This window comes from Molossus molossus, unplaced genomic scaffold (assembly GCF_014108415.1).
Source record: "Molossus molossus isolate mMolMol1 unplaced genomic scaffold, mMolMol1.p scaffold_m16_p_10, whole genome shotgun sequence".
NCBI lineage: Eukaryota > Metazoa > Chordata > Mammalia > Chiroptera > Molossidae > Molossus > Molossus molossus.
The window spans coordinates 23687814-23759902 of NW_023425345.1; the positions used below are offsets into that span (position 1 = coordinate 23687814).

At 36.2% G+C, this 72089-nt stretch overlaps 1 protein-coding gene and 2 pseudogenes across 1 annotated transcript; 1 reads left to right on the forward strand and 2 right to left on the reverse strand.

Annotated features, from left to right (window-relative positions):
- Positions 1 to 1079: 1079 nt before the first annotated feature.
- LOC118623332 lies at positions 1080 to 5419 on the reverse strand (annotated as a pseudogene).
- Positions 5420 to 13827: 8408 nt separating this feature from the next.
- Positions 13828 to 25977, reverse strand: LOC118624199 (NKG2-A/NKG2-B type II integral membrane protein-like). The gene is made up of 6 exons (XM_036252262.1): positions 25737 to 25977; positions 25269 to 25364; positions 24741 to 24794; positions 24034 to 24185; positions 21670 to 21770; positions 13828 to 13964 (listed from the first exon to the last, which is right to left on the reverse strand). The coding sequence occupies exons 1-6, from the start codon at positions 25921 to 25923 to the stop codon at positions 13838 to 13840; spliced, it is 717 nt and encodes a 238-aa protein (XP_036108155.1). The 5' UTR covers positions 25924 to 25977; the 3' UTR covers positions 13828 to 13837.
- Positions 25978 to 39959: 13982 nt separating this feature from the next.
- Positions 39960 to 42090, forward strand: LOC118623333 (annotated as a pseudogene).
- Positions 42091 to 72089: the final 29999 nt, after the last annotated feature.

The following is a 72089-nucleotide window of genomic DNA, read 5'->3' on the forward strand; positions in this document are numbered from 1 at the left end:
TCTTGTTCTATCATTTGGGATTTGTTTCTTTGTTTCACCATTTTGGCTATCTCAGTGGTTTGGAGCTTGTCAAGTTTTCCCTGTGAGTGTTGGTGTTCTGTTGGATGTGGTTTCCTCTACTGGGTTTGGAGGAGTGTGAGAGGGCCCATGTTAAATACCAATGTCAAGACTTACTTTCCTGGGTAGTCTCACAGGCCATGCAAAGATTCAGTTATCCTATAGCTTTTGCCTGCAAGCTATTAAACTATTATTTGATAAGCCTTGGGTTGTAGCCTTCAGCTGAATAAAAAATCTCTCAGGTGGACAGGGTAAGAGGATTTCCAGTAAATGGGGCAATTGTTTTCTCCTCTTTTAAAGTTGCTTTGATAAAAAAAATGTTTTCTCCAGCATACATATATTTTTAAAAAGACCTACACAAGGATTTTCATAAAGTAACTATTCATAATACCCACACATTATAAATCAACTATATTCTGAGTGGAATAGATTAAGTATGTCATATCCATACAATACGGCAGTGAAAATGAACAAACTACCTATAAATGCAATAATATGGATAAATTGCAAAACCATCCTGTGGGAGTTAAAGGAGACACATAAAATGCATAATGAATGATTCTCATTTTATAAAGTTCAAAGTTAGGCGAAGATCATTTGTAATATAGCAAACCAGAATAGTGGTTAATTGAGTAGGGTGAAGAGGTTATGAGACAGTACACAGGAGCAAGGCTATTATAGACCGGCAACTTCTACTTCATGATCTGATTTGTAATTACAAGGGTCTTTTCAGTTTGTAATTAATCTTCACAATCATGATCTCTTTAGTTTCCCTGATGCATGGTAAAATTAAGTAGTAATGTTTACTTTATAAAAAAAGGAAACATTTATAGAAACATGGTTGTCTATGAAAAGCAAGAATAGAAATTATCAAATATGCATTAATGGAATACAATATTATAGGGTCAAACAATTAAATTTTACAACCTTTAAAATAAACAGACTACAAATATGTACAAAAATATAAATGAATTCTACACATATAGACAAAAATAACCTTTTAAATAAATTGTTGGAAACATTTAATATCTTACCATTTCTTCTTCATTATGTATGTAACTGGTTAGAATTCTTAGAAGCACAGGACATCAGACTCCCATTCCATGCTTTTCCATCAATAATAATGTAGTAGCAATTGTTTAAATTCATTAACCACTCCTTTGGACAATGACCACAGGATATGCTGAAGAAAGATAATGATATGCTGAAGAAAGAATATCCAAAAACAATTTAAATCTTTTTGCATGTTAAAAGGAGTTTATTGTGCATTAACCATTAGCAAAAAAACCCCCAAGAAACTGGAAGCAACTTGTATAGAGATAAATAATAGAATTTTTTTTTTTTACTTTATTTATTGATTTATTTGGTACATTTCCCTAGCGGGAACCGAACCTGGGACTCTCTGGTCCACAGGCCGACACTCCAACCACTAAGCCAAACTGGCCAGGGTTTTTTCCTTTATTTTAATTATGGACATTCCCATCCACCCTACCCACACCCCATTTGTTTATCTCTCTTCTGCCTTCATCCCCTCTTCCTTTTGACCATCATGAAAATCAATGTACATATTTTCATAGGTATAGTCACATTTGTCCATAACATATGTATATACACTCACAGGCTGGTCCATATAAAAGAAATCACATACACGCAAAGTGAAGGGTTAGCCTCTTATTCCCTAATTTATGTGCCTGTATTAAACATACACACAAATGAAAATATTCACTCTACATGTCCTGAATGTCAATGAACAAAACTATGTTTTTAGAATACCAAATTTATCTTTGAACCCTTCGGCAACAATGAATTTTAAATGAGTATTTCTTCATATTGTTTCATAAGAGAGCACTCTTATATAATCATTATTTATGAACATTTACTGACCGGTATTATAATTTATGCCCACCCCAGAAAACTAATATTTCTGACTACCCTATGTTACAGACAAAGTATGAACTGTACTAATATCACAATTTGCAAACTAATCATGTACCTTTCTGGATCTTGGATATCAAAATAGAATTATTCTGCTCCAGTGTTATATTATCTAGAAAAAAATTATTATAAAAAATTAATATTAATTTAAATAAATCATAATATTTTTTATCCTTACATTGAAATGTCATGTATTAAATCTCAAGATTTAATTTGTATTTCTACAGATGTCCTAAAGCATGCCTTGAGTTTTAAAATCAGAATATATATACTCTATTCTCTAAAATCGTTCTGATATTTATACCATGGACAAATTCAGAATAACCATTTTGCACTTGATCTAAGTGAATACTTTAAAATAAGAGTTCTATTCTATAATATTATGAAGCATTTTGAGGTGGACATAAAAGTGAAAAATTCTGTATAAACTTACAAATTTTACTTACAGAGAATAACACCTATGGTCATCTGGTTTTGGTTCAAGACAAAACCAGATGACCCCTAGGACTCCAGCAATGAGCTTCTCTGGAGGTGATGGGCAAACTGCAGGCAGAGAAAAGGAAACAGAGAGAAAAAAGAAAGATAGAGCAATTGTTTAGACAGTTTACATACAGAGAATCATATACATAAACTTGGATCCCAAACTCATACCTACCTCTGTAATCTTCCTCTCAGAACTCATCTTTGCATTTTCAGTTAAATATAATGCTCCATGAGTTACTGGTCAAAGATTAGACCTTACAACAATGCCTCAATAAAATTAGTCCTCAGATTTCATCTTAGAATAGCATATTCCAACTTCAAGTTCTGATCCTTGGAGATAAAAAATGGGTGAGCTGAAATAGAAGATGAAAAATAGTTTCTGCTGTTTCCCCCACACCTTTGCACCCAAACTGCACATCCTAGAACAGTTATACTCTGTGTCTAATCAATGTGTTACCTTTGCAGAGGTCATTCTTATCATTCCCTTGAAGATCCTGAGAAGCATGTTTTTTTTAAATTACTCACCAGAGGATATTTTTCCATTTATCTTTAGACAGAGTGGGAAGGAAGGGGAGAGAGACAGAGAGAGAGAAAAACATCGATGTGAGAGAGACACATCAACCGGTTGCCTCCCACACGACCCAACCAGGGCCAGGGATGAACTGCAACCCAGGTACTTACTTGCACTTGACCGGAATCAAACCTGCGAATCATTGGTCTGCGGGCCGATGCTCTAACCACTGAACAACTGGCCAGGGCGATCTTATTTTGAAGATTTAATTCTGCATAGGTAATTTCCTGCTCAGTTACTGAAATGGATCTTTTAGTGCCCTTAAGTTTTACTTGCTGTCTCTTTGAGTTCTTAACCACACTAAGTTCTGCAAATTTACCCCTTGGTAATTCATCTCTGCAGTTTGGGCGGTGTCTAAGACTGTGCTCTGCGATAAGTGTATTTATGAATAAATGGTATATGCAATAATGAGATCCCTAGTACAGTAAAACTGGGTGGAATAGAGGGTCATAGGATTCATTTCCCAGTTGAAGAATTTAAAATTCTGATTTTAAATTTCTTAGATCTTTAAACAAATACTTTATGGTAGATGAAATTTTTAAGATTTTCTACATTTGATAGTATATTGTTGTTTGAGCAATAAAAAGCAATAAATCAGTGAAGAATAAAGAATATCATAAACAACCAGGCTGGTGTGGCTCAGTGGTTGAGTGTTGACCCATGCACTAGGAGGTCCCTTGTTCGATTTCTGGTCAGGACACAAGCCCAGGTTGTGGGCCAAATTCCTAGTGGGGGGCATACAAGAGGCAGCCAGTCGATGTGCTCTCTCGTCAGTGTTTCTGTCTCTCCCTCTCCCTTCCTCTCTGTAAAATCAATAAAGAAAAAAAAATTTAAATAAGAAAGGATATCATAAATAATACCATTCCCGTTAATTTAGTCAGATTCCATGAAGATATTTTAATATAATTAGAATGCTTGTATTAAAAACTAAAATGGTATATTAGAAAAAAGACTTACAATATTTATGATAAATTGGAAATCCAGTAATGATTAAAGATTGACTGCTCTAAAGATGAGACATTAGTTGTGCTGGCATAGATAACAATTTTCTGAACTAAATTAATTTTATTTAATGACATACATGTATTTATTTAAAGGGATGAGTTGTTATCAAACAATCTTTTATTTTGAAGGATTGTGGAGTTATGAGAAATTATGACAATTAAAAAATATTTCTGATGTTGAAAAATCTTACAGTCACACTAAACTAATTCAAAACCTAAGCCACTGACAACAAAACAACAATGAAATTTTTAAAATACTTATGTAACACAAGATATTGGCAATTGAGTTAATGGCAAAGTTATAAAATTATAAAATGTTAAATAAATGTGTAGATCATTTATATTAGAACACTGTTGTTTCAAACTCCCAAAAGGTCCTATGGCTGCCAACATCAGGGAGGGTAACTTTAGTTGTATAAGCAATAACAATGAGTCAAATAATGAAATTTAATTATTCAGTCAATGGGCTCTGTGGCCAGTGTGTTCGAGAATTAATTCTGGCTTTGAAATTTATAATGTATGACCTTTACAAAGCTACTTAGTATCTAGCAACTTAGTTTATTAATATAAAGTGGTAATAAAAATACGTAGATATAATGCATGTAACACATTTAATATTTAACCTTGCTTTTATAAGCTCTCAATAATTCTTTATATAGACTAATTATTATTTGAACACATTTTTTATGTTAGTTCTGATTCAGATCAGTTAAATGCTGAAACATAATTCATTAAACATGAGTCTCTTTATCAGGGTGGTAACGTTTCTTGCAATGATTGTTCAATTTTCTACAAAGTCTTTTTATTGTTTATAAATAAACTTAAATTAGCATTTTATGGGAGCTACTTTATCCTGATTTTTATTAAAAAGACAACTGTTTTTATTTAATCTAAGTGTAAAAGGTATTATGTTTGACCTCCATAATTCAAAGAATTCAAGTATCTCTTTTCAAAGGCTGCACTAAATATATATATATATATATATATATACACACACATATATATACCTATTTTGATTAGAAAATTAAAAAAAATAACTCTCCTTTGTCATGATTCTCATAGGATTTTACTTTAAATTGTTTTGATTAACACACTCAAGTATGCATGTGTATATGCACTTGAGTAATTCTCTAAAGGTAAGAATTTGAATATTTCATATTCTTATCCTCCCACATATTTCATATTTATTCTTGTTTTCTTTACCCTTAACTATTTAAATAAAGATACCAATGTTCTATTTGATTTGATTGCATATTACTTGTGCCTCAGTTGCATCACGTCTAGCATTTGTATTCGCCCACTACATGAGATGGTCTAATAGAGAGACAGAAGAGTAGAGACACATACCTTCTACAGACCAGACAATCATGTATTCTCTGGTGGGAGACCAAGTTACTCTTATAAACAAACAATGTCTGCGGTCTTCACAGACTGCCAAGTGAAGGCTCACAGTGAAGCATGAGTGGAAAAAGTAAATTTCTCATTAATGTGTCACTTAAAGTTTGAACAGGAAATTCTTATAGTTGGGTTATTTTGAAGGTTATCTCATCAAATATCTCCAGAGTATACTTTGGGCCGATAGTGTGTCATTTAGTTTACCCATCAGGAAATGGCTCTGAGTAGTTGTCTTCTTATTCTAAAAGACTTGACCACCCATGCTGTTAACGTACTTCCATCTTAATCACAAACTGAAAACTTAGGCCTTGTGAAGAGAGTATCTCAGATGTTTAAATTCTACTCTTAGACAGGGTTACTAAATCCTGCATTACATACTTCTTTTCCTTATCTCTCATTATTACATTTTTTTATAATGTAAAAGAAATTCTGAAATCGTAATTCCATTAACAGTAATTATTTAATAATATTTGTCACCAATAGTTTGACCTTTATGATAACGGTCACAACAATCATTAATTTCCAAACTTATCTTCTCAATTTCTCTCTCCTAGTTCTTAGAATTCCTTCATTTATTTTATTATTCTTAAATGTTACTTAGACTTCCCTTGGCAAAAATAATGTCTCTGTGAAGGTTAGAACATTAAACAATATTGAACTATATCACCATGGCAGAGATTAAATCATTACATAACTACTAATTTTAATTGTTGTTGATTCATTTTCTAATCATAATTAATTGTCTGTATTTTAATAGGACTATTTGTTGTACATGACAAAAGTCCAAGTCTAACTATATAGGGGAAAAGCAAAGGTAACTTAAAAAATTATTTCCCTTATTAAAAAAATGGAAGAGCCAGAAAAAGTAGACTTTTAAAGGCAATTAAATGATACATAGCATCAAAAGAAAAACAACTTTACAGCATGATATTCTGATTTATATATATTGCAAAATAATTACAATAGGTTCAGCTAATGTCCATCTTCTCATATAGATAAAATAAAAAGAAAATAAAGAAGATACAGTGTATTTACTACCCACCTATTAATCTATAGTAGCCATCTAGGTTATCAGATAGACTGCTGTGGTATCACAGAGCTGGTGTCAAGCAACCCTTGTTTTATAAAACCTTTGACATAAGATCCTCTGATGGAAGGCAGCATTCAAGTTACACATATGATCACTGAAGAATTCCAACCTTTGCTCAACACATTGATGAACTGAAAAGAAAGACACAGCAACTTCCAGTAACAGTGTTCTTCCAAAAATATTCGGCAGAGAGAGTTTCTCCGCCATTTCGTGGTGACAATGCCCAGCTGGGGCAGACATCCGCAAAGTTAGACCAACCAACCCCGGTCGCTTTCAGTCCTGTGGGCCCTCATCTGGCCCCAGTGCAAAGGTGGTATTTTATGATGAAGTGGATGTCAAGAGGGCCTGGAGACTATTTCTACTCCTGCCCTTGTGGCAATAACTTCTTCATCACCAGAGAGGATTTGGAAAATAGGAAAGACATGGCAACATGTCCCAGCTGCTCTCATTATAAAAGTGGCTTATGGCCCTGGCCAGTGGCTGAGTTGGTTGGAAGGTAGTCCTATCCACCAAAAGGTTGCAGGGTCCTTTCCCAGTCAGGGCACATACCTAGGAAGCAGGTTCAGTCTGGGTCAGGGCTCATATGAGAGGCAACCAATGATGTGTCCGTCTCTCTTTTTCTTACCCACTTCTTTCTTTCGATTAAAAAAAAAAAAATCAATAAAAACATATCCACAGGTGAGCATTAAACAAAACCACAAACAAGTGAGTGGCCTTTTTTTGCCTGCCAGCAGCATGGATGTGTGTACCATTAACTGAGATAAAATAAATCACCAAAAATGTGTGCAGGAAGTATTTGGTACATTATATTGTTATCAGAGAAAATGGGGGGGGGTCCTCTTCCCCGTGGGTGCAGCTGGGGGTGCACTTTTTATGATATCTCGAGAAAAAGAATATTCTGAGACTTGCAAGAGAGAATGAGTGATTTTTATTTACATACAATTCAATGAATCCCTGTGTTTCTCAAGTCCCATTTCCCTTAGTCCAGTCATAGAAGATGTGTAGCTGGGGTTTCAGTAAAACTAGAATCAAAGCCAGTGTCCAGAGTTTGCTTTCCATGTTGAAGCCAGGTCCAGTTCAGCATCAGGCTAGTTACAGTCCATGGTGTGTGGGGGTCCTCAGGGCCATGGGCCACACGGGAGAATACCAGGAAGCCAAGCATCAGCCATGAGCCAAGAGGAACCAAGAGAACACAAGAGCATAAGAGATCAAAGTCCTTTGTTCAGGGAGTTAAGTATCCCAGCTTTCTATGGGCTTTTAGTGGCCACACCCATTCTTACCAATGACCTCTGTTCCCAGTTGTGACTGACTACAAGCACCTTCCCTATGTCTCCCCAACTCTACTGGACATGCATCTATCTTCCCTTTGTCCAGTCCCCTTCCCTCAGTGCTTTGCAGGAAACATGTCTATAATGTTTGGCCTTCCCTTTGTTCCTTTTATATTATTAATAATTAGCTAATTACAATGGTATCAATATGAAGCATTATGTGGCATATTCATTATGTGATGAGGAATCTCATTGCCATTTGGGACACTGTCACCCCAGAAGTAATCCACACTTGCTTTGGAATAAGTAATGACTCAGAAACAGAGCAGGTGCTGACTCTGTTAGAGATGAGCTACAGAAAGAAACAAACTGTCCCATATTCAAGTGTTTACAGCTTTGTAGATACTGATGGTGTTAGCTCCCTTGGTTAATGATGAATTTCAAACAAGAGCAGAGACTTTTGATATAGGTTTGTGAGTTCAGAAGAGCAGAAAGAAAAGTGGCTCAAGTCCAAACATTTCAGGAGAAAAGAAACATAAATGGCAAACAGTGATCAGTGATAAGCTGTAATTATGGGAACAAATTTGTTTCCAAAACAACTGAGTCACCAAATTTGTTAACTACAAAAAAATACATCAGGATTTATATAGTATATACCGGGTTCGGTACTATTCATGGTTTCAGGCCTCTACTGGGAGTCTTGTAATGATCCCTTGTAGACATGGGGGAAACTACTGTAAAGCTCAGTAGTGTTAGGTATAGTCATGTTGTACATTACATCCTTAGTATTTATTTATCTTACAGCTAAACCTTGTACCTTTTGACCACCTTTCCTTTAATGCTTTGGTCCCCTACCACCCACCTTTGGCAACCACAGTCTGGTCTCTTTTTCTATGAGTTTGTTTTTTGTTGTCGTTGATTTTAGATTCTATTTATGAGATCATATGGTATATGATGACTATAGCTTTATAGTAAGCTTGAAATCAGGATGTGTGATACCTCCTGCTTTTTTTCTTTTTCTCAGAGTTCTTTGACTACTCAAGGGCTTTTGTGGTTGCATATAAGTAGGCGTGGTCTTTTCTACCACAGGAATCTTGACAAGGACTACATTAACTCTATAGATGGTTTTTGGTAGTACTGGCAATTTAACAATATTAATTCTTCCAATAAATAAACATGAACTACCTTTCCATTTATTTGTGTCTTCAGTTTCTTTCATCAATGTCTTGTAGTTTACCACGTAGAGATCTTTTTCCTCCTTAGATAAATGTATTCATACATATTTTATTGTTCTTTGTTAAAATGTATTATTAACAGTATTACAGATGTCCACCATCTTCCTCCTTTGTCCCCATCCACCTAGGCCCCGCCCCGCCCCACCCCAGGTTTTCCCCACACTATTGCCTGTATCTATGGGCTATGCATATATACACATATGTTCTTTAGTTCATCTCTTCCTATACCATCCACACCATCCCACCGCTGAGATCTGTCAGTCCGTTCCATGCATCCATGCCTCTGGTTTTATTTTTTGTGTCAGTTTATTTTATTCATTAGATTCCACATATAAGTGATATCAAGTGATATTTGTCTTTCTCTGGCTTATTTAGCTTAGCATAATAATCTTCAGGTCTATCCATGCTATTACAAATAGCAAGCACTCCTTCTTTTTATAGCCACAAAGTATTCCATTGCGTCAATGTACCACAGCTTATTATCCTTCGATTTTATTGTTCTTGATGCTATTGTAAATGGAATCAATTTCTTTATTTCTTTGTCCGAAGTTTTGTTGTTAATGTATAGAACTGCTATTGATTTTGTGTCCAAACCATTAGCCGTGTTTTTATTTTAAATCTGTATGTACCTAGTAAGTTCAATATATGTAAAAATGTAAAGAAGTAAGTAATCATAAAGGGAGATTCAAGTGATTTTCTCTTACTTATCAAAGAAGCAGGTACATCAGAAATACTATACAAAGTTTTAAACAGACAATTAACCAGTTCACATACACACATATACACACACTATATATATATATATAATATATATACTCAATTTTTTAAGTTTACATGAAAATATTAAAAAATGTACTGTACTGTATACTTATATTTCCAAGAATGTTATTATAAAATATATAAAACTGTGGTATAACTGCAGTAGCCACTCACCAAGTTGGGCAAGTAAGTACATAAAATATGGGTATTCAAATTTAAATTCGAATTAAAAATAAATAAAAATTTAAGATAGGTTTCCTTTTCACACTAGCCACATTTCAAAGAGATGCAGAACACTTACAGCTTCACAGGAAATAGTTTCTGACAACAGTTTACCAGAAATAACCCAAAATTTGGGTCAATAACCCAAAATTTATAAATTCTTACATGGTTTTAAACTCAGTAATAAATTTCTAAATAACATAGGGGCCAAAAAACTGATCACAATGAGGTCACAATTTTTATATGAATTACAAGAAAAATATAACAGCAAAAGTCTGTCTTGTGAAATATTGATTGCCTAAATACATATATTATCCCTCCCCCCAAAATTGGTACATTTTCACAATAGAATACTATGTGGCTGTAAAAAAAAAAAAAAAAAAGCAGGCACTCTTACTTTTTGTGACAGCATGGTTGGACCTAGAGATTATTATACTAAATTAAATAAGTCAGTCAGTGAAAAATAAATACCATATGATCTCACTTATATGTGGAACCTAATGAACAAAATGAACTGACAAACAAAATAGAAACAGAGGCATGGATGAACCGACTGACAGCAGTCATAGGGGAGGAGGGACAGACAGACTGAATAAAGGAAGGTGAAGGGATTAGCCAAAGAACATATAGGCATAACCCATAGGTGCAGACAACAGTGTGGTGATAGTCAGAGAGAAGGGGCAGGGGGTGAGGACTGGGTGGAGGTGGGCAAATGTGGGGGTGGGGGAATGGGGACATCTGTAATAGTGTAAACTATAAAAATAAAGTTAAAAAAAAAAGAAAGAAATCCAAGCATGCATCTCAAGAAACTAAAAATGGAAAAGCTAAAATTATGGAAAATGAAATCCAAATGAAGACAGAAATACACACAAAAAATAAAAAATCAAGAAAAATAACAAAATTACAGGAGAGAGGATCAACAAGGTCAAAGTTATCCTCATTGATAATTATAAAATTGATAGATGACTGTTGTAAAAAATTACAAAAGCACATATCTTTTATATCTAGAATATGGAAAAAGCATTATCATATTTAACAATATTAAGCAGATAATAAAGCCATATTATGAATATATTTTAACATCTGTCTTAAATAGAGAATTATGGAAATGTAGTGCAAAAATACAAACCTCAGTACATCTGGCATGCATTACAGGAATTTAGTTCATTTTATAAACTTTCCTACAAAAGCATTCTTTAAGCTCCGATGGAATCAGTAGTGAAAATAACATTGAAAATATACCAGTACTCTTATACAAAGGCTTCCAGGTAATAGAAAAAGAGGAATGCCTTCCAATATTGCCTTGATATTAAAATGTGTCAAGTACAGCCCTGGCCGGTTTGGCTCAGCGCTTAGAGCGTCGGCCTGCGGTCCAGAGAGACCTAGGTTCAGTTCCTGCTAAGGGTGCAAACATCGGTTGCAGTTTGTCCCCGGCCCTGGTTGGTCATGTGGGTGGCAGCCACTCGATATGTCCCTTTCACGTCGATGTTTCTCTCTTTCTCTCTCTCTCTCTCTCTCTCTCTCTCTCTCTCTCTCTCTCTTCCTCCCACTCTGTCTGGACAAAAATGAAAAAATGTCCTCAGGAGAGGATTAAAAAAAAATGTGCCAAGTACATAACATAAATAAAAACTCATTCTAAACTTTTTGTGAATGTGGTTGAAGAAAAGCAACTGAATCTAAGTGTAATATATGCACTGAATTTTAAACTACAAACGATCATTGATATTTTATTTTAGAAATGCAAGATTGGTTTAACATTTGAAAGAAATAAAGGTAGTTTACTTTATTAACACTATACGCAGAAAACATTTATAACTCCAACTGATACAAAAATAATAAAAACGTAATATCAATTGATTATTAAATCTATTAGAAAATAACAATACTATGAAATTGCTTTACTATGAGAAAAGATTGATGAAGTAACTTTAAAACAAACTCATACTTAAGGATGAAACGTTTAGTATTTTTTCCCCAAATAGAGAAGGATACAATTACAACTTTTACCATCTTCACTATCAACACTGGAAATAAAATCCTAGCCTGTGAGAATAAATCAAGAAAAAAAAAATTGCAACCAAGAAAAAAGAAGTAAAATAACTGTTTGCCTTTTGACCCATGGATCCCACTTCTGGGCATATGTCCTAAAATACTGAAACGCCAATCTTAAAGAATATATTCACCCTTATGTTCACAGAAGTGTTATTTACAATAGCCAAGATCTGGAAACAGCTCAAGTGCCCATCAGTAGATGAGTGGATAACAAAAGCTGTGGTACATTTACACAATGGAATACTATGGAGCTGTAAAAAAAAAAAAAAAACTTTTGCATTGGTATGGGTAGACCTGGAGATTATGTTAAGTGAAATAAATCAGTTGGTAAAAGGCAAATACCATATGATCTCACATATATGTGGAATATAATGACCAAAATAAACTGATGAACAATATAGAAACAGAAACTTGGATACATGGAACAGACTGGCAGCTGTGCAGAAAGGAGGGGAGATGGGATGAAAAATGATGAAGGGATTAGCCAAAAAACATATATGCATAACCTATAGACACAGACAACAGTGATGGCCGGAGGAAAAGCGGGTTAGCAGGGGAGTTAGGCAAAGGGGGAAAATTGGGACATCTATAATAGTGTGAACAATAAAAATAAAGTTAAAAAATAACTTTATATAAACTATTCAGATGAACATATATTTGAAATGATAAAATTAATACAAAAAATCAACATGTAAACCTTAATTGTATTTGTATTTGAAGCAACAAAAATAACTATAAAGAACATTTTAAAATAAGTATGCCATTTACAAAGTCATGACTATGAATTACTCATATTTCTTTAAAACTTTAATACAGAAACATCCAAAATATAGTAGAGAAATTAAAGGAAACTTAATACATGGAATGATAAAGCATGATATTGATTGGAAGAGTCGATATTGTAAAATGACTAATCAGTATAAATCACTTAAGTTTCAGTGCAGTCCCAAACACAACCCCAAGTGATTTCTTAATGGTTTTATTGAGATGTCATTTATAAAGCATAAAATTTACCCATTTAGAGTTATATATACCAGTGATTTTTAGCATATTTACAGAGTTTGCAACCATCAAAACTTTAAAATTTTTTTCAATTTAATTTTTATTATTTTAATTAATTTTTGTTACAGATGTTTCTCCTTTTCCCCCCATTGACACCCTCCTCCCGATCCTGCCTGTCCCCTCACAGCATTGTTGTCCATGTCCATTGGTTATGTTTATATGCATATAAGTTATTTGGTTTATTTCTTCCCTCCCTCTAGCCCCCCTCCTCTAAAGTTTGTCAGTCTGAACCCTACTTCTATGTCTCTGGGTCTATTTTGTTCATCAACTTATATTGTTCATTATTCCACATTTAAGTGAGATCGTGTGATATTTGTCTTTCTGTGACTGGCTTTAGACCCCAAAAGAAGCAGTCTACCAATGAGCAGTCATTTCCTATTTCCACGTGCCCTCAGCCCTTGGCAACCAGTAATCCACTTTCTGTCTCTGTGTGTTTGCCTATTCTTGATATTTCATTGACTCACACAACATATGATATTTTAGAAAAGTTGGATGCCACAAATATTATGTTGCACAAAAAAATACCAGGCACTAAAAATAATGATATTTGTACTTTTGGATGTGTTTAGTATTTTCCAATAATTGTTACAGAAAATTTTTTGACATTATTAGAAAAAAATAAAATAATTCACTTGGAGACTTATGTGATCATAATATAATACATCTATTTCATGAAAAATAGAGTTACCCAACAGAATCCAAACTCAGGTGTTTTCATGGTAAAGCTTATGCTTGCAACTATACATTTTTTGAGATTCACAAATGCTTGATGAGAAGCCATTTGAGATTAGCAGGGCACAGTGATCATTACCAGATGATGAGTCTGATATCCTGTGATGGAGAAAAATGCATAATTTTGTTGTTATAGTGTATGAGGACAATCCAGGAAAAAATAAATAACATTTTCATGTAAAGGTAATACAAGTATATTTTGAAAATGGATATTGAGGACTAGGCTGAGAAGATGACGGCTGGCAGGACCAGAGGAAGGGTGAGTGTGTGAGAGAGTGAGCAAGTGTGTGAGAGTATGAGTGGACATGAAGGTAGACAACCAAACCCCAGCAGTGCAGAGCCACAGAGCAGATAGTTCCTGTGTGGACGGGAGCAGCCGGATACCTTGGTAAGCTGCCCTTCAGGGCCCTTCTCCCTGCACTGCCAGGAGGTCCCACCATTTTGGAAGATCCTGGGTCTTCTCTGGAAGGAGGCAGTGGGAACGGCTAGGGCCCAGCAACCTGAGCCCAACAGCGCACCTGGCACCATTGGACCAGTGGACACTCTGTGTCAACTGAAACCAGTGCATAGTAGTGGAGCTCCCAAGGCACTGGTTTCAGAAGCCACAGATAGCCGGAGCCCAGCATCATCCCCCATAGTAGCAGTAAACAAAGCAAACAGAATCGAGATATACTACCAGCAACAGAGGCTGGGGAGCAGACATCCATCCCCAGGCAACAGAAGCACAGACAAGCAGCTGACACCCATCCCCAAAAATTACAGCAAAAGCTGAGAAGGAGTTGAGCCCCATGGGGCAGCAGCACTCCCCAGCCTCCAGCTGCGGGGGACCTGGGGCTCCGCAGAGGCCTGTGCAGTCCAGTAGCCCACAAGAGCAGTGGGAAGCCGGAGCCCAAGAAAGACTGTTGCCATACAACTGCCCGCCTGCAGAACCTGCGGGGGGCGGAGGGGGAGTGCACCAGAGAGGCCTGTGTGACCCAGCAGGGACTATGCGATCTAGTTACCCACCAGACCTGTGGGGTGCCAAAGCAGCAGAGAGGCCTGTGTGACCCAGCAGGGACTGTGCCATCCAGTTAACCATGGGACCTGTGGGGTGCTGAAGCACTACAGAGGCCTATGCAACCAAACAGCCCATAACATAGGCACAGAGCCATGTCCCCAAAGGGACTGTGCGATACAGTTACCTGCGGGACCTGTGGGATGCAGGGGCACCAGAAAGGACTGTGTGACCCAGTTGCGTACAAGATAGGCTTAGATGATGTGAAAATGGAGGCAGAGGGAATAGAAGCTACACAGAGGATTTCCCAGGACCAAAAGAGAATTACAACTAAAAGACAAATCCTTGGAAAAAAGCAACAGCAAATCAGCAGAACAGGACCATATAACCAGAGACACTGGTAGGATCTGCAGAGGTGCGAGAGGGTGGCAGGCTAGGAGCCCACAAACAACAGCAGTCTTAGCTGTAAGTAGTGCCCTTGGGGAATAAAGACCAAGCCTACTCCAAAGCGCAGAGAGCCAGGACAGAGCGCTAAAATAGCCATAGCCACTCACCTGGGGGCTATGGCAGAGGGAGGGCAGACTGGGCTGGAACTCTGTGGGGACACCCAAAATTTGGAGGGCACTCACAGTTTTTGCTGATTTGCGGCCACAAAGGACAGTGGCCAGAGTGCTCCTTCCCACAGCTGTGGGGAAAAGCAGCAGCACCTTCCCCCACCTCAGACATTCAGCCTTTCCAGGTGAGCCTTAATGAAAATTGAGGCTCATTAACAACCAGGATCTATCTCACCCTCTGGAAATCCTCTTATGCAGAACACCAGGGCTACATTTCAAGGCACTGAGTAACTAAGACTAAGAGCCACCAGGAAAATGCTAGAGGATAACTGAACCTTTCCTGGGCTTGTAAATCTACCCAGGAAAGTAAGACTTGACAGTGGTGTTTAACGTGGGCTCATCCAAGCTCATCCAAACTCAATAGAGGGAGCCACAAACAGCAGAACACCAACACCCACAGGGAAAATTTGGCAGGTTCCAAAACCCACTGAGATAGCCAAAATGGTGAAACAGAGAAACAAATCTCAAATGAAAGAACAAGAGAACTCTATTGAACATGAGATCAATGAAATGCAGCTGAGCAAATGATCAGAAGTAGAGTTTAGAGCCATGATCTAGAGGAAGATCAACAACATGAGTAAGGACATCAGCACCATAACTAAAGATATAGAAACATTGAAAACCAACCAAGTGGAAATGAAAAATGACATAGCAGAAATTAGGAACACATTGGAAGGACTAACTATAGAGTAGAGGAAGCTGAGGACCGGATCAGTGAATTAGAAGACAGGGTAGAAAAAATCAACGAATCAGAAAACGAAAAGGAAAAAACAATTTAAAAAAACAGGAAGACAGCTTAAGAGAACTGCGGGACAACTGGAAACGTAATAACATTTGCATCATAGGTGCCCCCGAAGAGGAAGAATATGGGCAAGGGTTAGAGAATATATTTGAAGAAATAGTGACAAAAAAACTTTCCTAAATTGGTGAAGGAAGAAAGTATTCAAGTTTAAGAAGCACAGAGAGCCCCCAGTAAGAAGAACCCAAACAGGCCCACACCAAGACACATAGTAATTGAAATGTCAAAAATTAAAGACAAAGAGACAATCCTAAAAGCATCAAGAGATAAAAACAGGTTACCTAAAAAGGAAACCCCATAAGGCTCTCAGCTGACTTCTCAACAGAAACACTATAGGCCAGAAGGGAGTGGCATGAAGTAATCAAGGTCATAAAAATCAAAGATCTGAATCCAAGACTACTCTATCCAGCAAGGCTATCATTCAAAATAGAAGGTCAAATAAAGAGCTTCCCAGACAAAAAAAAAAGGCTAAGGAAATACATTAGCACCAAACCAGCACTGCAAGAAATGTTAGAAGGATTGCTGTAATTAGTAGAAGAAATAGGAAGAAAAATAGAACCACACTAAACAAAAATGGCAATAAATAAGTACGTATCAATTATCACCTTAAATGTGAATGATTTGAATTCTCTGATAAAAAGACAAGAGTAGCTGACTGGATAAGAAAGTATGACTCACATATATGTTATTTATAAGAGATCCACCTCACAACAAAAGACTCACATAGGTCGAAAGTGAAGGGATGGAATAAAATCTTTTAAGCAAATGGAAAGGAAAAAAAAATTGGGGTAGCAATACTCATATCTGATAAAGTAGATTTCAAAATAAAGGCCATAACTAGAGACAAAGAAGGCCACTACATAATATTGAAAGGATCTATCCAAGGAAGATATAACGTTGGTAAACATATATGCACCCAATATAGGAGCACCAACATATCTTAAAAATCTTTTGGAGGACTTCAAAGGAGAAATCAACAGCAATACAATCATAGCAGGGGATTTCAATTCCCCGCTGACATCACTGGATAGATTATCTAGACAAAATTTAACAAGGAAACACAGACTCTAAATAGTGCTAGATCAAATGGATTTTATAGATATCTATAGAGAATTACATCCCAAAAGTAGAGAATTCACATTCTTTTCAATGCATATGGGACATTCTCAAAGATAGACCACATGTTAGGGCAAAAACTAAGTCTCTACAAGTCGAAGAATATTGAAATCATATCAAGCATCTTTTCAGATCACAATGGCATGAAGCTAGAAATCAATTGCAACAAGAACTTGCAAAGACATTTGAGAACTTGGAGGCTAAATAGCATGTTATTGAACAATGAATGGGTTACCATGGAGATCAAGGAAGAAATCAAAAATTTCCTGGAAACCAATGAAAATGAACACACAACAACACAAAATCTATGGGATGCAGCAAAAGCAGTTCTGAGAGGGAAGTTCACAGCACTACAGACCTACCTCAAGAAACAAGAAAAATTTCTAACACACTATCTAACCTCACACCTTAAAGAATTAAAAAGCAAACAAAAAGCAAACCCCAGAGCAAGTAAAAGGAAGGAAATAGTAAAGATCAGAGCAGATATAAATGACATGGAGACCCAAAAAACAATTCAAAGGATCAATGACAGAAAAAGCTGGTTTTTTGAAAAGATAAAAAAGATTGATGGACCCTTAGCTAGACTCACCAAGAAACAAAGAGAGAGAACCCAAATACACAAAATCAGAAATGAAAGACAGGAAATCATAACTGACACCACAGAAATACAAAGAATTGTTAACAAATATTTTGAACAATTATATGGCAACAAATTTGAGAATCTAAGAGAATTGAACAAATTTCTAGAAACACATAGTCTCCCAAAACTAAACTGAACTGGGAATAGATACAAAACTTGAACAGACCAATAACAACAAAAGAAATTGAAGATGTAATCAAGATTGTCCCAGCAAACAAAAGCCGAGGCCCAAATGGATTCACGGGAGAATTTTACCAAACATTCAAAGAAGAACTAATACCCATTCTCCTCAAACTACTGCAAAAAATTCAATAAGAAGAAAGACTTCCAAACTCATTTTATGAGGCCAGCATAATTCTAATTCCAAAATCAGAAAAACAAACTACAAAGAAAAAAAGTTCAGACTAATATCCCTGATGTACATAGATGTCAAAATCCTGAAAAAATACTAGCAAGTCGAATCCAGCAATACATCAAAAAAATTATTCACCATGACCAAGTGGAATTTTTCCCAGGGATGCAAGGGTGCTACAATATTTGCAAATCAATAAATGTGATACACCACATAAACAAAATGAAAGATAAAATCATATGATCATATCAATAGATGCTGAAAAAGCACTCGACAAAATGCAGCACACATTTCTGATAAAAACACTCAGCAATCTGGGAATAGAGGAATCATATCTTGACATAATAAAGGCCATATATGAAAGACCTACAGCCAACATCATATTCAATGGGCAAAAATTAGAAGCATTTCCCTTGCCTGGGCCAGTTTGGCTCAGCGCTTAGAGCATGGTCCTGTGGTCCAGAGAGACCTAGTTCAGTTCCCTCTAGGGGCATGTACTTTGGTTGCAGTTTGTCCCCAATACTGGTTGGGTCATGTGGGTGGCAGCCACTCGATGTGTCCCTTTCACATCGATGTTTCTCTCTCTCTCTCTCTCCGTCCCTCTTTATATCAATAAAAAAAATGGAAAAATGTCCTCAGTGAGGATAAAAAAAAAATTAAAAGCATTTCCCTTAAGAACAGGAACAAGACAGGGATATCCAGTTTCGCCACTTATTTAACATAGTACTGGAAGTCTTAGCCATAGCAATCAAACAGGAAGAAAAAATAAAGGGTATCCAAATTGGAAAGGAGGAAGTGAAACTGTCATTATTCGCAGATGACATGATACTATATAGATACTATATAGTCTTTGTAGAAAACCCCAAAGACTCCATCAAAATTTCACTAGACTTTATAACTGAATTTGGCAATGTAGCAGGATACAAAATTAACGTCAAGAAATCAATGGCATTCTTATACACCAATGATGAACTCACAGAAACTAGGAAAACAATCCTATTTACCATCATGGCAAAAAAATTAAGATACCTAGGAATAAACTTAACCAAAGAAATAAAGGACCTATTCACAGAAAACTACAGGTCATTGAAAAAAGAAATAGAGGAAGATATAAAAAAAGTGGAAGCACATACCTTGTTCATGGATTGGAAGAATTAACATCATAAAAATGTCCATACTACCCAAAGCAATTTATGGAGTCAATGCAATCCTCATCAAAATACCAACGACATACTTCACTGAACTAGAACATATACTTAAAAAGTTCATATGTAGCTGTGGCTGGATTGGCTCAGTGGTTAGAGGGTCGGCTTGCGGTCCAGAGAGACCTGGGTTCAGTTCCCACTAAGGGCGTGTACCTAGATTGCAGTTTGTCCCGACCCTGGTTGGTCGTGCAAGTGGCAGCCATTCGATGTGTCCCTTTCACATCGATTTTTCTCTGTCTCTCTCTCTCTCTCTCTCTCTCTCTCTCTCTCTCTCTCTCCCTCCCTCCCTCCCTCCCTCTCTATCTGAACCAAAAAAAAATGTCCTCAGGTGAGGATAAAAAAAAAAAGAAAAAAGTTCATGTGGAACCAAAAAAGACCTCGAATAGCCACAACAATCTTGAAAAAAACAAAAACAAAAAAACAAAGTTGGAGGGATCACATTTCCAGATTTCAGGTTATTCTTCAAAGCCACTGTAACCAAAACAGCCTGGTACTGGCATAAGAACAGGCAGATAGACCAATGGAACAGAATAGAAAACCCAGAAATGGACCCAAGGCAATATGCTCAATTAATATTTGACAAAGGTGGCCAGAGCATACAGTGGAGTAAAGACAGCCTCTTTAATAAATGGTGTTGGGAAAATTGGACAGCTACATGCAAAAAATGAAACTAAACCATCAACTTACACCATACATAAGAAAAAACTCAAAATGGATAAAATACTTAAATGTGACTTATGAATGCATAAAAATCTTAGAAGAAAATGTAGGCAACAAAATTTCAGACATCATACACAGCAGAATTTTCACTGATACATCACCTAAGGCAACAGAAACAAGGAAGAAAATGAACACATGGGACTACATCAAACTTAACAGCAAAAGAAACAACCACCAAAATGGAAAGGCAACAAACTCTAAGGGAGAACATAATTCCCAATGAAACATCAGATAAGGGGTTAATTTCCAATATATATAGAGTGCTCATACAACTCAACAAAAGGAAGACAAAGAACCCAATTTAAAAATGGGCAGAGGAACTAGACACCTTTCCAAAGAGGACTTACAAATGGCTAAGAGACATGAAGAAATTCTCAACATCCCTAATCATCAGAGAGTTGCGAATTAAAACAATGAGGTATCACCTCACACCTGTCAGAATGGCCGCCATCAACAAATCATCAAACAACAAGTGTTGGTGAGGGTATGGAGAAAAGGGGACTCTAGTACACTGCTGGTGGGAATACAGACTGGTGCAGCCACTATGGAAAACAATATGGTGTTTCCTCAAAAAATTAAAAATTGAACTTCCATTTGACCCAGTGATCCCGCTTCTAGGAATATACCCTAAGAAGCCTGAAACACCAAGAATATATGTACCCCCATGTTTGTAGCAGCACTATTTACAAGAGCTAAGATCTGGAAACAGCCCAAGTGTCCATCAGTAGACGAATGGATAAAAAAGCGGTGGTACATATACACAATGGAGTACTATGCAGCTGTAAGAAAGAAAGATCTCTTATCTTTTGAGACGACATGGATGGACCTGGAAAGTATTATTCTAAGTGAAACAAGCCAAACAGAGAAAGACAAGTATCATATGATCTCACTTATTTGTGGAATATAATGAACATAACAGTCTGAGGAATGGGGTAGTCTCAGAGACATGGAAGCGGGGTACAGACTGACAATCCCCAGAAGAGGGGGTGATGGGAGAGAGAAACCACAGAACTTACATGCATGTATGCATGAACAATGGACATGGACAACAAAGCTGGGGACAGGGCAGGGATTGAGGGGGAGGGCATATCAGTAGGGGGAAAAGGAGAAATATCTGTAACAAAAATAAATTAATTAATATAATAAAATTAAACTAAATTAAAAATGAAAAAATATGTATAATGATATTCTTCATATAATGTTAATAAGATTGGTTATTAGGGAGACTGGGTAGTTATTTAATATCAACATTTCATTGACTTTGAACATCATTTTTCATGTTTATAATTCGAGTTAAAAATGTATTAATAATACTCTTCTGAATTGTTCTTTTATACTTTTGCATTAAAAAAAAAACAACTTACTTTTTTTTGAAAGCTGAACCATTTGTCAACATCCAAGGATGATCACTACCGTTGCGATAGACTCCAATCCATAATGGAGGTGATATGGAATTCAGAAATTTCTATCCCCAAATAAAGAATTTTAATTTAAATAATCATTATAAAAGTTTGTATTAATTGTTTTAATGCAAGTATTGTTTCATAGGATCATTCATTTTGAGAATGAAATGAGTGTGTTGGATCTTAATATAACACAAAAGATACATTAAGATTTTTATTAAAATATATTGAAATCACTTTTCATAAAGTCAATAACTTCCAGCAATGTTTGTGCATTTTATTTAAAATTAATTCTTAAACATTTATATTTAGTGGTTTCATGCTTTTTCTTAGTTTAATAAAGAAAACTCTGATTCATGACATTTAGTAGCACCTGGGCTGACGAAACTAGCATAGCAAAGCTTTAAATGTTTCCAAATACTTATTTAAAGTATTTGATATCATGACTAAATCAATGTAGTTTTCTACTATGTTTCTCAGAGATCAGGTTTTTTAAAAAAAATAAGGGATTGTAATTAAGGAAATAAATGACATGAAAGCCAAAAATTTGTTTTTTTGTGTCCCACACTATTCTTTAACCAGGTAAGACCTGAATTGATCTGTTTCTGTATTGGTGAACTGTAACGGTCCAGACTCATGAGTCTCTGCTAACTATAAATATAAATTCTGAAACTGATGAAAGGTACAAGTAAAGGAGAACGCTGAAAGGTGGAAAGAGAAAGGGTAAAGGTTTGGCACCCCAGGATTGAGGAACAAGAGTGACAGGGTATCTCATATCCTTTCCCAACAGAAGAAGGTGGCTTAGGCCTGATGCTTCCCGATACCCAACCTAGAAATAGGAGGTGATTCAAAGAAGACATCCCTCCTCTGTGATACAGAGGGAATTCTGCCCAGAAACATCAGGCAAGCTTAAAAGGGTTATCCATCAAGATTTGTGTTAACAAAAACAATCAGAGGAAGTGCTTCTCCTTCCCCTAAAAGAAACTAGTGTAGGTGAGTTGGAGCTGGGACCAGCAAAGGGAATCTTATGACAAAAAGTAATGGATACAGCATGGCTCTTTATCCTGGAGGGCATAAGACACGTCCCCAATGAAAGGCATTTGATAGAATAAATTTTAATATGTTACACTCACATAACTCAACAGTGAAAATTAACAAGCTGCAGGTAAATGCAATATAGATAGAATGCAGCAAATATTGCACGGGAGTGAAAGGAGACAAGAAGAAAAGTGTATACTGTATAATTTCATTTTTTTGAGGTTAAACAAAGAGCCCCGGCCGGTTTGGCTCAGTGGTTGAAGCGTTGGCCTGTGGACCAGGGAGTCGCTGGTTTGGTACCCGCTAGGGGTATGTACCAGGAAAAAAAAAAAAAGAGACTATAATATTAAGTCAGCACAGTGGGTAAGTGATGAGGGAGAGGTAATAAGACAATACACAGGAGCAGGGCTGTGGAGGACTGCAAATTCTATATTGAGATCTGATTTGTAATAACATGGTTCTATTCCTTTTGTAATCAATCTGCTCTATTATGATATGTTTGGTTTCCTTGATATAAGGTAAAATTAAATAGCAAAGTTTATTTTTAAAAGCAAGCATTTATAGAATCACAGTTTTTTATGAAAAGTAAGACTAGAAATTAGCTTATGTGCATTAGTGGTTTAAAAAAACAATAAAATATTATATAGACTTTAAACTTTTTTAAAATTGATTTTAGGGAGGGAGGGGGGGGAGAGAGAGAGAGAGAAATATAGATTTGAGAGAGAAACGTTGATCTGTTGCCTCCCATAAGCACCCCGACTGGGGATCAAACCTGCAACCTAGATATGTGCCCTGACAGGGAATCAAACCAGTGACCTACTGGTGCATGAGTCAATACTCCAACCAATTGAGCCACACCAGCAAGTGCTATACAGACTTTAAATAGCTACAAATATAGCTCTGGCCAGTTTGGCTCAGCAGTTAGAACATCAGCCCATGGACCAAAGGATCACAGATTCTATTCCAGTTTAAGGCACGGTTTGATCCCTGGCCCTGGTGGGAGTTATGGAGGAGGTAACCAGTCAATGTGTCTCTCTCACTTGGATGTGTCTCTCTCACTTAGATGTCTTTCTCACATCAATCTTTCTCTCTCTCTCTGTCTCCCCCTCCCACTCTATCTGAAGATAAATGGGAAAATATCCTCAGGTGAGGATTTAAAATATAAATAAAACAAATAAATAAATAACTATAAATATGTACAAAAATATGGATGAATTCTACAAATGTAATATTGACTGAAACAAACAAACCTTTAACAAAGTGTATGAGAAATGTTTACTATCTTACCATTTCTTCTTCATTATCTATATAAAGCAGCTTAGAGTTCTTAGTAGTACAGGACAGCAAACTCTCATTCCATGCTTTATTTTCAGTACTAATATAATAGCAATTGTTGGAATATGTAAGCCACTCCTTTGGACAATGACCACAATGATTTGCTGAAGAAAGATTGTGAATTATTATACAATAACAATTTGAAGTTTAAAAATGAAAATGAACTTACATAATTGCATAGGTATAAACAGGTATATACATAATAAAGCTATGCATCCTTACAGGCTGGTACATATAAAACAAAACACACACACACACACACACACACACACACATACACACAGAAGGGAAAGGCTCTTATCCCCTAATTTATGTGCTCATATAAAGCAAATACACAAACAAAAATATCCACACTCTACAAGTCCTGAAAATCAATGTATGAAATCACTTTTTAAGAATAGTAAAATTATTTATCTCTTGTCATATTATAACAGTGTGAAGTTTGAGCCAACTGGCAAAAATGGGTATGATGATTTTAAATGAATATTTCTTTGTATAATTCTATTATAAGAATCACTCTTCTATAATCATAATTTATAAACATTTATAGCCCATTTTATAATTATGTTCCCCCAAAAAATCTATTATCACTTTTGCCCAGCCTAAGATAGAGACAAAATAAAAACTGTGCTAATATAAAAACTTTGAAAATTATGTACCTTTCTGGATCTTTGTATTCAGGGAAGAGTTGTTCTGCTCCAGTATTATAGTAGCTACAAAAATTAAAGTAATTCGTAAAATATTAACCTAAATAAATTATTTTTTTGTTTTTTACTTTAAAATGTGATATATTGTTTAGGATTAGAATAATCTGGAAAAAATGATTTTATAAAGAAAAGTTAATAAAGGAATAAAGATTTAGGGGAAATATTTCAAAAGTTTATAGGACCAAATTTCACCATCTCTTACAGTATTTGGTTTAACCAGTCTCAAAATAAATTTGTATTTTTCAATAAGATCTTTCAGTCTTCAAGCATATGTCCTGGAGTTATAAAATCAAAATATATGAATATATGTAAATATTCTCTACAATCATTTTATCATTTATGAGTTTAACAAATTCAAAATAACCATACCCTCTTTAGTTTAAAATAAAAGTTCTATTCCACAATATTATGAAGTGTTTAGGGGCACTGCTGATTATTAAAGTGAAAAGTTCCTTTATAATCTTTTAAATATTTATTTACAGGGAATAACAGCTATCGTCACCACAGTGAGCATCAAGACAAGGCAGATGATCCCTAGGACCCCAGCCATGAGCTTCTCTGGAGGTGATGGGCAAACTGCAGGGAGAGAAAAGAGAGACGGAGACAATTGGACAGTTTACACACAGAGAGAACCCATATGCACAGGGAATCGTATACATACGCTTGGATCCCAAAACCACATCTACCATTGTAATCTTCCTTTCAGAATAACCATTGCATTTTCAATAAATGTAATACTCCATGAGTTTTCGGTCAAAGAGTAAACTTTACAACAATTCTGAGTAAAATTAGTTCTCAGCTTTCATCTTAGAATACTGTATTCCAACTTCAAGCTCTGATTCTCACAAATGAAAAATATGGGAGCTTATTCCCTACTCTTTCCCACACCTCTGAATCCCAGCGGCATGTCCTAGAATGGTTACATTGTGTGTCTATTAAATGTGTTACCTTTGCCATGGTCATTCTTGTCATTCTTTTGAAGATCCTGAGAAGCATTTTGAAGATTTAATTCTGCATATGTTATTTCCTGCTCAGATACTAGAATGGAGCTGTTAGTGCCCTTAGGTTTCATTTGCTGTCTCTTTGCATATTTGGCCAAATTCAGTTCTGCGTAGGTTACTGTTTGGTTATTCATCTCTGGAGCTGGGTGGTGTTCGAGACTGTGCTCTAAGTTAAGTGACTTATGAATAAATGGTACATGCAATGAAGACATCCTTTTCAATAAAACTGGGTGGAGTAGAGCGTGACTATGGGGCTCATACCTGGTTGAAGAATCTAAAGTTCTGATTCTAAATTCCTTAGAAGTTTAAACAAGTGTCTCATGATAAAGTACATTTTTTTAAAGATACTCTACATTTGTTGATAGATTATTTGTTGGAGAAATAAAAAGACATAACTATTGAGGAATGTAGTGATACATGAATAATAATATCCTCATTCATTTAAAGTCAGATTCCACATAAATTTTTGACACCATTAGAATGCTTGTATTAAAAATTTAATGTTTTATTAGGAAAAAAGAAACAAAATATTTATGATAATATTGAAATCCAATAGTAAAACCAAGTGTTCTAGAGACGGAAAATAGTATTATTGGCCTATATATTAATTTCCTGCACTGAATTGTATTTATTAATGACCTAACATTTATTTATTGAAATGATTCCCAAAGGGTATTTAATTTGAATGGTTGAGTTCTGAGAAATAAGTTAAAATTTTTAAAAATATTTTATATGTTAGAAAATGTTTCATGACATATTAAAGTTATCTATAACCTAAAAAAAAATTTAAAAAGGACAACAAAAAAGATTTTTAAACAATAATTATTTTATAAAAGCAATTGATAATTGATTTAATGGGCATGATATGAACCCATAGATGATGAAGTATAGGTCATTTATAGAATAATATTGTTGCTAGAAAGTCACTTTAGTTGTTTAAGCATTTGCAATAATCCAGGTAATGTAATTTAATAATCCAGTCAATGGGCTCTCTAGTCAGAGACAGAAATTAATTATGACTTTGAAACTTATAATGTGTGACCTTTAAAAATTTACTTAGTGTCAAATAACTTACTAATCTACATTGCATGTAAAATTTAACACTCCACCTGACACAAATACTCTCAGTACATTTTAATTATCTTTATTATTTTAGTAACAATTCCATGTTATTATTTCTGATTCATATCAGTTATACCCTATAAAATAATTCAATAAGCAGGAGTCTCTTAATCAGTATGGTAGATCTTTTTTTGCAATGTTTGTTCAAATTTTTAAAAAGTACGTTGACTGTTTATAATTAAGTTTAGTTTAACATTTTACAGAATCACCTCATCTCGATTTTTAATAAAAATCAAGCTGCTTTTATTCAATCTAAGTAAACGCATAAGAAATTGTGCCTGGCCTTCATCAGACAATGAATTCTTTTTTAAATATCTATTTAGAAAGGTTGGATAAAATGTAAATTAACATATTATTATACAAAAAAACAAAAAACAAAAACCCAACAACCTTGTACTGGTTATAAAATCCAAAACTAATTATTTCTTGTCATAATGTTTGTGGGCTTCACTTTAAATTATTTTGACTTACAAACCCAATTATGCATCTGTGCATGCACTTGATTAATTTCTTAGAGACCATAATTTAAACACTAAGATATATTTTAACATAGTTCATATTTTATGGCTGCTTTTTACCCTGAATCATTCAAATAAAAACACCAATGTTCCACTTTTATTTTGTTGTCTATTAATTGTTCCAGTCGCATCGCATCTAGCCTTTTCGCCTCACTGTATGAGATGGGCTGGTAGAGAGAAAGGAGGGTAGGGACACATACCTTCTGTTCCGGCAGAAAGTCATGCATCCTTTCCTGGGGAGGCCAGGTCACTCTCATACAAGAGGCCTGCTATCGCTGGGTAATAAAAGGAAAACTTAAAAACATAAATTCAGGACCAAAATAAACAATATTTGTGACCTTTACAGACTGCACTGTGAAGGCTCAGAGTGAAGCAATAGTGGAAAAAGCACTATCAATGTGTCACGTAAGGTTTGAACAGGAAATTCTCACACTTCATTTTGAAATCAGTTTATCTCATCACACACCTCCAGAATACAGGAGACTCTGGGTTCTAGCGGAGAGGACAAAGACACCTCTAAGTATGTCATTTAGATTCTTCATTTTCAAATGCTTCTGAGAAACTGTTTTCATATTCCACAAAATGTGGGGGGACAGAGGCTTAATCACCCATGCAGTTAATTTCTTTCCATTTCAGTCACAAAAACTGGAAACTTATGTGTGTTAAGTTTCTTAAATTTAACTTTTAGAATGAGGTTGCTAAATCTTGGCATTAAATATTTCTTTTCCTCATCCCCTTATTATTTCATTTGTAAAGTAGAAAAAAAATTCTAAAAATCACAATCAATTATCAACAAGTATTTAATGGTATTTATCACCAATTATTCTAAGAAATTACCAAATTTTTAACTATATTGCACCTGGCACAAAGTCCATTCTCAAAACAGCTTATCTATTTATCTGCCCCAGTTCTGTTTCTAATTTTATTTTCAATTACAGTTTACATTCAATATTAATTTTGCATTAGTTTTAAGTGTACAGCATAGCGGTTAGACAATAATATAATTAACAAAGTGTCCCCCTCAATATTGAAAGTATAGTTAGGGTATATTGAATTAACAACTTTGAATGGAGGGAAGTGAAAAAAAATTAATCTTAAAAAAGATTTAAAAACAATGTATATTTGTAGTTACAAATAGAAAAAAAATACTAAATGATAGATTTTGACCCAAACGAATAATATTAAATATAAATAGAATAATTTTCAATTCAAATATGAAACATGTCCTCCAGGTATATCCATGTTGTCACAAATGGCAGGACTTTCTTTTTTCACACTTACATTTTTTAAATTGACTTTATTGGGATGACATTGGTTAATAAAATTATATATGTTTCAGGAGTACAATTTTATAATACATCATCTATATATTGTATTGTGTGTCCACCACCCCAAGTCAAGTCTCCTTCCTTCACTATTTATCCCCCTTTTACACTGTCCTACCCTCCTTTCCTTTTGGTAATCACCATACTGTTGTCTGTCTGTGAGGTTTTATTGTTTTCATAATTCCTTCACCTTTTTCACCCCACCCCCCGTGACAGTCATCCATCTGTTCTCTGTATCTATGAGTTTGTTTCTATTTTGTTTGTTAGTTTATTTTGTTCATTAGATTCTACATATAAATGAAATCATATGGTATGTCTTTCTCTGACTGGATTATTTCACTTAGCATGATACTCTCTAGTATCTGAAGAAATTCATAACACTAATTCGAAAGAATATAAGCACCCCTATATTCATTGCAGTGTTATTTATGTTAGCCAAGATTTGAAAGCAGACCAAGAGTCCATCAGTACATTAGGGAATTAAAAAAGCTGTGGTATATATACATAGTGGAATACTACTCAGCCGTAAAAATGAAGGCCATTTTACCTTTTGCAACAGGATTTCCTTATTTTTTTAAGTCTGTATATTATTCATTTACATATCTGTATGCATTTCTTGTTTTTTATCCATTCATCTTTCTGATACGCACCTTTAATATAAACATAGAAGAAAGATAAAAGTTAAAATAAAATATATTTCATGTAACACAAATCAGTAGAAAACTGCTAAAGTTATATTAATTTTAATTCATTAAAAATAAATAAAATTTAAAAATGTATTCCTTGGTTACATTAGCCATATTTAACTACCGATGTAGAACATTTCATCATTTCAACAAATTAACCACTGTGTACTTTAAATAAACACCACTGACAAAAATTTTGAAAATCTTTATATGATTTTAACTCAGTAATATACTGATAAAAAATATGGGCAGATTAAAAATTATAATGCATGTTCATAATTTAATATTAATTACAATATAAATATAACATATCAAATGTCTTTATTGTAAAATTGATTGTCTTAAATACATATATTAGAAAAAAAGAAAGCAGAATATCAATACCTGAGTATGTATCATAAGAAGTTAAAACTCAAAAGCAAATTAAATAAAAATAAAGTATATGGAAGAAAACAATAAAGATAAATACTTAATGACAAAAGCAAAAATTACAATAGACAGGATCAACAAAGCCACAGATTTTTCATTGAAAAGACATACTAAAATTGATAAATTCATTATAAAATAGTTGAAGAAAAAATAGAAGGCACAAGTAATTTTTATCTAGGAAGAAATATGAATACTTTTATAATTCTTAAAGATATTATACAATAAAATAGTTTTATTTATAAATTTTATTATCTATATGATATAGAAAATTCTTAGAAAATATAAATTACTAATATACAGTACAACAAACAAAATCTGAGAAGTCCTACATGTACGAAAGAAATTTAGTTTTTTTTATAAAACCACTTTATTGTGGCATGATTGACATACAAAGAACTACGCATACTTAATGTATACAAATTGAAGAGTTTGAAGCTAAGGATATACCTATGAGGTAATCACCAAAATTAAGTCCATAAACTAATTATCACCTCCAAAAGTTCTACCACGTTTATTTTTAAAAGTATTTTCTTCTTTTGTGGCAAGAGCACTTACCATAAGATCTACCCTCTTAAAAAACATTGTTGACCGCTCACGAGTTAACTCATGTTTTCATGCCCAAAGGTTGCTGACCGCTCATGAGTTAACTCGTGTTTGCACTTGCATTATTTATTTCAATTTTTGAAACTCAGGGTAATATAGGATTATTGTATTTGCGACTCTTCGCCCCGAGGGTTCAAAGTTCGAAAAGCAGCACAGCGTTCTTTATTCTTGCAGTAGCTAGGAAATGGATATCTGCTGGTTCAAATGAGTGCAGCTCAGAACCTAGCACTTCTGGCTCCTCACATTGATTCGCCTTTTAGGCTTTCAGGGCAACTAAAAGACCACTTTTTAGAAAAAATAGTCACTGGTATAAAAAAGAAAATCCAACTAGAACGTGTGAAGTTTGTGTTTCAAAAGGTGATTGCTATACAGTCTACCACACTAAAAAAATTACTAAAATATATAATATGTATAAAATATAATATATAGCAGATATGTACAAAGTTTCATTTAAATTCATTATGTATAAATAAAGTATACTGAAGTTTATTTAGATTGTTTCACTTTCATACGCAATTACGAAAAAATAGCCAGTGACGTGAGATAATTTCTGCGTAAAATTGCCAGTCAACAATGTGTTATTAACAAAATTTACATATATAAAACAGTCATGTTAACTATAAATCCTGTGTTTACAGTATATCTTCAGAACTTATAGATCTTGCATAACTGAAATTTTGTGCACTTTGACCAACACTTCCCCATGTACCCCCTCCGCTCAGTCCTTGGTAAGCATTATTCTACACTCTGATTCTATGAGTTTGACTGTTTTAGATTCCTCAAACTGTGTCTGGCTTATTTGACTTAGCATAATGTCTTCCAGGTTCATTCATTTTGTCACAAATGGCAGGATTTCCTTCTTTCTCAAGGCTGAATAATATTCCATTATGTGCACATGCCACGTTGTTTCTATCTATTCCTGCGCTGATGGGCTTTCAGTTTGTTTCCATATCCTTGTCCTGGTGTGTCTTCCATTTAGCTGTTTCTGAATTGTAACTTTTCAAATAAACTGGTCACATAAGTACAATGATTTCCTAAAGTTCTGTAAGTTATCGCAGTGAATTATCAACCCTGAGGAAGGAGTTGTGAAAAAGTCTAAGTTATAGCCACTTGTTTCAAAGTACAGGTGGCCCCTGGGACCTGTAACTGGAATCTAAAGTGGAGGCAGTCTTAAGGGTCTGAACCTTTAACTTGTGGGTCTGAGCTAACCTTAGATAGTTAGTGTTAGAATTGAATTGAATTGTTAGACACCCAGTTGATGTTGGAGAATTGGTTAGTCTCAGCAAACACCTCAGTTACTTTTTGAAATACATATGAATCTTATACACATATGCATAAAATCTTTCATGTGCTCTATTGTCTTTTTCTTTAGCGTTTCTTTCGGTATTTAGGAAAGCCTGTATTATTTCTAATAGTTGCCTTCTAAATACATTTATATACAACCTGTTCCCTTCTTTTATAGACACTATCCATTAATTTTGTACTTGAGAAATAATTTAGTTACTTTTTCTTTTCCTTTTCTTAGCACTGCTTTATTGACTCTCAATAAATACCTATAATTATACATTGCATCTACTTTTTCCTTCTCCCTCTATTTTTGAATTATATATTTTTGAATTACATACTATATAATAGTATGTAATATAATACATACTATTCTATCACCCTATCCCCACAATTTAGTCTTAGTTCTACTGTTACACTATGTCATGTTCACCAACAGTCCTACTAAAGCTTTTCCAGTCTTTCCTTGAGACTGAGTAAGGACTCGTAGGAATTATTGCCTGAATTCTGTCATATTTTAACAGTACTTATGTAGCCTTTATTTATGATGGTCAGTCTGGCTGGCTACAAAATCCTTGGATAGCTTTTTCTTTCCCTATCTTAAACATGTCATTTTATTATCTTCTGGAATAAAATATTTCTGTCAAAAACGTCTGAGGCCAGCCTGATTTTCATTGTCTTATAATTAACTTAATAATTTTGCCTGGATGTTCAAAATATTTTTTTTCTCAAAAATCCAATGTTTTGTTTAGATTCTGGCTCAGTGTTGGCCATTCTGGGTTGATTATCCAGTTACATAGAGTATAGTTCTATTATATAGGCGTAAGTCTTATTTTATTTGAGTTATTTTATTGTTTATTAAGTCTTGTTTTATTGTTTTTAATATTTGCTTTGTTTAATCAATTTTTTTCCTTCCTGTGTTTCTTCTGAATCTTCCTTGATTCATATGTAACTGTCATTTCAAATCCTTCTTCATTTCTGTTTGATTTTTTTTTTTCACTTTCTCTTCATTATTGTTTGTTTTCCGTATGAGGCTTTGGATGCTGTGACCTTTGGTACTTTGAAAACAACCATATAAATTATAGACCTTTAAATATAAAATATATGAGAAAAATATTAAATTTAAATATTGCTTAATGAGAATATCCCCATATCAAGTCTAAGGCCTTAAAGGAAAAGAAAAATTAAGCAAATTACATATTGTATTAGAGGTTATATGAGAAAAGAATATCATAGGATATATAGAAAAGTATGTAGATTTGTCAGAATAAAAAGTATATGCTATTTGGCTTTACTCATTAAAATTATAATAAATAACTCTTGTCTGTGTTCATGAACCTCCTATATCTTAGCCAGTCAGTCTCTTTTCCTTCCTGTCTCCAAATGACTTCTGCACTATGCCTCAGTGAACCACTCCCAAGGGAACACATTGGTCTTTGTCATACCTTTAAATGTTGCATCTCAAAACTGCCTTTTTAAAAATTAAATGTATTGGTCTGACATTGGTTAACAAGATCATATAGGTTTCAAGTGTACATTTCTATCATACATCATCTGTATATTGCATTGTATGACCACACCCAAACTCAAATCATCTCCCATCACAAGATAGCCCCCTTCACCCTTTACTCCCTCCTACTCCCTCACCCTCTGGTAACCACCATACTGCTGTTGTCTGTGTCTATGAATTTCAGTTTTATATCCTTCATATGATTTCAATCAAAACAGTCTTATTAAGGCCTCCCACAAACACCCTAACCTTTCTAGCTTGCTTGTTCCTCTCTTTCAAACATGAAAATAGAATTAGCCTCTCTTTGATGACATTAGACTCTCTAGCCTTATCTCCAACTCCATTTTGTTCTAATGTATCACTTAGCTTCCTCCTTCACATTTCTCCATGTCTGACTTAATTCCGTAATATGTTTCACTTCTGCAATACACTGATTCCCATGAACTTCTGGTCCCAATGTTCAACAAAATTATTATCTATAAATGCAATGAACTATCTGCTTTTCTCTCTCTCTGTGTCAGAGAAGCCAAGTGCTTCTAAAACAGGTCAGATTTCTTGCAATATACATTCTCTTTCACCAACCTGAAATAATTACTTTAGACCTCTAGTCAAGTTAGTTGCATAGCTAAATGTATTACTCAGATCCTCCCATAACCACATCAAATTACAACTAAACTATAAAACAACCATGATTCAGAACCACCTAAAATCTAGCTTAATTGAAGTCCTACAACTAGGGACTTTTTAAAAAAAGCCATAATATATATCATATGTAATATATATTTTTAAAAAGAATACACAATATTTAAAATACAGCAGGATAGTTCAAGTTGAAGCAAAATGATTAAACTATAACAAATTTATTCTAGAATAATTAATGTATTTTATTTTATGATATCTATTAAAAATGATAATAATTAAAACATACATAAATAAAAAAGAAGCCACATCGAGACTTGTATGAGGGACAAAGACACAGAAATTGGCTGGCCCCACACCCATGTGAGGCAGATAGAAATTGAAAGGGATATTTACCTACAGATCCCTCTTAAGGAGCAAGGAGTCTAAGCCCCACACCTGACCTCTCAGCTTAGGGTTCCAGTGCCAAGGGAAATCCCCATAACTTCTGGTTATAAAAATCAGCTGGTGCCCTGGCTGGTTTGGCTCAGCGGTTAGAGCGTCCGCCTGCGGTCCGGAGAGACCCGGGTTCGGTTCCCGCTAAGGGCACGTACCTTGGTTGCAGTTTGTCCCCGGCCCTGGTTGGTCGTGCGGGTGGCAGCCACTCGATGTGTCCCTTTCACATCGATGTTTCCCTCTCTCTCTCTTCCTCTCTCTCCCTCCCACTCTGTACAAAAAATGGAAAAATGTCCTCAAATGAGGATATAAAAAAAAAAAAAAAAAAAAATCAGCTGGCCCTGGCCGGTTTGGCTCAGCGGTTAGAGCATCAGCCTGCGGTCCAGAGAGACCCGGGTTCAGTTTCCGCTAAGGGCACGTATCTCGGTTGCAGTTTGTCCCCGGCCCTGGTTGGATTGTGCGGGTGGCAACCACTCGATGTGTCCCTTTCACGTTGATGTTTCTCTCTCTCTCTCTCTCTTCCTCTCTCTCCCTCCCACTCTATCTGAACGAAAAATGGAAAAAGTGTCCTCGGGTAAGGATAAAAAAAAAAAATCAGCTGGGATTGAGGTTGAGGGACATAGAGACCTCTGAAGTCCCAGGAAGTTCCTCTTAAAGGGCCTTGCACGGACTTGCTTGGACTCATTCCTTCTGAGCTCTAGTGTTAGGGCAGCAGTTTGAAAGGAACCAGGGACTTATGGGGAGGACCTGAGTGCCTGGTACTCCCACCTTGGTGAGTCCCTGAGACCCCACCCCACCCAAATTGTGGGCTCATTCAAGCCTTTTCCAGTGGCTTTTCTATACAAATGGTCTCTCTTGCCTCATGCTTTAGACTTCCTAAGATCTCACAAACAAGCAGCATCTGGCCTTTGCATGCCCCATACTTCTTGCTAAGTGGGCCCAGGTCTGGCACTAGGAGTAGCTAGCTTTGTTCCACAACTTGGCTTTTCCTGTCTCCTAGGCACCTTCAAGCCCAGCAAAAGTATCATCCATCTGCAGATCCCTCTGTAGCTCATCCTGGGTAGTCCCAGGCAGGGAACAGGTAGTGGTTGACCTTGCACTTCCTGGGAGGGCCCAGAGCAGTGCACCCAGTAGACAACTTCAGACCACGTCTGATACAACCCTACCACCTCCACAAGCAACATATTCAAAGGGCAGAATCAGTGAACACCAAAGCCCCACTGAAGCAAGTCCTGCTCCATAGGGTTAGATCCTGCACAACAGTTCCCCCACTGTAGTCACAGCTGGTCCTAACAGATGATCAGCCAGAGGGTCAATCCCTCCTAGTGATGCCAACATCAACTATAATAGGTTAGTGAACAGCCCACACAGGGGCACACCAGGAGCACCCAGGTTGGATGACTGGGAAGACTGCACAAATGGGCTCTATAGAACAACTACTACACAAGTAACTACCATTCCGAAGGCATAGCAGCTCTACAAATAATACACAGAAACAAACATAGGGAAGCAGCCAAAATGTGGAGACAAAGAAACAGATCCCAAATAAAAGAACTGGAGAACACTCCAGAAAAATAACTAAATGAAATGGAGATAAGTAAACTAACAGATACAGGGTTTAAAACAGTAGTTATAAGGATGCTTCGGGAACTTAGTGAAAATTTCAAGGAACTTAGTGAGAAATTCAACAGCAGGAAAATGGACATAGAAACAAGTTTTTTTTAAAAAGAAATGAAGAATAGACTAACTGAAAATGAAGAATAATTTACAGAAAATCAACAGTAGAGTAGATAAAGTTGAGAATCAAATCAGTGACTTGAAATACAAGGAAGTAAAAAAGCACCCAGTCAGAACCACAAAAAATTGAAAAGAATGGAAATAGTGTAGGAAGTCTCTGGGACAACTTCAAGCATTCCCACATGTGCATCATGGGAGTGCTGGAAGAAGAAGAGGGAGAGCAAAAACTTGAAAACCTATTTGAAAAGATAATAACAGAACTTCCCTAATCTGTGAAGGAAATAGACATACAAGTCCAGGAAGCACAGAGAGTCCCAAACAAGATGAACCCAAAGAGGCTCACACCAAGACACATCATAATTAAAACACAAAATGTTAAAGACCAACAGAGAATCTTAAAAGAAGCAAGAGAAAAGCAGTTATTTACTTACAAGGGAGCACCCATAAGACTGTCAGTTGATTTCTGAACAGAAACTTTGCAGGCCAGAGACATTGGGAAGAAATATTCAAAGTGATGAAAAGTAAGGACCTACAACCAAGATTATTCTACCCAGCAAAGTTGTCATTTATAATCAAGAACATATAAAGAGCTTCGAGACAAGAAAAAGCTAAAAGAGTTCATCAAGCTAGTACTATATGAAATGTTAAAGGGTCTTCTTTAAGAAAAAGGAGAAAAAAATATCAAAAAATATGAATAATAAAATGCCAATAAATGCATATCTATCAACAATTGAATCTAAAAAAATAAAAAAATAAACAAACAATCAGAACAGAAATGGACTAATAGATACAGAGAACATTTTGGGGGTTGCCAGATAAAAGGAGGTGTGGGGTGATGGGTGAAAAAAAGTGAAGGTATTAAGAAGTAGAAACTGGTTGTTACAGGAAAGAGTCATGAGGATATAAGGTACAGCATAGGGAATGTAGTCAATAATATTCTAATAATTATGTTTGGTGTCAAATGGGTATGAGATTTTTCAGGAGGATCACTTAGAAAGTTATATAATGTCTAATCACCAGGGTGTATACATGAAACTAATACTGTATGTAAAATGTAATTGAAGAACTAAAAAATGATAAATAAAAAAGAAAGAAATTGCTTTAACACTGCTCAGAGCCCTGATATTCTTTTCAGGTCACCACTCTTTCACATTTTTTGAAGTTTATTTTATCACATATTCTCCATTCTTAACAAATCTCTGACTTTTCCACATCCTCTCTTGTTCTCAGAAGATGACCTACTTCACAGACAAAGAGAAACCAACAGATTAACAGACCAAAAACCTCTACTTTTGTTGTAACCCAGGAGATCGACCACACTCAGACTCCATTTTTCAGTTTTGGGGGATGTTTTATTACCTGCGCAGGGACTGCAGCCAACCTACACAGGGAGAACTGCAGCCCCGAGCTCAAGGGGAGGGTTGCTTATATAGGGCAGGGGTCATTCAAGAGTTTAGCAGAGCAAGCAAGCTGCGTGTACAGAAGCGGAGGCAGTTAGCCAGAAGCAGGAGGGAATGGAGGTGGGAGGGAGCTGAGGCGAAAGGGAACTGGGTGAACTGGGTCAGCATACATCTATCCTGCTATTCATTCCATTATCCAAGTTTTAAAAACTAACAAATTCGAGACGGATATCAGCGGTCAGTCAGGTGCAATACACACATGTTGAACAGTTACAGTTTTATGGGGTAAAGGGAGCTTCAGTTTCTCCCTATCAGTTTCTTTACAGAGCATGCAGGACACTTTGGCCTTGGGGCTGTTTCTGTCCTCCCTTTTCCTGAAGGATGTTGCTTTTCAAATTCCCAGTGAAGGTCAAACTCTGGTTAATTTTTATGGGGCTAAAGTCCTCTATAACATTCCCCATTGTTCATCTTGCTGTCCCTGAGGTTGTTAATTAGGGCAGCTCAAAGACAAGTTGTTTTTCTTTATTGGATTCTAAGGACAGTGAGCTACAACACTTTCTCCCTATTATGCATGTGTCTTTTCCTGTGTTAGAAAGATGTGCTCTTCTTCCTCTTTTATCAGGCCAATGTCATCTATATTTGGACTCACCTACTATGCCACCCGAGATTCACACACTATTCTTCATTCTTCTTTCCTTTTGAATATTCAATGTTTTCTTAGTAGTATTCTTCCCACCACTTACTTATTAGCTTCACTCTCTATCACTCTTAAAAACAGAGTTTTCAAAGTGCTATCTTGATTTCTTCCCCATTTTTTATGTTACTCTCATTACCCAAACCGTTATAACCTGGCTTCTGCCCCAATGACTCCATGGCATCAGCACTCTTCTTGGTCATAAGTCATTTCACTTCACCAAATGGATCTTTTTATTTATCTTTTAACTGAGCTCCTAATAGCACTCAACACCATATAAAACTCCCTTATTCTTAAATACTTCTTTTCTTATTTTCTATTTTCTTGGTCTCTTCACACTCACTGTTTCGCCACCTATAAGCAAGTGTTTACACATGTATATGTGCTGGAAATACGTCTCCTTCGGGTTTCAGCTCACTTATTTCCTTGTCAATTAACACTTCCTCTTAATGTTCCAAATATTAACAACTACAACTTGACAGCTCCAAAATAAAAACAAAGTAAACAATATCATCTTAATTTACATGTTCTTACATTAGTAAAAGTCACTATTTTTCATCTTGTTAAAAGAGAAAGAAACTTCGAGTTTTTCTACTTATGCTCTGCACATCTATGTCAAATACAAGGCCTGTCCAATTTTAAATAATAAATGATTCCCTAACTGTCTGCCTTTGCGTTGGCCATATCTTTGTAGCTCACCTGATAATACACTGGCTCTCATCTCTTAGCTCTTGCCACACCATTCTTCCCCAACTGAAGGGGCCATTCCTACCAACATCCTGGGTCTTTACACTTTCTCTCTCTTTCTTTTTTTTTTTTTCCCTCACCCGAGGACATTTTTCCATTTTTTGTTCAGATAAAGTGGGAGGGAGAGAGAGAGAGAAAAAAACATCGACGTGAAAGGGACATATCAAGTGGTTGCCACCCGCACGACCCAACCAGGACCGGGGACGAATTGCAACCGAGGTACATGCCCTTAGCAGGAACCGAACACGGGTCTCTCTGGACCACAGGCCGAGGCTCTAACGGCTGAGCAGAACCAGCCAGGGTTCTCTCTCTTTTTTTACATATGTAACTATAGGAATTCAAATATTAATACCTATTTTAATTTTCACACCTTTAGTTAACCTTTAGGGAACTCCTAAACTACATCAATTACCCCTATATTTTTCATAGTACATGTTTAGAATTTATAATTTCTTTTATAGAATAATCAAAACTGTAATTTTAAAATAATTTCTGTGGTTGTTTGCTAGAAATTTTTCTTTAGAAATTCTAAGTTCCATCAAGATAGACTCTATGTTCATTATTGCTTATCATTCTATGACTTGACATATTGTAGACTAGCAATAATGTTACTTAAAGGTGCTATCAGACAATAAGTTAGAAAACATTCAATAATTTGAGTTTGAACAACTTGAGATACTTTTGGAAAAAATAAAACAACTTAGCTCCCTATACCTAAATTTGAAAAGTGAATAAAATGCTAAATATAAGTCATGTATATGTATATGTGTATATATATATATATGAAGAAAACAGAAGATCTATTTGTAATCTTTGCTTGAGAAACTTCAAGAAAAATATAAAATAAAGACAAACTTTAAAAAATAACATATTTGGCCAGACAAAAGAAAAACAAGATAGTTATATAATTTTTATAATAGATGGTATATAGTCACATATAAATATAATCGATGTCTTCCTAGAATTGTTCATTAAGAGTCTTTCCCACCATAGGATTTTAAACAATATGTTTGTTACTATTTATTTTCAGGTGCCTCAGAAATGGAGCTGAAAGATATGAAATACTACTCTGAAAGACAATGGAGATTAGTCATCGCAAAAGAGATGCGGTGGTAGTGAGAGAGATCAAGGAGGAGGGGATAAGGGAAGAGGGTTGATTAGGAGAGAGGAAGGACCACACCAGCTGGGGCCTCAGACTGGGAGCATGGGAACAATGATGCAACCGCCTTCTCCTCTTCCATTCCTCTTGTTTATCTGAACAATGGGAACTGAGCAGGAGGAACCCAGGCCTGGGCAAACCCCCTGCAGGTAAAATCTGAAGCCACTGTATTGCTGTAGGTTGTAAGGTTGGAGAAAAAATGCTTCAATTGAAGAGATGAATACTATTTCCACTAAACATAGAATTGTCTCCCATGCAAATAGTCCTGATCAAGCAGTATACAAATGTCCTAAAGAAGCCGTCAATTGATTTTTCAGGTTTTCAGATGACCTGTGACTTAGTCTCACACTTAGTCTACAGGGAAATTCTATCTATATTACGTCTCACACTTCTAGCTGACCGGCATTCTCACTGGGCATCTCAATGTAATCCCATGAACCCTGACAATTCTGTTAACCTGAGGTACCAGAAGATGTATCCAGGTCATGTTACATAATCATAACAACCTTGATGCCTGCTATGCTGTTCTGTCTCAGGACAGTCAAGGTATCTTTATTGCGAATGAGACTTCACTTTTTCAGGTGATTCTGGAATTTTTGGTCTATGCAGTCACATAATTTCTATCCACTTGGACTTGCAGTCACAGAATGTTCACCACAAAGAAGAGAAGGGAATAAAAATCAATGGAAGTAGGACCTGTGATAATCAACCTTTACAATCTGTTTCTTTGACTATTTATTCTGAATTTAATCCTTTATCACATATCTAAACCCAACAGCCAAATCGGGAAGGCCACCAGACTTCTCACATCTACATTAGCTCACATAACTATTTCAGAATCACCAACAATTCACTAAATAGCTCGCAGTCTTCTGCCAAAGCCCAACGCAACATCGAGAATGTTTCAACAGGAGCTAAAAAATTTTGAAATCAAACCAGAATTAGCAAGTAGAAACAATTCTTCAAAATTGCATTCCTGAAGTTCCTCTTTGGTCAATAGCCAGACTTTAAATAGAAATCAGCCCACTGATATTGATTATATATCAGCTTTCAGCACCCCAAATATTGATTATGGTGATATCCAGTAATCAATCCACGATCTATATTTCAGCTAATACCACCACAGGAGATGAATATCTCATGTGGAATCAGCCCATATTTTTCATATCCACAGATTACACAGCATCTGCTGTCTGCAGGAATATGTCTGGGCCAGTGAGCGTAGATGCCAGCTTTAATCTTCATCACCTTCCCATAAACTGAGCCATAGGCACTCTCTCTGCAATTTCTCCTCCACTGCTGCTCATTCAACCCAAGACAAAATGTGCTTTCAAAATTATTTCTTCAAATAAACCCCTTGCCACTTCACTAGGGACAGTGTTCCCACTTTTGAACTTTCAAATCTTGTAAACTGTCCTGATTATTATGTACAGTTTGTATTCAGCACCTTATGGGCCCTACTTTAGTAGATGTGGATGGAGTAAGTGAAGCATGGGGGTTGAGTATGGGATCTGCAGCTGCTGCTTACCCTCAAGCTTTATCAGAAGACCAGAAAGCCAGATTAGAGCAACTTCAAACAGAACTTGAGATTCAAGAAAGTTGGCTGGATAAACTAAAAATGGAGGTCTATAAACTGAAGAATCATACAAGTTAGGAAGGCACCTGAAAAGATCAAATTCCATATTCCAAATACCTTCATTTGAAGGAATGTAGCAGTTGAGAAGTTATAGTAGACAACACCGAACTGAGATGGGCTGCTTGCACACGCCGATTGGTGTTTCTCATGTCTGAGGACCAATTTTAATCTCAGCACTATTCATAGCTTTTATGATAATATTAAAATTATAGATTTAGTGCCACCAAAATTTAAAGATCAAAGGCCCACCATTGAAACACCAAAACCTTAAGACATAAAGGATGAAGAGGGAACCCAGTAAAATTGCACTATTAATACCTTTTGAACCATTAGCCTTAATTCTTTGGGAACAGTGTGAGGTTCCAAGGCATTTCTGAGCCAGGGGTCTCTCTGTCTTTTCTAAAACCAAAGCTAAAGTTCAAGAAAATATTTTGACCACAGGAGAAAAGTTTCGCTAATACATAGGATGTTTTTCAAATTGAAAGTGTTGTGCTAATGTTAAATGTCAGCCCACAGAACTAATAATACCTCAGTTTAATGTTACAGCCAGTTGAAATTCATAACATGAAAGTTTTGCTATTGAAAGACTTGATCATACACTGCCTACAGTATCCTGTTATGGATAATTTAGTAATCAGCGGTAATCTGTTAATGCATAGATATGAATAGAATTTCTAATAAGATGATCAAGTTTTTAATATCATCCATATCTACATAATCCCTAACCTTTCAGATTCCCTTCCACTTTTGTACGCATGGGAAAATTTTGTAAAGCTTAGTCTGTCTTCCTTCTTTCTAAAATACTTGTTAATATCTTTAAATTAATCTCGTTTTCTCTGCTTGTGTTTTACTCACGTTATTACTCTAAAAAGTTCTCTATTTTATCCTCTTTTTAGCATTTCTGTTGTCAAGAAAAGCATTTACAGAAAAAGCTATATCTCAAACCTTTCCATTATGCAATCCACACGTAATTCAGGCCATTATCTCAGCCAAATAGTAAACAGCACCTCTGCCCATGTTGACATCATAAGCTGAGCTACACATCCCCTGAAAGCCACAGAGTTCACCACAGCCTCAGAAGCACTAGTGTTCTGTACACCCAAAGGTGTGAACAAAGATGCCTCCTGCTGCACACATCCACTCACACTTCTTTCTATTTATTCTTCTATTAGACACATTTAGTTTTTGTATATATTTAATTTTATTGGTCATATTTCACTTGTGTTTCCTGAGCACAGGAGTTATACCATCTCTTTTTCAATTGCTCATAGCCCCTGAGAGCCAACAAATATTTTATCTTGTTGTTGTTGTTACTTGACAGGCATATGAAAAAAATGACAGAGAAAGGCCTTACCCTTTAAGGCAGGTGCCAACAGAGGAAACCGAAAGAGAAGCAGGGCCTGGGCACCCAGCTCTCCAATCTTAATTCCAGTTTCAGGAACAAATTCTGAGCTTGGCAGCCCACTTGTTCCACCAACAGGCAGTGACACCTCTGAGATTATTATCCTCAAGAAGACGGGTTTGTGTTTTAAGCTGAGGTTGAGAAGGAGGTGCTTAATAAATCAAGGTGAGAGACAGGAGAGAGCAGACTAGGTGAGCAAAAAAAGGACCTGGCTCTCTCATGTTGCCTGAAAATCTATCTTAAGAGCAAGGGTCATGTCTCTGCTATGACAACATGGCTGCGGTCTGACCTTCTGACTATTCATCAGTAAATGGCATGTAGGCAACAGTATTGAGCTCTATTTGAGGGGGGGAAATCACCTGCTGCTCCCACACAGTGGGGTACTTGTTTACTTCCTTGAATCAGTGTTTCCCGAGATTGAGTGACAGCCCAGGAGAGGATGTGGGGTTCCGACAGGAAGCTGGGCTTTTCTCGGCTGTTAAAATATACACTTTACACAGTCCTGCTAGAACCAGGCTTAGAAGTTTCCTGCCTGAGTTAGTGTATGTGGGGGGTGGGGTGTCCCCATGGAGCATGTGTAAGTACTACTGCTGGGTCAGGCTCTTCGATCCTGGGTTCACCTTCATCCAGTCCCAAGCATGATTTGATTTTGGCTGTCGATCCTTCAACCCAAAGAATTTCTCTGGTGGTTTCTGTAGCTGTCTTCTGAGAGCAGTGCACTTCCAGTCTAAAGATCTGGTGAAAGAGCTGTTTTAACATTTCTTAGTCTGTTACATGTAGCCATGCCTCTAGTTTTTTATTTATCAGTTTATTTTGTTCATTAGATTCCACATATTGAGTCATATGGTATTTGTCTTTTTCTGACTGGTTTATTTCACTTAGCATAGTAATCTCCAGGTCCATCCATGTTCTTGCAAAGGGTGAGGTTCCTTCTTTCTTGACCAGCCATGTAGTATTTCAATGTGTAAATGTACCACATCTTTTTTTTTTAAATTAAAAAAAATATTTTTTATTGATTTTTAGAGAGAGAGGACGGGAGAGAGAGAGAGAGAGAGAAACATCGATGAGCGAGAACATCAGCAGGTCACCTCCAGGAATTGGGCCCACAACCTGGGCACGTGTCCTGACCGAGAATCGAACCAGCAACCTCTTGGTGCATGGGTTGATGCTCAACCAGTGAGCCACAATGGCAGGGCTACCACAGCTTTTTATCTACTTATCTACTGATGGGCAACTGGGCTGTTTCTAGATCTTAGCAATTATAAATAATGCTGCTATTGAACATAGGGGTTGCATATATTCTTTCTGAGAGGGAGGGAGGGGGACTAGATAAAGGAAGGTTAAGGCATTAGCTAAAGGACATATATGTATAGCCCATGGACACAAACAATAGTGTAGAGAGGGATGAGGAAGGGAGGAGAAGACTGGGTGGAGGTTGACAAAGGAGGGGAAAATTGGGAACATCTGCAACAGTGTCAACAATAAAAAATTTAAATTAAAAAGAACAGTTCAATACAGTCAAGATGGCGGTGTAGGTAAATGGGGTACTCACCTCTTCCCACAACCACATCAAAATTTCAACTAAGCTACAGAACAACCATTATTCAGAACCACCTGAAATAGAGCTAAATGGAAGTCCTACAACTACAAATTTAAAGAAGCTGCCACATCAAGACTGGTAGGAGGAAGGCAGCTATACTCACCACTATACCACCAATGCTAACGTCCATCAGCAGACGAATGGATAAAATAACTGTGGTACATATACACAATGGAGTACTATGCAGCTGTAAGAAAGAAAGATCTCTTATTCTTTGAGACGACATGGAGGGACCTGGAGAGTATTATCCTAAGAGAAACAAGCCAAGCAGAGAAAGACAAATATCACATGATCTCACTTATTTGTGGAATATAATGAACATAACAGTCTGAGGAACAGGGTAGACCCAGAGACATGGAAGTAGGGTACAGACTGACAACCTTCAGAAGAGGGGGAGGTAGGGAGGGAAGAAATAAACCACAGAACCTATATGCATGTATGCATAACCAATGGACATGGACAACAAAGCTGGGGATGGAGTGGAGGGGGGTGAGAAGGAGGGTGTCAATAACGAAAAAAGGAGAAACACCTAAAACAAAAATAAATTAATAAAAAATAAATAAAAAGACTGGTAGGAGGGGCAGAGGCGCTGACGGGCTGGTCCCACACCCTTGTGTGGCAGATAAAAATCAAGAGGTTACCTCGGCTAGGAAGCTCCTCCCTGAGGAGTGAGGGGTCCCCGCCCTACACCAGCTGTCCAGCTCAGGGTTCCCGGAAGAGAAGTCCCCAGAACTTCTGGCTGTAAAAACCAATGGGAACTGAGGCTGAGGGAGGCTAAAGCTGCTGAAGCCCCACACAGCTCCTCTTAAAAGGCCCGCACACGAACTCAGACTTGCACTCTCCAGGCTCCAGTGTGGGTGGGTCCACTTGAAAGGCACCAGAGATATATGGGGAATAACAGAGTTGTTTGGCATTGGGGCGAGAACTGGAGGGGCAGCTTTCTCTCTGACAGAGTGCTGGTGGAGGCCGTTGTTCCTATGGGGAGCCCTTCCCCGGGGAGGCAGAGTGCCACCATATCTGGGACTCCAGCAACGTGGCTCACTGTTTGCTCCACCCTGGTTATTCCCTGAAGCCCTGCCCCACCCAAGCTGTTTCTAATGGCTTTACCATAGGATCGGGCCTGTCTAGGATCCTGCTTCAGATTTTCCTAAAATCTCTAAAGAAGCAGCATCTGGTCTCAGTGAGCCTCATACAGACCTTGCCCCAGAGCCAGCACACCCAGTAGACAGCTTCAGACCACAGTGAAACAGCACCACCCAACCACCTCCACAAGGGACACACTCCATGAGTAGAGTACCAGAACCCTGCTGAAGTAAGTCTTGCTCTGTGTGGAGGGCCCCTACACTTCTGATCCTCCAAGGTAGTCAGAGGCCAATGGTCAGTGGGCACAGACAGTCCTTGCAGCTGATTAGCCTGAGTAAATCCCAACAGCAATCCAACATGACAACAGCAATCCAATATGCCAACAGCAATCAAGACTCAACTACAACAGAAGGGTGTACAGTCCACACTAGAGGTGCACCTTGAGTGCCCAGCTGAGATGATCAAGGAGGCTGTGCCACTGGATCGTACAGGACACCTACAACAATAGGCCACCCTACGAAGCCTAGGAGACATAGCAACTCTACCTAATACGTAGAAACAAACACAGGGAAGCAGCCAAAATGAAGAGACAAATAAACATGTCCCAAATGAAACAAAAGAACAAAACTCCAGAAAAAGAACTAAACAAAATGGAGATAAGCAATCAATCAGATGCAGAGTTCAAAACACTGGTTATAAGGATGCACCACCATTTAGCCCCACTTTGCCCTCTTGCACCTCCTTCTACCCCTTTTCCTTCTGGCAATCACCACACTGTTGTCTGTGTCTACTTTGTTTTCTGTCTTTTTGTTTTTATTTGTTTGTTTGTTTTTGCTTAATCCCTTCACCTTTTTCACCTAGTCCCCCACTCTCCTCCGCTCTGACAGCTGTCAGTTTGTTCTCTGTGTCTATGTGTCTGTTTTTGTTTTTTTTGTGTGTTTGTTGTTGTTGTTGTTGTTGTTGTTGTTCAGATAGAGTGGGAGGAAAAGAGAGAGAGAGAAACATCAACGTGAAAGGACACATTGAGTGGTTGCCACCCGCATGACCCAACCAGGGCCAGGGACAAACTGCAACCAAGGAAAGTGCCCTTGGTGGAAACCAAACCTGGGTCTCTCTGGACCGCAGGCCGACGCTCTAACTGCTGAGCCAAACTGGTCCGGGCGTGTTTGTTTTATTTTGTTTGTTAGTTTATTTTGTTTATTAGATTCCACATATGAATGAAATCATATATTTGCCTCTCTGAATGGCTTATTTCATTTAGCATAATGCTCTCCAGTTCCATCCATGCTATTTCAAAAGGTAAGATTTCCTTCTTTTTTACAGCCAATAGTACTCTATTGTGTAAATGTAGCAGTTTTTTAATCTACCTATCTACTGATGAACACTTGGGCTGCCTCCAAAGTTTGGCTATTGTAAATATGCTGCAATGAGCATGAGGTTGCATATATTCTGTTGAATTACTGTTTGGGCTTACTTTGAATATATTCCCAGAATTGGAATCTCTGGGTCATAAGGCAGGTCTATTTTTAATTTTTTGCAGAGACTCCATACTGCTTCCACAGTGGCTGCACCTGTTTTCATTCCCACCAACAGTGCATGAGGGTTCCCTTTTCTCCACATCCTTGCCAACACTTGTTTGTTGATTTTTGATGATTCCCATTCTGACAGGCATGAGGTGATATTTTATAGTGGTTTTAATTTACATTTCTCTGATGATTAGTGACGTCGAGCATCTTTTCACATGTCTATTGGCCATCTGTATGTTCTCTTTGGAGAAGTGTCTATTCAGGTCCTTTAGCATTTTAAATTTGAATTGGTTGTGTTCTTGGTTTTGAGTTGCATAAGTTCTTTATAAAATTTGGAAATTAACCCCTTATCAGATATATCATTAACAAATATGTTCTCCCATGTTATTACCTTTCTACATTGTTTTGCATTTAATTTTCTATTCTTTATTACATTTTCTGAAGTGGAAGCTTAGTTAACTGATATGATAACTTATTTTCTCTTAAAAACATTTGATGCTATAAATTTTTAAGTATTACTCTAGCTGCATTACTCAAATGTTCATATGTTCTATTTTTATTTCCAATGAGTTAAAAATGTTTTAAATTCTAAATAAGTTGGAAGCTTGATGCAGTTGTAGAGATTCTGAACATCTCTATTTTTCACTATTTTGGGGGGTGAAGGGTTTCTTCAAATTGTATAATTTGTTGACCTCTCTCAAGTTCACTGACTTGGTTTTCTGCCACCTCTAATCTGCTGTTCAATCCTTCCAAAAAATATTCCATTTCAGTTGTACAGTGTAGCTCAGAATTTTCTGTTTTATAGTTTCTCTTCCTCTGCTGATATTTTCTGTCTGTATAATAATTATGTGTTTATATTATTTTAATATATTTATAAACGCTACTTTAAAATTTTTTGATTGTTTATTGCAATGTCTGGTCCACCTAGGGAATGGTTTCTAATGATTGCTATTTAAAATATGGATTTCACAGCTCAAATGTCCATCAGGAGACGAATGGATAAAAAAGCTGTGGTACATATACACAATGGAGTACTATGTAGCTGTAAGAAAGAAAGATCTCTTATCCTTTGAGATGACATGGAGGGACCTGGAAAGTGTCATCCTAAGCGAAACAAGCCAAACAGAGAAAGATAAGTATCATATGATCTTACTTATTTGTGGAATATAATGAACATAACAGTCTGAGAAATGGGGTAGTCCCAGAGACATGGAAGTGTGGTTCAGACTAACAAACCCCAGAAGAGGGGGTTGAGGGGGAGAGAGAAACCACAGAACTTATATGCATGTATGCATGAACAACGGACATGGACAACAAAGCTGGGGAGAGGGTGGGGAGGAAGGGGGAGAGGGGAATCAGTGGGGGAAAAAGGTGAAACATCTGTAAAAAAATTAATTAATTAATTTAAATTAAAAAAATAAATAAATAAAATATGGATTTCATTTTCTTGTTTCTTTACATACCTAGTGATTTCTTTTATTGACTACTGGATATCATGAATCATATGTTTTTGAAACTCTGGATTCTTCTGTGTTACTCTGAAGAATAATTTTTGTTCTAGAGTCAGTAATATGGCTATAGTCAAACTCAAAACCCTTTCTCCATTGTAATGGCTAATGACTAAAATTCCACTTAGTTCTTTCCACTTCCTGGGTTCCCTTTTTCACTGGGTCTCCTTCACCTCTTTTTTGCATCTGTATCATAAAATTTTATTTAATTTTCTTTGATGTTTTAACTACTTTACCTCTTATGTTTTATAATTCCCATTTTTATTGAATTAATTGGTGTTCCATTGGTCAATAAAATTATATAAGTTTAAGGCATACGATTCTATAACACATTACCTGTATATTTGGATAAATATTATCTATTTTTTCTTGACAAGAGTGTGTATCAGCTATAAACACTCCATTATATCTTGAAAAGTAAGTTCTCCCAAATAATTTTAATTGTCACACGCAGGGATTATAGTTTTATATTGACTAATGACTCTAACAGAATAGGTAATATTTATTACGTGCTAATAGTAACATTACAAACCTGCCAAAGATAAGAAAAATAATTTTAGTCAGAGATGAAATCATGAACAGAATGAGATGAGTCTACATTTATAATCCTTTCTTTGTCAATTTTAATGAAATGGGGATACAGATTTCTGCCAAAATTTTAGTTCTTTTGCCATTTCTGAAGAATTCATTATTTTATATGTAGAACTTTTTTTCCCACAGTGTTTTTTAGGATATGTATAAAAATATACATATTTTTAAAATAATCATTTTTAAAATTTTTCTCTTTATATTAATGTTATAAATGAACACAAGAAAATAAATTATATAAAATCAATCTGTACTTTTAAACCTGAATATATATATATGAATATTTCTTCTAAGAAATACATTTCTTATGACAGAAAGTATATATCTGTACCCCTATCATCCTTTTGAGGAGGTAATTTGTGATTAAGCTAAAAAAAGAGTTATGTTTTGTTTTGTTTTTTTCTTTATTGGTTTTTACAGAGAGAAGAGAGAGGGACAGAGAGATGGAAACATTGATGAGAAAGAACATTGATTGGCTGCCTCCTGCATGCCTCCCACTGGGGATCAGATCCACAAACCTGGGCATGTGCCCTGACTGGGAATCGAACTGGTGACCTCTTGGTGCAGGGGTCAACACTCAACCACTGAGTCACACTGGCCAGGCAGGAGTCTTTTTTTTTTATCAAGCAAAGTTAGAGAATTATAGCCACCTATGAAACAGCTAAAAATTCTCTGCTAAATTATCAAAACACAAACAACAGAATATGCATCAACTATAGTTTTATTGAAACTTTTTCTCAAGAGCTGAAAACCACAAACTTATTTATTCAACCTTCAGGGCCACATTCTTATTTCCTTCCTTTATTTTCCAACTTGTGTATGATCTCGACCATCTGACTTTGAACAACTTCTATTTTGTTGGTCCAATTTTTCTGGTCTTTTGTCGGTCTATACTTGTTAGAGAAGTAGTCCTTAAAACATCTTAGAAAGGGCTTGAAGAGAAGAATCCAAGAAGTGAAAATGTATTGATGTAGGAATTCAAATTGTATATTTTCCAGAAAAAAAAAAAATCTTACATGATGATGAAAAGTAAATTTAAAAAATATTTACATAAGAAAATTAATATTGAAAGAGACTAAAATAAAGAATGCTCCTAGGAAGAAACTGTAGCTAGCCATTCTAATATTTAGATAACCAAATTATCTTTAAAAATAGGTGAGTGAGCCCAGCTGGTGTAGCTCAGTGATTGAGTGTCTACCTATGCACCAACAGGTTGCTGGTTCGATTACTGGTTAGGGAACATGCCCAGGTTGTGGGCCCAATTCCCAGTGGGGGGCATGCAGGAGGTGGCCAATCAATGTTCTCTCTCATTAATGTTTCTAGCTCTCTCTCCCTCTCACTTCCTCTCTCTCTAAATCAATAAACAAAAGAATTATTTAAAAAAAAATAGGTGACTGAAAGGTAAGAGTGAGTGGGGGGGGAAGGAAGGGGTCAATAGGGAAAAAAGGGAGACATCTGTAATACTTTCAACAATAAAAATAAATATATAAGTAAACAAACAAAATAAAAATAGTGAGTGAAGATGGGAAAAAAGACTATTGTAATATTTCTTTATACTTTAGTTTTGCTTCTTGTGAAATTTGGTTTGTGTCCAAATTTTGCGTGTTTTAGAATGTTTAAATCAGTTTGGAGTGTTATGTTTCACCGTTGGTTTTTATGTGCATCAGCTTAAATGTTTTGATTTTTCTTTTCTGTGTTCTTCCTCTGATATCTTCAATTAGGTAAAAAAAAAAAAAAAAAAAAAAATCCCTTTGAGGACTAGGGATGTAGATGGGTATTCCTAGCTCAAGAGTGTTCTCTTCTGTCAAGATCTTATAATGCAGTCTCTTAAATGGATTTTAGAGAGAAAGGAAGGTGTTGTTTAATTTATTTTTTTAATTAATTTATTTTTGTTACAGATGTTTCTCCTTTTTCACCCGCTGATTCCCCCCTCCCGTTCTCTCCCCGCCCTGTCCCCAGCTTTGTTTTCCATGTCCATTGTTCATGCATACATGCATATAAGTTCTGTGGTTTCTCTCTCCCCCTCAACCCCCTCTTCTGGGGTTTGTTAGTCTGAACCACACTTCCATGTCTCTGGGACTACCCCATTCCTCAGACTGTTATGTTCATTATATTCCACAAATAAGTGAGATCATGTGATACTTGTCTTTCTCTGTTTGGCTTATTTCGCTTAGGATGATACTTTCCAGGTCCCTCCATGTCGTCTCAAAAGATAAGAGATCTTTCTTTCTTACAGCTGCATAGTACTCCATTGTGTATATGTACCACCACTCTTTTATCCATTCATCTACTGATGGACATTTGGGCTGTTTCCAGATCTTAGCTATTGTAAATAGTGCTGCTATGAACATGGGGGTACATATATTCTTTTTGATTGGTGTTTCGGGCTTCTTAGGGTATATTCCTAGAAGTGGGATCACTGGGTCAAATGGAAGTTCAATTTTTTTGAGGTAACACCATATTGTTTTCCATAGTGACTGCACCAGTCTGCATTCCCACCAGCAGTGCACTAGAGTCCCCTTTTCTCCACACCCTCGCCAACACTTGTTGTTTGATGATTTGTTGATGGCGGCCATTCTGACAGGTGTGAGGTGATACCTCATTGTTGTTTTAATTTGCATCTCTCTGATGATTAGTGATGTTGAGCGTTTCTTCCTATGTCTCTTAGCCATTTGTATGTCTCATTTGGAGAGGTTTCTACTTACTTAGGTCCTCTGCCCATTTTTAAATTAGGTTCTTTGTCTTCCTTTTGTTGAGTTGTATGAGTACTCTATATATATTGGAAATTAACCCCTTATCTAACGTATTATTGGCAATTATGCTCTCCCATACAGTGGGTTGCCTTTCGTGTTGTTTTAAAAGGTCATTTGCCTAGCGTACCCTAATGCCTTACTACTTTACATGCATATACTACTTCTTTTTCCCTTCACTGCACAGGTTCCAGATGTGTTTCTTCCTTCTCTTTGTCCTTTTCCACCCAGAATGTTGCCTTGCCAAGACTGACTCTTAAGAATCCAAAATGCATTGTCTTTTTCTTGCACCCAGCCCCTGATCTACGGGAACTCCTTTTCAGGTTTTCACAAGTGTGGTCCTTACCTTCTGTGGAAGTCCCCGATTCTCTAAAACCCCGAGAGCTTCCTAAAGGGCTAGTTAGAAATAACTGCCCTAGAAATTGCTTGTTATTTTTCTATTTACATGTAATTTAAAGTTTTAGTATTTTCTGGCTCTCAGTCATGATTAGTTTTGTTTATTTTTTCATGTCATAGATACCATTTTTTTAAGTTATTATAGGAAACATGGATTTAGATAACTGCCATTACCTCTCTATTGATATTCCTTAAATGGGCTCTCTACCCACTTCTGAAATTTTGAAGGAAAACAGTAATTACCCCTGCCTTTTTTTTTTTTTACTGGGGGCTTTCGTAAGGTACAACATTATCAGTGTTTTGCTTTTTGAAAACCTGGTTAACGTTAGTAAGTTATTTTAATTTCTTATACAGAAATTAGAGCCCTATTAATCTATCATATATTTTATTAATGAAGAATAATTATAAGGTCAAGAAAGCTTTTAACAACCAAAAAGAGAGAATTACAGCTTTCTAAGACAATGTGAAATTTTAGATTATTTAACTGATTATCAAAATGAAAACAGAATTTTACACGGATTAGCCAAGGCATTCCCTGACTACTTTATTTAAACACGCAGGCCCCCCTTTGACATTGCAAAATGTCCTTCACTGCTGTATTTTTCTCACAAGCACGTATGATCATTGATTATGTATGTAACTGACTCACTCGCTGTCTCTTTTCCACTATTATGCCACTGCGTATGGACTCTTTCTCGTTTTGTCCATTGATATATTTTCAGATCCTAGAAAATATGCCTGGCTTAAAGGAGAGGCTCAATAAATATTTGGTAAAAAAAAAAAATTTTTTTTAAATATATTCTTGAAACAATATTATGATCGTGAATTTGAAGGCTATGCACCAGATATAGCACAGATGAAAAGGTGGAAAGTAAAAAAGGTAAATAAAGTAGATTTGGTACAATCTGTTAGGACATTTCCACTCCTGAATTGTGTCTGTGTAATGTATCCCATACAAATGCTATTAACATCTCATTAAAATGTCTGCAGAAAAATAAATGGTTAATATGGACAGTGAGCTCTGGCCGGTTTGGCTCAGTGGTTGGAGCGTCGGCCCACGGTCCTGAGAGACCCGGGTTCGGTTTCTGCTAAGGGCACATACCTCTGTTGCAGTTTGTCCCCGGCCCCAGTTGGGATTGTGCAGGAGGCAGCCACTCGATGTGTCCCTTTCACGTTGATGTTTCTCTCTCTCTCTCTCTCTCTCTCTCTCTCTCTCTCTCTCTTCCTCTCCCTCCCTCCCACTCTATCTGAACGGAAATGAAAAAATGTCCTCGAGTGAGGATTTAAAAAAATATGGACAGTCAGACTCGTGCAGCTGCTGTCCCATCTGCCCAGCACTTGACTGCTAGAACAAGACTATCACTAAAGAGAAACATACCAGCATCAGAACTTGCTCAAAGAATTTGCCCAGTGTGGGAAGTAGGCCATGGAACAGAGTTCCAAATTCCTCCCACAGGAATTGAGGGTTGTGGAGGACAAGGAAAATGTCATGCAAAGGTGTTCACATCCTAACTCCCTTGTGGATGTGTTAGCTTATATGGCAAGTCCCAGGTGAAGCATTTAATTAGCTAACCCTATTTCACATATGAGGATTAGAGAGAAGAAAGATTTTCTCCCCTATTTCATCTTCCTTGGTGAAATGCAAAAGACAACTAACAATTAGCGTCAGGCTCTGGTCTCCATTATTATTTCAGTGTCTGCCACTCAGTCTTGGGGAAAGCTGGGTCTTTTCAGGAACTATTAAATACAAATTATCCTTTTTATTGGTTCTAAAGCTACGGGAATATAATATTCATAGCATCAGTAGCAATCTTGTGATCTCAAGTAGGCAATCTATCTAATAATGAAGTTAGTCAACATAGGACAGGAGGTTTTAAATTAATTTTAAATTTGGGCAAAAATATTTAATGAAGCTCTGAAAACTCTCAGAGCTTCACAGGCAAATATAGATCATTTTACCAACGTAGGTTATTATCTCAAAACCAACTTCCTGTCTGGTTTTTAAGTCTTCTAGATCTCTTTATCTTTTGTTTCTCTTTACTGATTGTGTGTGGAGAAACTTGATGTATAAACTTGCCCTCATCTTCCATGTTGCCCTACAGTTGCTTTTTCATTACAACTACCCAGAAATGATATAAATAAAATGACTGGAATTCCCCTGTGGTGGATTTCTCCTCCTGCAAGTAAACGACGTCAGGTTGAAGTCAATTTCAAAATAGCATACGCAGTTTGAATTTTTTCAAAGCGTTGCCACTACCCCAGGATGAAATAAATCTCTCTCTCTTTTATGTCTTTAGAAATTTCTTGCCACTTTTTTTTTAATCCTCACCTGAGGATATTTTTATTTTTATCTTCAGATAAAGTGGGAGGGAGGGAGGGAGAGAGAGAAAAACGTCGATGTGAGAGGGATACATTGACTGGTTGCCTCTGGCACGACCCAACCAGGGCCAAGGACAAACCCCGGAATCAAACTTGTGACTCCTGGTCCACAGGCTGACGCTCTAACCCCTGAGCCAGGGCTGACGCACAAACCAGCCAGAGCATTACCACTTCTTCTTTAAAACAAAACCTGTTCAGCACTCAAACAGTCTGAGAGTCATTAAGGTAATTATGAATCTGAGAGGAGAGGACTTTTCAAGAGTGCCTTTTCCTCATTTGCTTCTATTTCATTTGGGAGCCTTTAAAAAGAACCCTCTCGCCCAGCTGATGTGACTCAGTGGTTAGAGCATCGGTCAGCACACCTGAAGGGTCATGGGTTCGATTCCCAGTCAGGGGCATGTACCTGGGTTGCAGGTTTGATCCCCAGTCAGGGTTGTGTGGGAGGCAACTGATTAACGAGTCTCTCTCATATTGATGTTCCTCTCTCTTTCTCTTCCTCTCCCTTCCTCCCTTCTACTCTCTCTAAAAAAAAAAAAAAAAATCAATGGAAAAACTATCCTCAGGTGAGGATTAACAACAACAACAGCAAAAATAGGAGGCTCTGAGCACTCTATTCTCATGAAACAAATCAGGTTTTTTTCAACTGGATATTTCACAGATATGTCAAATTTACTATGCCCAAATCTTTCCATTTTGGACTTCCATAAACCTACCTTTCTCCTTGGTTCCCTCCTGGATGGAGTCCTTAGCCAATTGGCTGTCCGACCATAATATTGGATTTAATTTATGAATCTGAATACCTGATTCAAATGGATAAAAAAAAGTGCCCTTGTTTATTCTACCACCTTTCAATCAGAAGTTGAATGGTTACTGAGTATTCCTTCCTATACAATAGGCAGTGTCTATGTGCCCTAGAATATAACTGGACTCCTCCTAGTTCAATTCATAATTATGGCTGTATTCACTACCACATAGCCAACAGCTCTCTTTTTGATCGCTGTAATGCATTCTTTACTACTCTCAGTCTCCAACATTGATCCCAGGTCATCGCCCAAGTCACAGCAATTGAGATCTTCCTACAATACAAATTTGATGAAATGTTCTCTGCCTAAAACACTTGGGTAGATTTCCCGAATACAAACAACTTAACAGGGCTAAACAGCATGAAGCCATAAGGGTCTCTTTCATGTTTTTCAGTCTTTCCTTACATTGTATTTCAGCTGAAGTGAATTCAACCTCTTCCTCATATCATTTACATATGCTACTTTTCCTACAGAAAATTGCTTATTTTCTCATTGCTTTATAGATAGAGTGGAAGGGAGAGAGAGAGAAAAACATTGATGTGAGAGAGACACATCAATTGGTTGCCTCCCCCACGACCTTCACTGGGGCTGGGGATCAAACCTGCAACCCAGGTACATGCCTTTGACTGGAAATCAAACCCGTGACCCTTGGGTCTGCGGGGCCGATGCTCTAACTGCTGAACAAAACCGACCAGGCAGGTTTGAGGTTTTTTTTATTCTGTCATAAATGCCATGCTGTATCCTGATTCCCCTTCGGGACTACGGTACTAACTTCCATAGATGCTAGGAATGCTTGTGCGTGACAGCTCTTAGGTCTCAACCCAGAGACATTGTCCCCAGTTTACGATATCTGCCTCGCCCAAGATCATTACCCTTCCTGCATCTCATGCCTGGGTGATACAAAAGGTATAAAGATGCAACCCACACCCCAGTTCGGGATTATTCTGAGGGTTTTTCTAGCTCCAGAGATCCCTATGAAGTTGGCTAAAGCTAAATAATGAGTTCATCACAGCTTATTTGGTCTAATACTGCCTTCTCTCCCACAAAGTGTTGATTCCAAGAGGATTTTTAATAAAAATATCCTCTGTCTCAAATATTTCCCCAGGAACCTGACCTGTCATATTTTCAAAGAATAATTTGAGACTTCTGATATATATAAAGGTCTATTTCTAGGTATAAAATCAACTAGAATGCCTGTCCCAATCCACTCTTGAATCTGAGTTGTGTGTCTTATGTGTGCACTCCCCAGAGACCATGTTCTTTAGCTATATCACCTCAGCTCTGCAATGCTGCAGAAGCCTCGTGGTCTTCTGAATTCGTATTTTATATTGAATATGGAATCATTAAATTGTTTTATTCACTGTTTTCTAAGGCTTCCAGTAAGTATAATCTTACCTGCCATTAAGTGGCATATTCTACTTATGCTAGATGCTCCTTTGAGTAGGTATATGAGAAGATATACATGATAATATGGTCTGGGGCATGGCCTTTGCTATTAAGACATCTGTGTTCAAATTCTAGCTCTGCTACTAAAAGTTATGTAGTTTTGGAAAAGTTAACCACTTCTCTTGTCTATAAAATATTGCAATATATCTTACAGGATTACCTTTAAGAATCAAATTGATTAACACGAGTAAGTCACTTGTAAAAACAATTGACACCAAGTAAATTTTAAATATATGCTCACTACTATTTTATTTACTTTTTGTTAAATTTCTAGGCTTCCTTAAGGAATATATTTTATTTTGACACCCTTTATTTGTACAGGAAAAAGAGTGTATAATTGTGAGAGGTATTTATGTGGTTGTCCACCAGCTCACATCCTTTCTTCTGGGAACTTCTCACCCTCCCATACATATGGCTGTGGCTCAGGTGGCCAGATTTCTTAGGGCTAAGCTCTCTCTTAACACAGTATCATTTATTATTTCTTCAAGTGAAATTAAAGAAGAATCTCTCCCATTAATAGAAGCTATAAAATAGGAGGACTGAGTGTATTATTCATGTTTCCTACTAAACAGAAGAAATCTATCTTAATAATAAACAATAATAGCCCTGGTCGGTTTGGCTCAGTGGTTACAGCGTCAGGCCACGGACCAGAGAGGCCCGGGTTTGGTTCCCGCTAAGGGCACGAACCTCAGTTGCAGTTTGTCCCCGGCCCGGTTGAGGTCATGTGGGTGGTGACCACTCAATGTGTCTTTCCCACATTGATGTTTCTCTCTCTCTTCCCCCCTCTCTCGCTCCCACTCTATCTAAAGATAAATGCAAAAGTGTCCTCGGGTGAGGGAAAAAAATAATAATAGTAGCCCTAGCCGGTTTTCTCAGTGGTTAGAGCATCGACCTGAGGACCAATGAGTCACGGGTTTGATTCTGGTCAAGGGCACGTACCTCGGTTGCAGTTCGTCCTGGCCCTGGTGGGGCTGTGCGAGAGGCAACAAGTCAATGTGGCTCTATCACATCGATATTTCTCTCTGTCTTTCTCTCTCTCCCTTCCTCCCACTCTATCTGATAATAAATGAAAAATATCTTTGGGTGAGGAATAAAAAAATAAATAAATAAATAAATAAATAATATTAATAAAACTCTCACTGAAAGAAAAAGGCAGAGAAAAGCAACAGAGAGTGCTGGTAGAGTTCAATGTCTTAGCTCTAGTGTATATAATTATACTGTGTCTAGTGTATATCATTATCTTTCTTATGGCTTGTTTATTCAAAGTTTCTTTCAACTATATGTAATAATCAAGTATATTTTCATAAGTTTTCCCATTAAGCCCAAGCTAGACTGAATCCTGTTTTTCTCACTCATATTCAATAAAGTCTACCTGACATGTAGAATAGATAAAACAAAGGCATATAGTAAAGAAAGAAGAGTATAGATAATTGAATGAAAAGAAAAGGAAATAGGTAGGAGTGAAAGACATAAAAACAGAGACATAAAAATGTAAAAAGAATGTGATATGTATAAATAGCACATATTTTAATCACTGAAATTTCTACATTGTACCATCATCATATATAATAATAATACTTTTAAATCATATAGTGTTTTACAGTTTACAAAGAGCTTAAAATTTTGTTTCTCACCTAAAAAATAGCAAACACTCATTGAACACTTACTCTTGGTTAATTGTTCTTCTAAATGTTTCAAACATCTGGTCCTAATTAATCTGCAAACAACTATGAGTTACAGCTATTTATGAATTAGGAAACTGAGACTCATAGATATAAAATAACTTGCAGAATGTCCAATATATAGGAAGTGAAATAAAAGATATTTAAACCCAGGGTTGGTCTCTTATCTTGTACATCAAAAGTCTTTCTGCTGAACCTGTGTCAATAAATGAAATATCCTAAATGAAATTAATGTCCCTTAATGAAATATTCAAGTTGAAAAACATTAAGAAGAAATTAGAGAAATTTTAATAAAGAAAATAGACTGTAGGACGAGAAAGGTAGGAAGAAAACCAAGAAAGATAAACTGTTGAAAGCAAAATAGGACTGTGTCCAAAGATGATGATGATAATGATGATGATAATAATAATAATGTCAAAAATGAAGTAAGCAATCCAGTAAAATGCTGGTGCTAGATTAAATAACATAAGCATTAACATAAATTAAATTCGTGAATTAAACTTCCTATCTAAAACAGAAACAGATATGAATGAATGAATGAATGAATGAATGAATGACAAATAGATCATTAGTATCTTAAACAAAAGCAGTCTCAATTAATAGAAAAAAAGATAAGACTGTGACAATGTTTTGAGCAATGATTAGAGAGTGACAAAGCACATAACCAGTGTAGAGTCTTTGCTCAAGTACATTTACTTTAGAGAGAAACTGAAAAAAGGTGTGATAAAAAGGACTTGAGTTTAATGAGATGAAGAGATGTATGGGTATATTTACGTCTTGAAGAGAAGGCATTTTAAATGGAAGTGATTGGATGGATGTAAAGAGGGTTGTTAGTGTAATAAAAACTTGTGGGGGTGGGGGAATGAATCAGAGACCATTCAAAAGTAGACTTTGATAAGAAATATATCTTTTCCACTAAGATGAAAAGCAAGGAATTAAAGATGTAGGTGAAACTGACATATTTAAAATCTGCTAGAAAGACTTCTGCAAACAACTTAAAAAACAAATTACTTCGGAAATTGTTTTTAATTAAATTTGTGTTTTGATGTTTTGTTTTATGTTACTATTGAGATTTCTTTATGTATGTCATTCTTTGTAAATGTTAAATTATTTATCACTCCAATTTTTCATTGCATTTGTTCTTAAGGCTTGTTTCCATGGAGTCACAGTTCTAAATGAATAAATACATTTCAAAATATAAAAAGACCCAAAAGTTATTTATGGCAAATGACATGTTTATTAATTGCTTTATAATTTTCACAAAATCAAAGAGGCTCTGAAACTTTTGTTTTTTGGGCTACCAAGATATTTTTGCTGTAATCGTATACACTGTGTCCTTCTATCACAAACCTATTTATCTTTTTCTGGCATGAAAAAAAAAAAAGGACGTATGAATAACATGAAATAACAACAGACTAAAGGCAGGCAGATGTTGAATCTGGAATATTACTGAGAGTCAAACCTCATAGCTTTTCTTTTACATTCTTCTTCTGACTTCTTTGTGGACAGCCCTCTCACACATACATGACAAGGACCTGGCGCAGTCATCAGTACTGATGCTGTGTGCCTCTGCGTACGTACATTTCCCCTGGAAATCCAGACTTGGCTCCGGTAAACCTCTGAGTCATTCAGAAAACACCAGTCACTGGCCACACTCGCTGTTTTCAAATTCAATAGCATTACTGGAGAACATACTAAGTGAAAATATTATACCAGGTGCTGTGGGGGACTCAAGGAAGTAAAGGCACTCTCTCTGTTTTCAAAGAACTCACACATTGACAGGAGAGATGAGATAGGTGTGTAGGTATAGATAGACTTCACAAAACGTGATAATTGTTTATAAATAGGAAAATACACACCTGTATAAAGAGAAAGAGAATGGTCTGGCTGGAAAATTATGGCAATAGCATGAAAAACAGAACACATGACCTGGGTTATAAAATGACTTTTAAGTTCAGATTGGCATGATAGAAACCATTCAACTATGCATGTACAGATACTGCTGAAGATGGGATATTTTGCTTGTAAATATATTACATTAGATATGAAAGTCAACCAAAATTATTACTTATGATATTTAGAATATTATATAATGTGTGTATTTATAGCACTATATATGTGTGTGTATGTGTGAACAGCTTCATTAAACATCAAAAGATAATCTAACAACAAAATTAAAACAGTCAGCTATCAAAATTATCAAAATTTTGAAATATTAAATAAGATTCTTAGAGAGTGATGAAACAGCTTGTCAATACATTGTGTATACAGTCATTATTGATATAGTATAGATATATAGATAGAAATAGATGATATAGATATAGCTATACAGTCATAGTTGTCTAATGCAATGTATCTGGATACATTTAGCAATATGTACTTAAAACCATAGAAAGACCCAAATTCTTTGGCTAAAGAATAGAAATTCTGTACTTCTTCCCAATGAAATACTAGCGATGTCCCAAAATTCATATACAATGAGGCTCTTCCCTATAGTATATTCATTATCTAAAGTAGTAATCATCAGAGCACATAATATTCAAGGTCTATTTATACAAATTATTAAACAGCCACATAACTTTATAATTTATAAAATTGCTCACAGTGTAAGATGAAATTATGAAAACAAGATAAAAAGGTCTAAATTCTGTCCCTAGTAATCATCATCTCTATTTTCTCCAGTTCTTTAAGCAAAAGACATTGAAAAGGGAATAAGGAACTGCACTGTATACTTACAGGCAGGAGACGGAGAGGAGTTATCCTCCCACTTCCAACCACTGTCTTCTGTCTTATAAGAGAGGCCAAGCCAAGTCTGGTTTATTACAAGTAACTCCATGACATCCTGAATGGGCCCAAAATACACAAAGACAGTAACAGTACAAGTGCATTAGGAATGAAAATATGGAACTTGTGTCAAATGAGAAATAAGTAATCATAAAAATAAGAATAACACAGTCTGTGTATGTCCACTGATAAATGACAAAAAATATTTCAGTACTGCAGTGTGTGTACATTTCTCAAACCAGGAATTAAATAAAAAGAAGAAACAAAATAACTGATAAAAAATTTTATATTTAAGAGAACACTACACCAAAAACATGAATTATTTTTTAAAACTCATTTTATCATTTATTCAACTCTGTGCATATTCTTCGAGCTTGAGATATATCATTGAATAAAACTAAGAAAAATCCCTGCTGTGGGGGAGGGTGTGGGCCACATGGAAATAAAAGAACATATGAATGATATGGTAGGTAAGCAAGTGACAAGTGCTATGAAAAATTAGAGCAGGGTAAGAAGAGTACAGAGAACGTCTGGAGGTGGGGTGGACGTGATACACAGGTTGCACTTTTATTTATTTTTTTTTAAATCTCACTGAGGACATTTTTTCATTTATCTTCAGACAGAGTGGGAGAGAGAGAGAAAGAGAGAGAAACATTGATAACATTGTCAGGTTAAGTCTGTTAAGCTGTCGACCAGCCCTGGCCGGTTTGGCTCAGTGGTTGGAGCATTGGCCTGCGGTCCGGAGAGACCCAGGTTCAGTTCCCGCTAAGAGCATGTGCCTCGGTTGCAGTTTGTCCCCGGCCCTGGTTGGTCGTGCAGGTGGCAGCCACTCGGTAAGTCCCTTTCACGTCGATGTTTCTCTCTTTCTCTCTCTCTCCCTCCCGCTCTGTCTGAACAAATTATCGAAAGAATGTCCTCTCCTCGGGTGAGGATAAAAAATAAAAAAAAAGCTGTCAACCAAAATAGATCCAGAGACATGGAAGTAGGGAACAGACTGACAAATCCCAGAGGAACGGGAGTGGGAGGGGTAGGAAGAGATAAATCACAGAACTTATAAGCATATATGCACAACCAACAGACACAGACATTAGCTTCCTAGGAAGGAGGCAGTCAATGGGAGAAAAGGGGGGACATCTGCAATACTTTCAACAATAAAAAAAGAAAACTTGAGTTTCAATGGAATGCAACATTGAAAAAAAGAAAGTGACAACATGATAAACATGGAGGAGGTAGGCATGTGCGATGTGATGAAAAGAAAAGCTGAGCTGACGTGGAGCACACCAGGAAAGATCAGTAAAAAATTAAACAAGGAAGTGTCTTCTCCCCTGGTGTTAGATCTGCAGCTGAGCTTTTCCTTTGGCTGGTACCTGCCGTTTGTTCGTATTCCGGAAATAAAGAAAGAAATGCAATGTGTTCCTTTCTGTCTTTAAAAATGTGCCATTCAAAGATATGCAAAGATCAGAACAGTTTAACCAAGAAACCATTTCCACGCTTTGGTGGTAGCAGTGATCTCTGTACTGCACCCAGTGATGCAAAGGAGGTCCACACTGGTCTCCTAGGAAAGAAAATATTTATTACTCAAGAGCCTACAGAACCCCATGAATAAGGCTGTACTGCTTCATAGCTTTTCCCTCTTAAAAGACTGAGACAGTTATTAAGAATTCTCATCAACTCATATATCTCACTTCCAAATTACCTTGCTTTGCATTTAATTCTTGTAAAGCCTTAATGAGATACCCATTCTGCTTTCCGAGCCTCTGTAGGGTTTCTATATAGGACAACAAGACTTGACATTAGATGAGAACACATATTACATCTGATTTTATTATTATTTCAAGAGTTATAATAATGATTAAGTGGCAAAATATGCAAATAACTTTAGTCCAGTTCCCTTCCTTACTGAATTAGTTTCATCTCTGGCTGAAGTAATTGATTGCTTAGAAACCAACCTTTTAAAATGCACAACATAGTGATTATAAGCAACAAAATTGTACTATAAACTCAAAGTTGCTTAGAGACTAGATCTTAATTGTTCTCAACACAAAAAGGAAATAATTATGTGACATGCTAAAGGTGTCAGCCAATGCCAATGTAGGGCTCATATTGCAACATATAAATGTATCAAACCAACACACTGTACTCCTCAAACTTGTACATACTATGTCCATCTTATCTCAATTAAAACAAGAAGAAAACAAATCTTCCAACATGATCAGTCACTAAATAACTCTCGTATGGTTCATTTAATTGTTCAATATAGGTTTAATACATAACAAGAAAAAATAACATTTTAATGCAAGGTCTTTGCCAAATATGTATTTATCATAAACATAGACTACTATTACATTACAATTTAATCAGCATAAAAGAAGCTATCTGCTTACTCCAATATTTTAAACTCATTTCCTTAGGAAGCATTTACAAACTATGAAAGCATGACTTCACTTTTCAGATATTTAAGTTCTTCTGTTTTTATGATCCCTGAACATCTTGCTCAAAGGTCTACTGCTCACCTTGACACTTTATTTTTGGTTTACGTTTTCTTTAAGCCTCCTAAAGGCAGGGTTCATATTGTATTTATTTCTGATCACCAGCCTAGTGGTGGGCATCTAGTGTGCATTCAATAAATGCGATAAATAAATGAGTTCATGGCCTAATTAATTAATGTAGGAAGCTATTTTTGGTAAAAGGGAGATGCGGTTTCAAACATGGAATGAAGAATTAAAAAAACAAGAAGCCATTAAAATTACGGTGCTACTAGAGTAGAGAGTTCCCTATTGCATAATGCAACCCACCATTTTAGGGCTACAACAAGGAAAACAATCTAGCATTCTGTGAAGATAATTTGTTCTTGTTCTGATATTACCTTTATTTTGGTCGAGAACTTTTTGGATCTGAAGAAAGTTTCCCATGTTGTTTTGGAAAGACTCAATCCAATGGTTAAGGTTCTTTAACTTGCTCTCTGATGCATGAACACTTTGAAAGTCTAAGAACAAGAATTCCAGACATATAAAGCACATGTTTATTTATTTATTTTTTATCCTCACCTGAGGACATTTTTGCATTTTTTGTTCAGACAGAGCGGGAGGGAGAGAGAGGAAGAGAGAGAGAGAGAAACATCGAAGTGAAGGGACACATCGAGTGGTTGCCACCCGCACGACCAACCAGGGCCGGGGACAAACTGCAACTGAGGTACGTGCCCTTAGCGGGAACCGAACCCGGGTCTCTCTGTACCGCAGGCCGACGCTCTAACCGCTGAGCCAAACCGGCCAGGGCTAAAGCACATGCTTAATTATGAAACAGAAGTGTATTAGACTATGAAGTTTAATTTTTATAATTTTCTCCTTAATAAATTCCTCAATGAATGTCTTCAAAAACTATAAAAGATATTTGCTAAGCAAATTTTAATTTATCCACCATTGTTTCTAAAGTTTAATCTAAATCTAAAATGTCATCTTAATTTCTTATGTTTGAATGTGTTGTTATCAATTAAAAAATGGTTCAACTCAATTAAAAGACAATAACAACAATAAAAATCATCTCAAATCTTTTGGCATCATGACTGGTTGATTTAATGTGTAGAATTTTTCTTCCTAAAAGTATAGAATTTTGAGTTTCAAACTAATGTTATGCAAGAGAAATGACTATTTTTAAATAATAGATGGCAAATTATTTAAATAAAAAGATTCTATTGATCTGATGTAGGCAGTTGGTGACATGGACAATAGAACAAATTGTCAGAGACGTTTTCCATTTTCAGAGTGAAGACAATTGCAAATTAATTGAGCTAAATAGTCGTAGTAAGTTATAAATTTCAAAATAATAATAATAATAATTAACCATTACTATAAATATCTTATGCAGTATAGCAATAACATATCCTCCTTAGGGGGGAAAAAAACGTGCTGTTGAGAGCTCACAAGGTTAAATTTATTCATGTAAAAAATTGTGATAATTTCATGACATTTTTTCCTGTTCTCTGTTCAGTATGGCAATAATCATTTACCAAAACCTAGTATCTGGAAATAGTTTAAAGAAATATGATAATCTGACCAATAGGCTATCATTTCTTTTCCCCCAATTAATCAAACTTACACTGATTACCAAAGATTCCGCATAACGTCAAGAGCAGCAGGCTGAGGATTCCCAGGATCACTGGAATAGAAAAGGGAAAGGCGGAAGCTAAGGAGAGTGATAATCAGAGATCATGTCAGCTCCTGTTATTGAACTATTAACGTTACTATTTTTCATTTATTTTTGTCTTTAAAATGTCCTAAATTGTCTGAAAGATAATGTCCAATGTGTGAATTACTATGAGTTATCAGGTTGAATGACTATATATATATATATATATATAGAGAGAGAGAGAGAGAGAGAGAGAGAGAGAGACAGAGAGAGAGAGAAACATAGATATAGATGTAGATGTAGATATGTAGATATAGATATAGATATGCAGAAAAGAATTAACAAACCGGACCTGACTGCTGTCATAAAAGGCCTGCTTACTAGATGGCCTTGCTGGCATCTGGTAACTGATTTCAGGAGCACTCCCGTCACAATGAACTGATGAGTGGCTTGCTGTACCTAGATTGTTTCTGCAAACAATATACTTTGTGCTGAACATCTGGAAGTCTGGAACTTTTGTTACATGCCAACCAGAGGCTGCTTATGTGATAAATCCCTGATCAAAACCCTGCACGTTGATTCCCTAGGGAGTTTCCCTGGTGACAAGAGTTGACATGTGTTGTCAAACTTGTTGCTGGGGGAATTCATGTGACCTGTGTGACCCTGCTGGGAGAGGGTCCTTGGTAGCTTGAGGCTGGTCTCCACCGCACTTCATTTCATGTACCTTTACCCTTCGGTGATTTTGCTTTTACCCTTTCACTGTCACAAACCTAAGTTATAAGTATGACTATATACCAAGTTCTATGAGTTCCTTTAGAGAATCATCAAACCTAAGTGTGGTCTTGAGAACTTCCAGCACAGACAAAAATTCTACATACAGGTATTATCAAATATCCTTAAATACCAGGCATAAAATTTCAGTTCAGATAACATTATCTTTGCCCAGCTGGTGTGGCTCAGTGAATTGAGCATCATCCCATGGACTGAGAGGTCCCAGTTCAATTCCTGGTCAGGGCACATGCCCCGCTTACAGGCTTGATCCCAAGTAGGGGGCATGTAGGAGGCAGCCAATTGATGTTTCTCTCTCACATCAATGTTTCTATCTCTCTCTTTCTAAAAAAATCAATTAAAACATATTTTAAAAGAATACAACCATTATCCTCATTAATATAATCAGATGGGGAAATGTTTAATCATTTAAATCTGTTATTATTAAGATAGAATTTTTTATTAGAACTTGATAACTAGTACTAGTATATTCCCCTCATAAAGAATTACTGTAAATCTTAGGTGATGTTTTAACTGAGTGATATTTGGCTATAAACCTAACAACATCTATAATTTATTCAGTTTCATAAAAGTAATATGCTACATCCCCACTTTCTAGAAACTGAACTTTCAGACATCATTGTTAATATTCTTCTTCTTTTTCTTCTTCTTGGTATGTTTATTTCCCTCTGAAAGAAATTTGTAAACTCTAGTGTAAAAAGTATTTCCTTTTATTTCTGGAGAATTGTACTTCTGAAAAAGGTGAAAAGTTGCCATCAAAGAGAGTGATTATATCCATAATTAATGTCTAAATATTTTTTTTTATCTTTCTGAATAATATAACTCAATGTTTATCAACCAGAGATAATTTGGTCCCCCAGGAGACATTGGTAAAGATCTGGAGACATTCTGGAGTCATAATTAATGGACGAGGGCTACTGGCATCTGGTGGGTAGAAGCCTGCAGGGTACTAAACACCCACAGTCACTGGGCAGTCCCACAACAAAGAATTATCTAGCCCCAAACATCAGTAGTGCTGAACTGAGAAACCTTGTTCTGCTAAATGATGTGAAGTTTCTATATGGTCAAAAGGAGACAATCATGTAGTAGGGATCTATATTTTTTTGTCTTTTTATAATTTTGTGAAATTTAAATTCTAATCACATTTAACTGGCACAGTTTGATGTGAGGTGACAAATCTAAATTTGGACAAATGGCTTATTTTATCTTTAAATATGCTTTTTGATATATGAAATTTCCAAAGAGTTCTGTGAGAAATAAAACAGTTGCTCTACTTCTATATATACTTTGAAAAAAATTTTAACCTCTATATTTTCTCTAAGTTTTAAAATACCCAAATAAGCCCTGGCCGGTTTGGCTCAGTGGTTAGAGCGTCGGCCTGCGGTCCTGAGAGACCCAGGTTTGGTTCCCGCTAAGGGCATGTACCTCGGTTGCAGTTTGTCCCCGGCCCTGGTTGGTTGTGCGGGTGGCAACCACTCGATGTGTCCCTTTCACGTCGATGTTTCTCTCTCTCTCTCTCTGTTCCTCTCTCTCCCTCCCACTCTACCTGATCAAAAGAATGGGAAAATGTCCTCGGGTGAGGATAAAATAAATAAATAAATAAATAAATAAATAAATAAATAAATAAACTCTTTTTAAAAAAATAAATAAATAAAAATAAAAAAATAAAATACCCAAATAATAACTTAGAGAAAGGTAAAATTATGGAAAGAGGTACCTTAAGATAGCACAGAGGGAAGATAAATTAATAAAATCTAGTCTGTATACTTTACCATTCCTGGTGGTGTGCTTGGGAGTTGGGCCCCATTCTGGAGGAGGAGGAAGGGGAGGGAAGGCGAGACCAGATTTCAAGTCCACAATAGGGATTATCTCTGTCTGCTCTGTGATTTCTTTAACATAGAAAATATATAATTTATAACCTTGTAAAGCAAATGAGATTAGATTGAGTTGATAAAAAAAGCTATGGTACATTTACACCATGGAATACTGTGTGGCTGTAAGAAAAGAAGGACCTCTTACCCTTTGTGGCAGTATGGATGGGCCTGGAGATGATTATGCTAAGCAAAATATGCCAGTCAGAGAAAGACAAGAATTACAGGATCTCACTTATATGTGGAATCTAATGAATAAAATTGACTGATGACAAAATATGTCCAGAGGCATGGGTGCATGGAACAGGTTGACAGAGGGGCAGGGGGTGGGGGGCATAGGAATAGATTAACCAAAGAACGTGTGTGCATATATGCATAGCCCATGAACACAGACATTAGTGTGAGAAAGGCCTGGGTGGGACAGGGGTTGGGTCGAGGGGGGTAAAGGAGGGAAAATGGGGGACATCTGAAATACTGTCAACAATTTTTTAAAATGTTAAAAAAGAAAATAAAATAGGACCCCTGTTACACTTATAAAAAAATTAAAAGGTTATTACTGTTTTTAAAGATTGACAGAAGTATAAACATAGTAGTAGTAAACTCAAAGACACTCAAATCACTTTTCACCCAATAGCCCATCCAGCTTTCCTAAAACTACTTAAATTGATTGATTACACCTCAGATCTAGCCAAGAAATACATAATTATTTTAGTTAGTTATATGTAAAAGTACTCTCTCAGGCATATCTATAAAATACTAAAGAAAATATATAACTTCTATGTCCTTGCTATAATCATAGCTAGCAGTGATGATAGACAAAAATAGCTTAAGTTTTATTTTAGTCATTTAAATAAATATTTAGTTAGTAAAATACCATAGGACATTTGGATTAAAAAAATACCTGGTTGTCCACAGTCTGAATGATTTGACATTATGAAGCCGTTGGATGATTTCTTTGTCTGAATGGTAGAGGGGATCCCACAGGGGTGTTGGCAGGTGAATGAAGTGATACTTCTGCCAGTAACACCCTAGAGGTGATGACAAGTTCAGACCTGGCTTTTAAGATGGAGCAGCTACACACAGTTGTATGATACTAACTTAAGTTGGTAAAAACCACAGAGGACATGTGAATCAATAACTGGTTATATTTCTAATTGGTTTGCAAAAATAAAAATTGTCCCTACTTAAATTGTGTATAACAATCCTTTTAACAGCGTCTGGTTTGCACATTTGCACAAGTATTACTCCATCACTCTGGAAACAAATTAAGAAATGCCACTGTTATAAAAAAAATTATAATTGAATACTCTAGAATGAAAATTCTCATGAGAATGTAGTAAAGGAAGACATACAGTGTATGTAAACTAAGAGTCTATATAACTAGATGAATAAGAAAAGGAATTCTACTGGAAATAACAGATATATGTTAATCAAAGGTGAATATAAATGGTATCCTTTAAGAAATGGCAGCTGGAGACAAAAATTCCATAATAAAATTTATATATTCAACTATTGACAGTCTGGCTTAAGGTTTTTTTTGTTAACACCACCCTTCCTGCTGACTTTTGTTTCAAGTTCTATTCACAGATATATGAGTGGGTAACCACCAACAACCTACCTTTTGCTATTTATTGCACTCACATGAAAAAACTCAATATTTGCACTGGGTAGAAATAAATATTGTACTTAAACAAAAATAGATATATGACTCTTGCTCATTGGGGTCATAACTTCATAGAAACTAATGTATTTTTGAGCCAGTCTGGTTGAAACCACACAAGATACCACAGATATAGATAGCTGTCATAGTTGTCCATTCTTTTATGTCCAGTTCAGATCAAATTGTCTTATAAGTAATTATAAAAATGTCACATTTAATCTTTTAATATATGAAATATACAATTGGTTGCCTAAAAAGAATATTATCACACTACCGTCCACTCAAAGATATCAGTAAAGTCAGAAATAGAGCAGGGATTTAATAAAAAAAACACATATCCTTTGATTATCTGCCTATATCATAAATAATTTTTACTTTGTTGACTTTCTGATTATATATTTTAAAATCTGATTACATTGAATTGGGTGAGGATTCATATAAGTGGGGGAAAAGGAAAAATTATTAGTTATTAATGTTTGAACATCACTTATAATAAACAAATGTGAAAAAATACTTATGGAAGTATACAGTATCCCATTCATGGCTGCATCCATTCTATTAGAATGAAATAAACTTACTCTACTGTGTAGCCTTGTGATATGATTAACCACCTCTCTATTTGTATAGTTATATAGCTATGCATTTTAAAGGGAGAGCCCTTTGAAGAATGAACTAGAAGAAAGGTTCTATTTATTTTGCTGTTTAGGGAAAAAATGCATAGTAATGGACATTTATAATAGCATATAAAAAAAGGAAAATGAGAAGAAACAAAAGCAAAGAAAGAGAAGACAAAAAGCAACAAGAAGAAAATATATGCCCCCTTGGCCAGTGGTTAGAGCACTGGCCCTGTGCACAGAAGGCTTGTGGGTTTGATTCCAGGTCAGAGCACATACCCAGATTGTGGGTTTGATCCTGTTTGAGATGCATACAGGAGGCAACTGGTAGATGCTTCTCACTCACATAGATGTTACTCTCTCCCTTTTGCTCTCTCTAAAAAATCAATAAAGACATATCCTAGGGTGAGGATTAATTTTATATATATATATATATATATATATATATATATGCGCAAATGTGTTTATTTAATTCATATGAGCATAGAAAATTATTTACATTGGTGATCATAGGAAAATAGAACTGTAGGGGAGAGGAAAAGATTATTCACATATGCTTTATTATTAGGCTATATATGTGTGTGTGTGTGCATGCATGTGTGTGTGTGTGTGCCTATTTTAAATAACGCTGCTGTGAACAGAAGGTGAATATATTCTTTCTGATTGGTGGGCTGAATTTGATGACTTGCTTCCAAAAAATAGAGTATGGAAAGCAGAAAATGGTAACTTTTCATCTGGAAAACCTGGCATGCACTAACCAAATGACAAGGTGAATATCAGCACTGACACCATGTGGGCAACATGCATTCCAGATAAGACTTGATGAGTAGGGTACTGCACCTTTGTAGCAACCCATACATAGCTCCAGTGTAAACATAAGAAAAACATCAGAATGAACAGTAATTGAGAGACACTTTACATAATACCTGACCACAAGAAAAGACTAAAGGTGTCATAGAACAAAGGAGACATGATAACTAAATGTCATGGTGTTTCCTCAATTGAATCTTAAAGAAAAAGGACATTATTGGGAAAAGTAATAAAATCTGTAGTTTCATTTTTTAGCTATGTTCAGTAATTTGAATTTAGACTATGAAAGTGTAAGATGATTACAATAAGAAAACTCTGCAACTTTTCTGTAAATCTAACATTATTCGAAAAAAAGAATTTATTTTTTATTATTATCTTTATTGTTGAAAATATTACAGATGTATCCTCCTTTTTTCCCTCCATTGCCCCCCACCACCTGGCTCCAACCCCACCCCAGGCTTTCAACACCCTAGTGTCTGTGTCCACGGGCAACACATATATGCATATAAATTCTTAGGTTAACTTCTTCCTGCCCCCACCCCAGACACCCTTACATCTGA

Bases quoted from the DNA above. Each gene is read 5' to 3' on its own strand.
- LOC118624199 (XM_036252262.1), bottom strand. From the start codon at position 25,923: ATGAATAACCAAACAGTAACCTACGCAGAACTGAATTTGGCCAAATAT. The intron at 24,795-25,268 runs GTAAATAAATAT...TAATTTTTGTAG, and splicing joins GACGATAGCTGTTATTCCCT to CTACTATAATACTGGAGCAG. The intron at 13,965-21,669 runs GTAAGTTGTTTT...TCTCCATCACAG, and splicing joins GGTTCAGCTTTCAAAAAAAA to GATATCAGACTCATCATCTG.